The following is a 72,089-nucleotide window of genomic DNA, read 5'->3' on the forward strand; positions in this document are numbered from 1 at the left end:
AAACTACATGTCTATAATGTGTGCAGAATGCATGCTTCTTGCCTGGAAGGTTTGTGTTTGAGAGGTAAAGACTATCTCTCCGTAATTCTAATCTATTTTTTCTCTCCAGTTACTGTCTAGTGCTAGTGTGGGTGATACTTATTGAACAGGAAAGTGAACAGAAAGAAAACTGTTATTCTGTAAGGAGTGTGGACTTTGGCCCAAACCTTAGCAAATGTGTAAGAATGCAAAATTGCAACAAAAAAAAGTTGTTAGGGCTCTAAAAAAGATTTTACAGTTTCTGTTCTCCTTTATGCTGATGGCTAATTTTCACTGCTCTCTAGCAGAAATCACTATTGTCCCTGCGCCTCTTGTGTCAGACACTTAAACCTGCACCTCAGAGTTTTTTGACAGAGATGTCCCTGGAGTCAATCTCACTGTAGTTACTTACCTGTGACACCAGACAGTGGCAGGGTTTAAAAGATACGGAGGGGCTGGCACATCCTCATTCTCTTGGTTGTTCAGAATCTCTTTTATCCTTTGCAGGCATAAGATTCCAAGAAATGAAGTCCTTATCTCCAGGGCTGGGCTGCCTCTCTCTTTGTGATGAGCTGGGGTCCTTTAGTTTGATACTCGAGTGTTGCTATTCATATACAATGTGAACTAGATATATATCTTAGAAAAGTTAATATAATTTCAAACTATGAAGACTAATAGGTATGGTAGTTAAGGAGTGAGATTTTCTCAACAGTTGGAAGCACACACCTGCCCTGTAAACTGGATTTTGTCTGTTGTGTTCTAAATGAAACAGAGTACTCGCAAGTAGGTTTTTAATGGGTTCTTGGTTTTATTTAAGAATTCACTCTAACTTCCTACAGTAAGTCAGCTGAACTTTTTGCGCAGCTGCAACTTCTGCTTGACCATGAGTGTGATGATGTCTTGGTCCCAGCTGGGTAAATTTTTGCAGTAGCCAGGTGCAGGCACAGCCAGAACCTGGAGGTTATTCTGTACCACTTCATTTTCTAGGAATTGTGGTAGCATGGCTGTGGTCAGGTAAAATTGCTCTCTCTCTTTTGTACTTTTTTTTATTAATATTGTAGCTGTTACTGTTCAGATTTTTGACTTGTTGCTGTTTCCAGTAAAATGTTCTGATCTCAACCCATGATCTTTGCCTTTTGTGCTTCCAGTTCTCCTCTTCAGCCATCAGAAGTTTCAGTGGGAGCACTAAATTGGAGAATACCATTCCTAAACCATGACAGATGGCCATTTCATCATCTAAGGTGTGTTAATAACATTCACCTAGTCATTATTCCATTAATAAGACCGTTATAACCATTGAATATCCGAAATTTACTTTAAGGAGCAAATATCACTTGCAAGTGCACTGTTACAGCTGAATAAGCGTATTTCTTCACTTAATAAAACACATCTTCTGAGTATTACTTTAATTTTGATGACGAATGAAAGGAGTAAGCCATTAACAAGCCCTTTAAAAGCTACTGACTACACTAATACCATCTGTAAATGGAAATAGCACTTTTTAATCAAGTATTTAAGGTTATATACTCACTAGTAAGTGCTGCTTTGAGCATTAATACTGAATCTTTCTGTACTGTAATGAAAGATAAAAGTAAGAATATAATTTCAAATGGCTAATTATGCTGTTTTATAGGTCAAATTGTTGAATCAATGTGAAGCTATCCTTTTTTTTTTTTCCATATTTTTTCATTCTGATCGTAAATGGGGGCCACTGTGATTACACTGCATTAAGGGGAATTCGAAGAACAGGAGTAAAATGGTAAGGAATTTTCACGAGGATGACTCTGCTTGAACAGGAAGGGTGGACCAGATGACTCACTGTGGTCCTTTCCAATCTGATTCTGTGAGTTATATTCATGTCTTAGAGGAGCCCACTGGCTCCTGTGCTAGAACTACTTTTTCCCTCTGAGAAAGGTGCATCCATCAGATGTCAGTAGACCAGGCATTGAGACCAGGCATTGAGTAGATTTTTTAGCAGAATTAGTGGGTAAGCACTCAGGTTGCCCAGGGAACCTGTGACATTTCATCAAAACTATCCTGGAAAAGGTTTGATCAGTGTGATTGCACTTGAAAGTTGTCTCTGCACAAAGCAGGAGATTTGAATACATGACCTCCTGGAATTCCTACATTCTAAATTCTTTTGTATTTTTATGAGCATTAGTCTGCATTTATTGAATTGGAGTGTCTGTGTGTAAACTTTGAGAATCTTTATGATATTCCTGATGCTTGAATTCAGTAATTTCCTTCATTCTATTTCTGAGAAGGTGGGAATGTTGTTTCAGTTTGTCTAACTGCAGGCCCCCCCAAAAAAAAGAGGAGGGGAGAGTTTCAAAAACCTAGAATAAAAATAATAATAACTAAAACCCAAACAAACAAAACCCATGAAATTCTACTGAACTTGGTGGTGAATAAGTGCAGGAAAAGAAATTAAGGCAGGCAGAATAAATATTTAGATGCAAATGAGTGAAATATGTTTTACAGCAAGGGATTGGATCAAACACAACTTGGATTACAAGTGCCAAAATGATGGGTCATTATCACAGCATGGCATATTATTTTTGTGATGAGGGCCAGTTGCTTCCAGAAGTTAAGAAAAGAAATGGCCCTTTTTAATGCTGCTACTACTACTAAATAAATAAATAAACCTCAAATCTTCATTCACGAAGCCTAGCCGTGATGACTGACTGATGACTAATAATAAATAATTGGTTATACTGAAACTCCTTTGCCTTTAAGGCATTGATTTAAAGCTGCAGTTCACAGTAATTCTCATTTTTAGTGGAAATATGAGGTTTTAGTACCGAGAGGCTTTAAAAGAAAAAAAATAGAAAAAAAAAAAAAAAGAAAGAAGAAAGAAATCAGTAATATAGTGCTTTTTAACATTTCCTGAAAACTGGAATGGCTTGAAAAATCCTTACTCCTTAAATCTAAATCATAACTTGTACTTCATGACACAGGGGTTGATGTGTAACTGTAGCAGAGGTGAGTCTGCCAGATTTGTTTGGAAAAGAAAGTTTGGAAAATGTGAATTCAGGCGCAGTTTGCCTTATTTAAAATAGGTGGATAAGGGCTGAGTAAATGGGGAGCGTGTGAACATTTAACTAGAGATGCTGCTATGAAAAAACCTTCCAGACAAATGATCTACTTTTCTAAACCTAGCCTTAGATACTGCACTTATGATAGTGATGTAAAAGGTTGGTTTGGTTTTCATGATGTGAAAATTTAAATGTGTGATAAAAAATTGCCTGTAAAGTAGTTATTATGTGTTACATTTTCTTTTAAAAGAAGAACTAACAGGAACTGCCCATAATAGCAGAAAATGTGAATTTAAGATGATGAATAACATACAGAGAGTTTTATGTGTAAATATGCTCAAAACTGCTGGGGATTTGATGATTTTTAAAATATTTTTTTGTTTTTTTCTTTAATATTTGGATATTTTGGGTTGGATTTTATTTATTTTTTAACATGCTCACAGCTGAAAAGTTCTGAAACTGATTCAATTTGACATCTTAGTCATGAAACAAATGTTTGAATAAAACAGGCTTGGGGGAGATAAGGCAGTACCAACAGTTAAATTTACCAAATTTGCAAAAAACATGTGTGTTGCTCTGTGAAATTATCCAAATTTCTGCTCATAGTAAGCTGTTTTCAAAATCATAAATATATATTTAAGCAAAAATAGTAATACTATATGATCCAAGAGATAAAAGGATGTCAGCTTTTTTTTCTTATTTCCCTCTTAAAATAGGTTAGGTGCTGCTACTTTTTCTGAGAAGTGTTTTACATCTCACAGATGATAAGACAGGCTAGATTTTTCTCAAATGTTTCTTCTTTAGGTAGAGAGTAGTGTGAAATATGGCCAAAAAAAGTTAAGGTACAAGAGACTGCAGCAGAAATTTTGTCATCCTTAAGTTGTCAAGCTAGTTGGTCATTATTTGTTGAGCAGAAATAAGCAAATGCAAGATGGAAATTGTTTTACACTGTTCAGTGTAGACCAGCATCCTTCTTTGTGTTAGTGGACCTTTAAGATTTGTTATCACAATTAGAAGTCTAACAGACAGCAGTCCCATAGCATCACTTCTGAACAACAAAATACCATTTTGATAAATTATCGTCTACACTGAAGTTCTCCTTCGAACTTAAACCTTTTCCTTTCCCTCTCCCTACCAGATACACATATATTATTCATTACAATCAAATAAGACACAGTGGTGGCTCAGTAAACTTGCATTTCATATAAGAATTGATTTTATTGAGTAACGTGCAGTGCAGACCCTGCTTCCAGCAGCCAGGGCTGAAATGAGCAATTCTCTCATTGTAATAATGTGCCTCTGTCATCTCCTTATTATCAGCATGATAAAAGATGAAATATTCACAGATGCTGCCCTCCTAACCTGATCACAGTTTGATATTTGAGCTTTGGAAATGAGTTTTATAGGCTTTAATATACTCCTTGGAGGAGTGACCCCTGAAATTTAACATTATTACAGAGCGGATATTTAAAAACCTGAGGACGCAAATTGCATCAAAATGAAAATATTAAGGAGTATTACGACTATACCTAGTGGGAACTCGCTACTGCTGAAACTGAGGATGCCATAAAGCTCAGCATACGGGTGTCAAAAACATCAGAAAAAAATAATAACAGCGCAGGCACCTTGACTTCAGTTATTTTATACATAGGGCTAAACTAAATTACTGGAATGGGTTTTTTCCTATAGGCTGGCTTTCCAGGAAGAAAAGACACATTATTCTCAACTTCATCTGCAGCACCCTTCACAGTTCTTTTAAAATGCGCATTGTTTCTTTTCAGTGCAAACACCAATAAAAAATACTAAAGTGTAGTGAAACCAAGGATTACGCTTAAAAAAAGAATAAGCCAGCATCACTAGATGGAACATTTTGATTCCATTTCCATTGCTATCGCTGTTTTGATGGAAAAGTTTCTGCCAAAGTTTGGGACGTGAAGAGCTAAGGAAGTTTCCTAAACCTGAAAATAGAGAAATGTACAACATGTGGTAAAGATCTTTCAGTCCAAATACTAGTTTGTTAAAGTTAGGAAATAGCAAATTTTAAATCCCTGGAGAGATGATTTTACCAGAAAGAAGAACATGCAATTTATTAATTTACATAAATCATCAGTTAAAGGATAACAAAAAATGATAAATTATAAGGAAAGGGATGAAATATTTAGGTCTATTTTATTATGTGTGCTTAGATGTGCATAAACTAAAGAGAAAAAATCTTACAGAAGATTCTGCATTTATAGACACTGACTTTCTCCTGATTACAGTGATCATTAGAAAATCCTTGTATGAGAAAAGGAGACGGAAATGTGAATAAAGCAAGTCATTCAGTGGTGTGGTGCTCAGTGTAAGAAATGGGGTGGTGATGGTGGAAATATTTCTTCTTTCTGTGGCAGGAAGGAGAAGGGGATTTCTATTGCGGTTTTTTGGAATTTTTGTTTGTTTTAAGTGGAAGTTTTTCATTACCTTCTGGAATTCTTGTTGACTTCAGTATGCCGGCCTAAGTGCATGAGCGGCATCCTTTTTTTTTTTTGGTTCATAATTAATGATGCCTTTAAGGCCATTATTTAATTTATATTTACATCTTCGCTTTTTAATCTGTCTGTGTACTGAAATATGCTTAGTTTTAAGCCTATTTACAGTTTCGAGTTATACGTATGTGGTAGTTTGGACCAAGTCAATGTGATTCTAATATTCTCTACACTGCTCTAGCCAAAGCTCTTGCTAAATTGAGCTCAGCAGGAGCAAGTCCAGTGACCTCATAAATAGTGGAAATTACTGCAAATCAGAATTCATATATGTCCCTGTCTCAGTGGGTAACTGTATTTCCCACAAAGGAAGCAATCATCTCTTTCAAATTTCTGTTTGCCCTTTCACTCCGATATGTTTGAAGATAATCTGGAGAGGGAGATCTTGCAGTCTTACAGAACTGTTGCTGGAAATCTAAAATAAATGTCCTGTGTCCAACTATTCATAGTTTGATATTGAAACCATGGAGATTCATCAACAGTTTTCTTTCAGAAACATGCTATACAGTCATTTTAGTTCACATGGGTGCTTTCTTTGCCAGTCCGCTGAAAGCTGAAAGTAATTCCTCTTTTAGAATTACTAATAAACATATTAAGAATTCTTGCCTCAATTTCTGTACAGTAACATGAATCTTGTAAAACAGGAATCCAGTTCTTAGTATTTTTTTCTGTTTTGTCTTATTGAGAACATAAATAGCTAAAATTTGTTATGATTATAGGCACCCTAAACTGCTTTATAAAAGTAAGAATACATCTAGCCTCCTATCCTGGCTGTGGTACTGCACAGTATTATATCCTTAGGTAAAGCATAAAAGAGATGTTTTGATTGTTCTTGGGCTCTCTGAGAAAGCAGTTGCACTTAGAGTTTCATACATATCCTAATAAGAACAAGAAGAAACCTGCATAGAACTGACAGTGTTTGTGAAAGGTTAGCTTTTCCCTTCCAATTTTAGGCAAGGAATAGAGGGAAAAGAGTAGTAAAAGCATAGAATCACTCAGGGCAGAATAGACTGCTGACCTTTTATGCTTGTGCTCAGATCCTGCACAGACTTTTTAGCTGTTTGTGTATTCAGATTATAGTTGCTTTTTGTCTGATGCTGTAAGTAGCCAGAAGACACAAATAACGTGGGTTACATCAACTCCAGCTGCTACTGATAATTAAGCAGCTGTATTTAAGATTTTTTTTTTTTCATATCACACTTACCTAGACAGACTTAGCAAATCAAAGTTAGAGATGGACAAAGTCTCCCTGCTGGTATCTTGAACAGGTCCCTAGAAAATGCAGTCAATATTAGATATGCGGAGCAACCTGTTCTTTGTCTACACAGTAGCTCCTTTTGCATATGCTGCTGTGTACCTACCTATTGATCACAATGCCTGGGAGTACTTTCTGTTCTGAGACATGCATTTCTTTGGGATTGGAGTTATATTTTGGACCATATTCTTTTCTTGTTCCAGAAGATACTGACCTCCAGTGGCAGTAGTCTCTTGAAACAGGATCTTCTACCCAGGAAAAAAATTATATAGGTTTTTGTTGTTGTTTCTCGGTGTGTTTTTGTGGTTTTTGTTTGTTTGTTTGTTTGTTTTTGCTAAGACAAAGCCTATCACTACATCCAAAAAAAATGATGACTAAAAGAAATATTATTACTGAAAATTAGGAGTAACAAAGTATGAGCTACAATGGCAAACACAAAACATGGTGTGTTTTCACTGAGATCAGAGTTGAAGATTACTCTTTTGTAGAAGCAAACATGCCCCTTGTAGAGTAGCTACAAAGATCTCTGTGCATGCATAACTCCTGGGGGACTTCTGGAAAAGTTTAGTCCAGAACAAGTCACTGATTGGGAAACGATCCAGTCAAACAGCTGTTACATAGCTACAGCTTTTGAGGACAGAGACAGGCACAAAATTGGCACAAGAGGCAGTAAGGTGTAAGGCGCTCCTGAGATTCAGTTCGTGGAGGTGAGCAGGGGGCAGAATGTACAGAGAGGGCCGAGAAGAAATGTACATTTACCAGACTGATGTTTAGAAGGCAACAAATCACTGGCAAGCTACTGAAGGGAAAGGAAGAGGCAGCAAAGTGGAGCTCATATAGAGAGAAGTCATGACTAAGGATGGTCCACTGAATTTTAGAAGTATATATCAAAGAGACCAAAAATGAAATGTTTGCATAACCTAAAGCACAAGCTCTATTTCTCATCAGATTGAATAAGAGTTTCAGCTGAGACTGCAACTTTTTTCCTGGTTTTGGTTGGTTGGTTTTGATTTGGTTTGCGGGCTTTGTTTTATTTTGGTGGTTTTTTGTTTATTTGCTTGATTTTTAGTTTCTTGCACCACTCTCACAATGCAGGAAAGTTTTTGTATGAATCTTTGTGTCAGGGTGCCATTTACTGTGAACACAATCTCTTTTCTGTCATTGCTCTGCTAGTTATTCATACTCAGAGGTGTGTATGTTTGGACGAAGGGATTTTTTACATAGTTTTGTAATTTAATTGGGTGGTCTGCCTTTATATTTGTGAATTGACTAAGGAATGGCATCTTTAACTGGAATTTATTTTATGTTGCCTTTAAGTTTATTTAATTGCATTGTACTAAGTTTGGAAAAATTTTATAACAATGTAATGGAAAGGGCAAGAAGTATAATTAAACTCTGAACTTGTTCACATTTCTACTCATAAAGTAATTGTTAAATAGTTTATTTCCAAAGTGTCAGTTCTTCTTCCCCTGTTGCTCCTCAAACTCTCCTTTTCTCTCTCTGCTCCTTACCAAATGATTTAGCATTTGGCTGAAACCATTTTTTTATTTCAGTGTTCATGATCTATGCTGGAGACCCCATTATGTCCAACATAAAATTGAATTAGTGGAATATTTTATCGTTGACTGCAAAAGTGCTGTGATATTTTAATTGCAATCTAGCTGTTAATGGGGAAGATCTATACTCTTGTAGGCATGAGTGATACATTTGGCACTTTAAACCCAAGCAGTACCTTTCTTTACCTATATATACAGTTCTGAGAGTGTCCCTGGTGGTGCAGTGGCTTAACCACAGCGTTGTCAACGCTGAGATCTGGGTTCGATTCCCGGTTAGGACACTCCCCGGGCAGATGGAGCTCGCTAGCCCTGTAAGGCAATCCATCTACGTCCTGAGGACCTCGCTGCCACCGTCCAAGCGTGCTTGGCCCCGGCAGATGAACCTCAGGATTAAAGGGTGGGCTCAGTTCCGCGCACACTGTGTCTCACCTAAAAAATCCAATGCGCAGGCTGGAAGGTGGAAAGACCTTCCCCGGTTCTTCGTTCGCGAAGAGACTGGCCATACAGTTCTGTACTATTAGTGAGGAAGGAGAAAAATCTTAGTACTTAAATAGTTTTGTTTGCTTACTTCATATAAATACTGACATAGTAGAACTAGGAAACACTATGTTTAAAGTCATGGGACTGCAGTCAAAATCTTACTTTTCTGCGTTTTCTGTGTTAGGTTGTAATATTTCCACTTAAGGAAATATTAAAGCACCTAATCTATTACTTTGAGGATTCATGTATCTACCTCAAATATTTATTTTTGCACATCATCCCCAACAACACTGTAGTTAAATCCCCATCTGCACTAGTTCAGAAATTACGCAGACAATGAGAATTTGGTACTGGGTATTTAAATGGAAGTGGTAGTGCTGTATTGAAGAGCCAGGCACTATCAGCAGCCGGAGAACTGGAGTAACCCCTTTGCAGACCTACAAGACTTGCAAAGATACTATTTGTCAGTACTTACTGGAGACACTGCTCCCGGCTTACCACTGAGTGCAGTGCCTTAGCTGAGGAGGGTGCCAGACTCTGTTCTGGGTATTTGTAAACGGGAACACACACGGTATTTGGCCTCCATGCATTTTCACACACCTGCCTCTGCACATTGTCTTTGCTGGATCACATTCGTGCCTGTGTCCTTGAATGTTTGCAGCTTTGCAGATATCTCTGTGGTACTGAGCTGGAGCATCCTTTGTCTTGTGAAGAAGCACAGAGTGTTCTACTGTGCGTTACTGATTGGTGTGACAAGTGTGATAAAGCAAAAGCTCTCTGCCTGTATTGTCAAACAGAAGCAGGACATTTAGCGGACAATTTTAAGTCTTTACAAGATGTGCTGCCACTCTCTGTGTGTTTCTCTGGAGCTCTTTTGACTTTTGGCACAGTCCTGGCTCTACACAGCTTCCCCGTGTTATGGCATCTCAGCAGTTTGAAGAAAGGAAGGCAAAGCAGGGGGAAAGGGAACAAAACAAACAAACAAAAAGTAATCAGTATGAATATCTAAAGCAAACTTTCATATGTAAAATTCCAAGGTATGAAGGAGAAACACCTTCTGCATTATAGAAACTAGGAAATACACTTCAGACTATCCTGTAATTCTCAAATTATGTTTGCTGACTGATGTCTATCTGGTATGCTGTGAGCTTCATTTATTTTTTTATTTATTGTTAAATGAAGTGGGTTTCCATACGACTTTGGATTACAAGCACCAGGCCTTTGTTTTAATTTTTGTTCTTTGTTACTTTTGGCATTTGCAAACTGTTGTATGAATCATGGATAGCCAGAGTTCAAGCGCTGAAATGTATTACAGAAATGTCTAAGGGTTGGTGTTAATGGCATTAAAGTTATTCTGATAGAAGAAATATTCTATTTATTATGTCTTATGGGGTAAACTCCCTACAGACAGAGAGAGCAAAAAGCTTAGTCTGCCTAGGAACTCTAACTCTTGAGGCTCTTTGTCCTGAGAGACATAGTTAATGTAGAGGGTAAACATGTAAACCAAAAACTAAACCCCAATCAAATCAGCAGTTAATCTAAGTAGAGGAAAGAAATAGATGGTAAGGCCTTTTGGGAACGGAAGAGATGGATATTTGACCCTGTCAATACCTTGAGAAAATCAGTGCCCAGTTCATTCTTGCTTGAGTGTTCTAGAAAAACTGGATGAAGCCTCTGTCTCTCTCTGCAAAGTCAGCAGTGGTTCCTGTTGAGATCTTTGTTGAAATTTGTTGCATGTAAAATCCACTAGCTATGCTCAGATCTCTGGCAGGCTACTCAGTCTTTAGCTGTGGACAACTGTAGTGACATAGATGAAATTGCAATTTTTTGTATGCATTCTCCAATATGCAGAGCTGTCTGTGCTGGAACAGGATCAAAATCCAATCGAGAATATAAATTCTGTCATTTAAAAGAGCACCGTACTTGTGATCTGTTAACTATAGGCAGCTGTTTCAGTTATGTGTAGGTGTATTTCTGTTAAAAGAACATACAGTTCCTAGTTGGAAGGGAACTCTAGAAGTCAAATCTCTACTGAGAAGTGAAAATTGTTTAATTGACCATAATCTGTATTTATGACACAAAGTAAGCCTGATCACAGATATTTTATTCAGGGCAAGATTATTAACCACTGAAATATCAAACAACAGGTCTGGTATCTGAGTGCATAATTTAAGAAAACCACTTGAAGCATGGTGTTTACATTACAGAATTAGATTACTGGCAGTTTGCACTAGAGGGAGCCAGTCTTCAGGCCAGTGCTTTAATGAAATAGAGTTTGCAGGTGGGTTCGGTGGAGTAGAAACGGAAGCATGCAGGGGCATAGCTGCAGAAACTGAAACATTCAAGTGCACATTTTTTTCTCACTATATCTTTATTTTACAAGTCGGAAGCTTGGTTATTTTAAAGTCCTGCTGAAGTTGCCCCTACACTTGGATGATCAGGAGGGCTTTGTGTCCCTCTTTTAAGTATGACAGCAATACAGAGCCCTTTTACTGGCTTCTCCATAAAACCTTAGTTGGCATTGTCCTACCTTCATAATTTGCAATTAAAAAACATATAAAACCAACTAAATAAATTTATATCTAATACTGAATTTTCATGAAATTATGCATGAAGGTCATTTAACTTGAGTTGCAAATGTTCTTCACTGTTTTTTCTAGCAAATGATACAAATTTTTATTTGCCTGGAATTCTTGTCAGTTCTGACTACCTGTAATTCTGGATGCTCAAAACACTAAGAACTAAAAAGACAAAGGTTTCATAATTTTCGCAGATAGTCTAATCCCATACTTCCCTGTTATAGCCTTAGCAAGTTTTCCATAGTGTTGAATCTTATTTCCCATGCTATGATCTGAACCATTTATGTTTTGCCTTGTTCAAATTCTGCCTATGTTCGAAGGGGAAGAGCTTGTTTCTCTTTATGTACTAGGCTTTTACACATATGAATACTTGATATTATGTTTTTTCCCTCTTTGTCTTCTCTAGATTTTGTGTTCCAGTGCTTTCAGTTTTTCCCACTGTGTCTTGCGTTCTACATATCTGTTTGTGCTTTTTGCTTTTCTGTTATCTGTACTTAGTTTATACATGAGTATGTTAAGTATGGTACCCATAGGTTAATTTTGGATATTCCAGCTAAGGCCTTACTATAGAAAATACTGAAGGCTTTACAACTTGTCATCCTTGTGGAGGCCCACACTAATCTAGTGACATTCAATTTTTAGTTCATGTGACATAAAGGCAAACCTACAGCCTTATAATGTGCCAAGACAGTGTATGTAAGTGGACTTGCCATCTGTGATATTATAACAGGGAGCCTCAAACTGAATGAACCCTGCACATGTCCTTGGATGTACTACAATGAAATAGAACTCTTTTCTGCAGGAACAAGCAATCCTTCCCTTTTTTCCATTCCACTGTGTATGGTTCAGTGTACAGCTGCGGCACATGTCCTTTTTGTCTTGCAAAAAATATTAAACATTCTTCATTTTGATGAGAAGCTGGCAGCTGGTTGAATTCTAAACCAAACAGGGAGAGTTAAAAGTGGTAAAAAGGGGTTGCTGTGTACACATACTTGTAGTTGCTTTGCTGGCATCTTGATCTGGCTTTGCCTTTTAGCTATAGTGCAAGTTTCTCTGTGTGCTCTGTCAGTTCTAATATTGCCTAAAACAATAACTGAATTTATTATGTTACTTGTTCTTCTCATTTCTACCTGTGGTGACTTCTCTATGCTCCAGGTCATATGGCTGAATTCTTTAAAGTCTTTTATTCTTGTCTGTGGTTTTAAAGATATTTGAAAGTTTCTATCATTCCTTGCTATTGAAAGCAAAAAAGATATTGTCTGTCTATAGAAAGCTATGGAAAGTTTACAGATCACTTGCACCTTGATAAGAGACTGATCTCATGTAAAAGTTTCAGTTTTGCTAATCAGGCTAGCCTGAGGGAGAGCCTAGTCATCAATGTGTTTCTGCTGTCTGGAAGATCTTGAGAGTAAGTAATTACATAAATAAATGATATGTGATCCGTATTTTAGAAGACCATAAGTCAAGGAATGTTGTCTGGTTGCTGGATCATTTCTTTGGATCTCTACCTTCAAATAAATGTAATGGAGGACAAGCTGTTGAGGAGTGAATATGTACTACTAATAAACAGCAGCTCTGTATCAGACAGTAAGATGTTGAGTGCTGAGTCTTAGAATGACTGAAATAGCTGTAATCTAACTTCAAAATGTAGATGATTCTTCTTGCAGACATTGGACATATTTAGGCAGTGGGGTCAACGCCGAACAGTAGATGTTTAACAGCCTGAAGAGGCTGTGGCTAGAACCAAAAATTTGCAGGGAAAACAGGGCTTAGGGTTATGGAAAGAGGGTTTGATAGGACTGGCATTATTTATATACAAATATACTGGGTGGTTCTTTCTATTACTTCTCCAGTTTTCCTTTATTAACGGTGGAGATGTTCAGAGTGTGCGCACAGCGACAGGCTGGGCAATTTCTACATGAACCACTGGTTTAAAGCTGCCTTTTGATTTAGTCTGACAAGGGGTCACAGAGCACAATGATAATCTGAGAATGTTGCATAGTCCTTATAATGCAGCCTTGACATACTTAAATGTTCTTGGGGGATGGAAACAGTTTAATTAAATTTCTGTAGCTTACATGAACAAAGACAAGAAAACTAGTGTCCTAATCATTCTATCCAAGAGTTCAGGATTCCTTGAGTTTAACTTGCATGGAATTTTCTTACTCTGAGTTTTACATGAGAGAAATTTGATTGGTTATGGTAAATGATTTCTTGTCTCTCTTTTTGCCTTCTCCTTACTGGGGACTGTTCATGTGGGGTTTTTTGACTCAGAGGGTCACTGGTGTTAAGTGGTTTCTTCTTTTAATTCAGTTTAGAATTTCCATGTTTATCTGCACTGTATTTACTGACCTTTTATCTGAGATCTTTCTGCTGTGAAGTATTATAAGCTATCTTGAAGTCTAAATACATTATGTCTGTTACTCTGTCCCATCAGTTCTTATTGAGAGTTTTTCAGAGAAGTTAATCAGATTTGTTCAGCATGACCTACTATCTCATGATTTCCCATTGTACCTCTCCCTTTGCATGTGTCCCTTTATCGTTTATGTCACTTATGTCCCTGTTGTAATGACTGTGTACCACATACAAACCCATTTTCATACAGTATTAGTCACCTTTGCTTCCCTTCTGATTTCTGTACTGTCGCTAATGCTTTTTTCTCTGCTTCACTAACTTTAATATTTACCATTGCTCCAACTGTGTTGCTTACTCAAGTCCAAGTCCAATATATATTAGATGAATAGGATGTGAACTGGTCCTGAATATGTTGGTCTCCCTTTTTTAAAGTAGGATGAAATAAATATCTGTGTGCATAACAGATATCTGATCCATCAAGAGACTTTAAATGGCTTCACAGTCAATGGCTGTAAGCAAAACCTAATCCTGCTAGTTAATATGAACATAGGCATTTGCTAAGAGAACTTAGTTCTTATCAGTGACGCTAAAAATCCTGATTTTCTGATTTAGTGCAGTTTTCTAATACACAACATTTAATTTAATATTGCTACATCAGGACAAGTAATTTCTTCAAAGTAATTTTGAGGGTCCATTTCTTTTGTAATAATATTTGGCTGGAAATCGGTTCTTTGAATCTACTCATTAAAAGGTCTTTTCTGGTTGCTGAACCAAAAATGTTGGTACTAGGATAAGCAGAAACAGATTGGCACTGCCAATCTGTTGACCAGTGCCATAGCAGAGTCATTGTATGGCTCATGCAGACATATTCTTTATAAACTCACCATCTGTTTTATGGCTTCTGATGCTTCAATTTGCCAAGCTGCTGAAGTTTTGAAATATCGTTTCTTCCCTTTCTTCTTTTTTTCTCAGTTCTTGCTGTTAGTATTTGAAATGCTTATCAAACCAGGTAACTGCACAATGATGTTTTTAATTTTCCATAAACAGAAAAATCTTTCCTACTTCTCAAATATTGCTGAGAAGGAAATCTCTTATTAATGTGTCCAAAATGTCTAAAAGGATAAAAATTGTATCTGTCATACCATAGGCTGAACTATCTGTACTGCAAAAGAGAGGCACAGTCATAAAATTACACATGTTGATGTGTTGCTTTTTGATGATTATGTGGATTGTTGGCACTATGTGATGTTTGTGTTTCATCATAGGGTTTTGATGTGATATTTCTTTTGAAAGGGATTGTCAGTAGTGGAACAGAAGTACAATGAAGAGTAGAACACTGCTCAAGGAAGATTGCTTTTCTTAATTCTAGTGAGTATTGTGGTATTGTTTGTCCCTCATCTGCTCTTGTCTTGCAGTTCAGAAGTACTTAGAAAATATTTTTGTTATGAGTTAGAAATGACTGAACAGGTACGTTTTAATGCAGGAGGCAGTTCTTTTCATTCACAGGGTGCAGTGGGAGGAGGAATGCATAGGAAGCTTATTTCTATGCGTTTTATGTTCAAACGTACCTTATGTCATTTTCTGTCTACTTATTTACTAGCATTCCACGATAAAGACATTATCTGAAATAAGTAGCCATAATAGTGACCATTATGAAGGAAATCCTCATGATTTCTTCCATTGCCTGCACCAGTATTTGCTAAACAAAGTATCAGAGAATGGAAAAGCTACTCCTTTTGGTTGCTGAGTGCTAAATGTAGATATGATTTGATAGCTATTGCCTATTCCTTTGTACCATCAGTTGTGATACTTTTTTGCTCATTTGTATAGGTTTTGTTTGTAAGAATATGCATTTAATGGAAAATTAGTCATCTGTTACTCTTAGAGCTTGTTGGTATTAGCAGTCAGCAACTGCTCTTACATGGATGGATCGCAGAGACGTGAAACCTGGAATAGTTCCTCCCCGTAGGCATTGGCTGATAGTTTAAAAACTTCCCTAGAATGTATGGAAAACAATCCATGGTAACAGCAAGTCTTTGGAACCTGCCAAATCAGAGTGTTTACCAGAGCACTCATCTGGGAACTTCAGAGAAGCAAGAGTGGGTTGTGGACAAGTTGCTCTGAGTAAAAAAGCCCTGTTAAAACAAACCAAACCAAAATAAACCAAAGCAAAACCAAAGCAAAACCAAACCCCAAACCAAACCAAACCAACCAACTAACCAACCAAAAACAGAAGGGAAAAGGGCAAATGAGTGATGCAAGTGTAAGAAGGTAACAATGTGGGTAAGAGCAACAACAGATCACCTTTGAGAAAACAATGTTTTGATTTTTCTCTCTACTTACAGAGAGACATAATGATCTTTGCCACGTTGTTACACAAAAGTAAACTAGAAAATAGCAGTGTAATAAGAATCCAATAGTATGACTTGAATTCCATTTCCATCAAATGAAAACCTGAGAATATTTCCTCAGTTAAAACATTTGTTTTACACACAAATTTTATTGTGTGTAGCAATGCTGTCTCTCACAGTCAAGAGTCATTTCTCTTTGAGTAATGTCAAATAAAATGTGAGGGTTGAGGAAATCATGTTATCTGCACTAGGGGATTAAAGCATCTGACTGGAAATCTACAGTTAGTATGTTTGGGCCTTTCTCCTGCATGAGGTTTAATATATCAGTTGCTCCAGGTTGTTGACAAGTTCCCATAAACTGAAGACAAATAAGGACAATTTGAGAGTTCAAGTTGCCTTTTGAGTATTTTTAATTTTTTTTTTTTTTCCTGGAAGACCTTTAATGAGTGGTTGTATGGTCTCATGGACTTTTTTTTTGGTTTCTTTTCTGACTGCTTTATATCTCAAACTAACAAGATGCTTTTCAAGGTTTTTTGTTAATTTTTCTTCCTAAAAATTCCCTCATAGAAGAGAAGATTGTCGGACAATGCCATTTGGAAAAAATCAATTTATTTCACTTCCAATCACAAGGTTATTTAAAAATAAAATAAACAGTTAAAAACAAATTATAGCTCCAATGATTCTATGTATTGGATAAATGATGGATATGGGTAAAGCACAGTAGTCTGAAATGTGCAGTAGCGAATACTGTATGGTGAAACAGTTCAGACTTTTAAGCAAGTAGAATAAATACAAAATACAGATTTTCAGATTGCAGTTATAAATCTAGAAGGATGAGTTGAGTTGTTTGTTTGTTATCCTCTCAGTATAGGACAACTAGTGCTGCAAGAAAAGCCCAATTGAAGTTGACAGATCAGAGGAGGTGATGGGAAATGGTTTAGAGGAGGTTCCTTTGGCCACAGATTCTATAGGAATATGTACAGAACTGGGGAGTTAACTGCAAAAGATTTTGCCTCAAAAAATGTCTAATTTCATTTTTAAAACCCTTCCAGTGGAGGTGAAACTGTCTTGTATCTGCGTACTATTTAACCCCAGGAGGGTTTCATAATGGACATGAAAACAGATGAGTTGTGACAGACACTTCCTGAAGTCTGCGGTAGCCATTCACACTTGGGGATCCAAGTCACCACTGACCGTCACCATTGCAGGGAGTTTTATGCATTTCTTTTCTGGTATCTGGGTAGGATACATTTGGTGCCAGTGATAAAACTGCATCATTATGCAAATTTATTGCCCTCAAAAAAACCCCAAATATCTCCTTTCAATTTATCAATTTAAACGTAGACTACTTTCATATTGGACATGTTTGATGTATTTAACAGGGGAAAGATAATTTTTAAAAATTACATCTTGCAGCTCAGAATTCACTGGGTAGATCAGATAAACTGTGAGTATATATTATATTTGCTTGAGTGTCTTCTTCAGATTGATCTTATGCTGGAATTTTTTAAATTGGAAGTAATTCTAGGAGTTATTTCTCAGTTCTCTGGCTATGCTTGAGGTTCTTATTATATTTTTCCTCACCATTTCATATATATTATATACATGTTGGTATTCCTTTGATATTTGATGATTTGGCATATAGAACAGATCCTGAGTTGGAAGGGACCTATCAGGGTCACTGAGTCCAACTCCTGGCCCTGCACAGGACAACCCAACAATCCTGCTCTGTCCCTGAGAGTGTTGTCCGAATGCTCCTTAAGCTCTGCCAGTCTTAGGGTCGTGACCACTGCCCTGGGGAGCCTGTTCAGTGCCTGACCATCCTCTGGGGGAAGAACCTTTTCCTAATATCCAACCTAAATCCACCCTGACAAAAATTGTGTAAGTGCAATCTACCTATCTGTCTATCTATCTGGAAATATAAACAGCAAATATTGCCTCCAGAAGAGCACTATGTACTGCTGTAGGCCGTGGACTTCTTGTGTTACCTTGAGTAGCTCAGAATAGCATAAAGTCCAGTGCCTCAGCAATAATCAGAAAATTAATATTAGAAATTATATAGTGTTTATATCTGCTGTAGTTTTATTCTTGAAGTGTCTTTGAAATGTTTAAACTCCTCAGGGTCACTCTATCTATAGAGATTTTGAGATATGATTTTTATTCTGATCAGTCACTGCTTAAAGAGCACATGTTGGCGACTGAGAAATTGGTTCTTGATTCTTGGAGTTTGAGGTGGTAACTAGTGGCCTAAATATGGAGTTAAATCATAGGAAGCACTAATGCACTAGTGTCCTAACTAGATGTCTGTCTTAACTATACAAAAACATTTTTCAGAGATGTATACTGTTATTCTGCAGAAAGTAGCCATTCCTCACTGCAGCTAAATGTCCCGTGCTTCAGCTGTATTACCAACAGGTTTGGACATAACTGAAATCTGGAGAGTTACACTTTCATTGTAGTGCTAAGGATAACATGGTAGAGGCCAAAGGTTTAGTAAATCTCTGATGTAAGATGTGCTGAAAAGCCTAACTATTGAAAGGTCTACCAGCTCTTGTGTTCAGATTTTATTTTACTGTACTGCTGTACATGCCAGGGTTCTGTGAGTATTTGATATAGACAAGCTCTTTGGGAAACCACAAGAAAATGATAATGATAATGAACTTCTGATTTTTGTCATCTTGTCTGCTGTTAGCTCATCTGAGAAAGGATACCAGTGCCACAAAATAATGTCCTGCTCTGAATGCTCATGGCTGCCCAGGCTGCTTGGTCATTTATAGTCAATATATTGATTATCAGTGTTCTGGGCAGATATTTCCAGTGCATCTTTAATTAAGGTCGTTGTGTGGTTTGGGTTTTTCTGTCTTCCTCAGCACTCCAGTCATCTGCTGAAATGTTTTCAAACACTAAGGTTTTCCTGGAGATTTCCATGTTTTGCCTCTTGGACAGAGACACCTATCTTAGTGACAAGTCCTCGTACTTAATTTCCACTTTCCAGATCATCTATTCTCTCATAAATTATTTCTCTGAGTGGGATTGTACTGCCTAACATGAGTGATACTTTTTTAAGGAAAACTAAGCATGAGAATCCTAATGTATTTGGGGGTATATTTCCAAGGTTTTCTTAACATGTTGTTAATTATTTTTACCATTTCTTCTACAAATAGGACTAAAAAAATTGAGACATAGTATTTGTTAAAATACTAGAATTGAAATTAAACTGGGCTTTTGGGTTTGCATTTTGAATTGTTTTTCAACAAATCTGCTTGCATTTTTATTGTGTAATAACATTAGTAACACCAGTGACATAGACCTGATGGATTCTCTATGCTCGTGGTTGTGAAAGTTTGATTTGTACCACTTTTGATGTAATTTTATTTTACTAAAATTATATATTATTAAATTTTTTGAAAATTACTGGGAGTTAAAATCTTGGTTACCAAAGGAATTTCTGTCTTATCGGGAAAGAATTTTTCCTGAACGTTATGTAAATCCATTTACGTTTTTCCTTCATAGATTACTTTCTCTCTTCTCTGTTTCCAGTAAGCAGCTTGCTGTGACAGTACCCTTTTGTCCGATTCAGCATGAGATTGATTATTCTGGGTGTTTTGGGGACTGAGTGTGTCTCCAGGCATAAATTCCTCCCTGCATCTTCTCGTGCTGCTCCTTTTGGCTCTGTGCTGCAGCAGTGAGTAATCACATGGGGCAGGGCTTGGCATGTTGTGCATGCAACCGTATGTCACAACAAATGGCTTTACAACAACCACCGATATGATCCACAAGGCAGGATTTTTACACTGTGAAATTTCTTCCTGGGAAGGAAATCTGGCCATCGTGTCTGGGCTGAAATACAAAACATAAGGCTACCAGTTGCAGTTATATCTCTTAGGAATTCAGGAGAAAAAATAGTGAAGCTTCTTTCTCATTTAAAGGATAGGCAACTTTTTGTTCTAGTTAGATTCTGCTTCAATATCTATTATATCATAGATATAATCTTCAATATTATACTTAAGCAATAAAAAGTTTCTCACTACCAGTCTTTTAGGCACTTATCTGACAGAAGATGAGGAGAAAAACAGTGTTTGTTTGCTGTATAAATGGTTTCCAGGAGCACATTAAGAGATTTGGATGTAAGGTTAATGATTAGGGTAGAGCAAAACATCACAGCAACTGTGTCCAAAAGGGGTAAGTGAGCACAAAAGTCATCCAGATGTGAAGGTGAATCACTGTTGTAGAAAATTCTTAATCTTGTTGCCAGCAGTGGTTTTTTGTTAACTAATCTTTGGACAATTTTTTGCCTCATTTTTAGCTCTGTGGCAATATAGCGGAAAGTTGGGAATATATGTTTTCTCTTTTGACCTGTATGACAACAGACTAGCAATTGATAAATACTGTGAAACTCTTGTGAAAGCCTCCTGTGGGTGAGACTAACAAAATACTTGCTGCTTGACAATTGGATCTATCTGAACACACAGGTTTCCTTGCAGTGCTCAAAATACTCTTGAAAATATGTTTGTGTTTGGCTGTCACTTGCATTAGAGACAGATAACAGAGATATTTTCACCCCTTTTGTTATAACTGCACAATGATTTCATTGCTGTTGTGCAAACTAAGCTGGTCCTCTTTGGTTTTGTTCTCTGAAAAGTGACAGAGCTGCAGCTGCTTATTTTTTCAAATGTACGTCTTTCATTGCTGTCCTAGCAGCAATGAAAGACGTACATTTGAAAAATTATATGCCATGACAGGAGAACAAGTGTGAACAGCTTTTAGTCCAGTAAAGCATTAACGTTGTAAAAGATATTTGCTATGAATTTTGAGCAGTAAAGTTAAATGAAATGAGAATTCTAAGTCTGATCATAGAGTCAGTCAGTCTGAAGTGAGAAAAAAGGAATGTGGCAAGAAACAGGCAGTCCTCTTTTATGGAATTATCTTTAATATGATGGCCACTGTCTTTTCATAATTTCTTTGAAGTAGAGGCTTCATCTGAAGCACTACTTTCCTCTCTTCCACTGTTCAGATTGTTTCATTTGAGGGTGTAGAAAGGAGCTGATGAACTGAGCAACAAGCTCAAATGTGTTTGGGAAACCAAACAACCTAGACCAATTTTTGGAAAACCTACTAACTACATCTGTCAGGAGCAGACATTGTGGAGTTGGGTAAGGACAGGCAATTGAAAGTGATGTAAGCCTCACTCACGCTGCTGGTGTAGTAGCTGGTAGACCTGATGTTACTTGAGTCCAGAATTTGTTACAGGACAGACCCCTGTTTTTTTATCTTGACACTCATTCTTCTCCTGAGACTTGAGTAGTATTGGTCAATAGCATAGTTGTTGCTGCTCCATGACTTTGCTACTAAATGTAAGTATCCTTTTCCTTGTGGCTTGAGAGGGGATACCAGGATTTGTAAGTTCATGGTGCATCAGGTAGTTATGCTATTGTTCTATAGGAATTAAAAAAAAAAAAAAAAAAAAAAAAAAAAAAAAAAAAAAAAAAAAAAAAAAAAAAAAAAAAAAAAAAAAAAAAAAAAAAACCAAACACGGAATTTGTATACTCAAGAGTTGCTTCACGTGTGAACTGGTGTTGTTCATACTGTGGTAAAATTCTGGAAAACTATTACTTTGAAAGTACAGCTTAGTAGTTTATTTTGTAACATTCTTGGCAAGAGAAAGCAGGTGCATAAAATGCATCTTGGGGAAAAAAAAAAAACAATTACAGGTGAACAGCTCCTGTATTACTGTTTTCAATATGTAATGTAAACTTCTACAGTTTGACCTGAGGTAGACTCTTACCTGAGTGCTGCTATGGTATGCCGCTCACGCTTTTAAAAATTAGAGCAAAAGTGCCATATATTTTACTTTAGAAGACTTTTTTAATTGCTAAAAATTATTGAAGAATAAAATAAACTTAACTTCAAAATAAAGCAACAGCCTGATAAATAATGTGAAGTCTAGACAGGTTTGCAGTAGAATATTTTCCATTTCAACTGTGCAGTGATCTGGGAACTGAAAAGCTGCCACGATGATTGAAGGTTGAAGGGGAATTTATGTCTTTTATTAGAATTCTTGATCTTGTGGAAGGGAACTTTACTGCAACTCCAGTGCATATGTCTGTAGGGATTTATGATTTTATTTAATCCTCAAAGAGAAAAGAGGGAGAGAGAATTCATAATTGGCTTCCTACAGATTAGAAATCCTTGTAGTCTAGGCAAAAGGACGATCTGCTCCTTCATTTTACTTTCATCTCAGAATCTCAAAAGAGTAACTGTTAGAGCCACGATTAAAGAATTAAACTTGATGCACTTTCTTGGCTTTTGTGGGCCAAATAATTTTGAAAGCATTGTGCTTAAGGAAGAAAATCATTGGAGCACCCAAAGAGGAATCTTGTTCCTGCTTCAGTCCTTGAATGAAGTATTGGCAGACAGTGCCTACCAGGAGTTACTCCTCTCTCAGGTCTGGAATGTGGCCTCAGACCCTCTTTACTGCCAGCATTGCTCTGCTATTGTGGTGCCTGGGTGTGCGTGTCTCTGGGCTGCATCTCCCTGCCGTGAGTGGCTCTTGGCCACAGGCTTCCAGCATAGCAGGGGCTCATGGCTGCTGTCTCTGCTGGGGCACCCAGGATGGGCCTGAAATAATGTTTGGCCAGTGGGTCAGTGAATGTTTTCTGTGTTGATCACAATTCTGGAACAGCAGTAAAAAAGCACTCTTCTCACGGTATGAGTGAAAGCCCTGTGTGAAACATTCCCACTGACAAAGGCATGTTTTGCAAAGAAGGCAATTGAACATTTCTGGCTTGCAGAAGGGCAATCTGCATGTGTGATTCAACTCGACTGGTTTTCTGTATGGGTTCACAGACTTGGAAATGGTCCTTATTAATGTGTGTCAACACTGATGAGCTGACAGTCATTTTAATTACGCTGCACGGAGGTGCTTATTATGAGTAAATAGCAAAAGTCTTCAGTAACTATAATTAGCTTTTGCAGTATAATAAGTAAAGAAGGCCTTTAATTTTCAAAGCATGCAATCATTTTATTTTATTCATGCAAATCATGCTTTCTGGAGCCAAATAGTTGTGCTTTGATTCATGTAACTACTTTCTTCATCCATCATGGACACAATTACATGCCAGTTACTGCACTGTGTCCCTACAGAGGGCAGGGCTTTAGACTTTAGTTAATGTTTCATCCCATGTCTCGGTTCACAGTGAGTATGACTGCAGTCTCTCTGCAACGGTACATTATTGGTATATAACGTGGTGCGGTTGAAGATCGGGCTTCTCTTGTGCCAGGTCCTCTTAAAGATTGTGTTTACGGTTATTGTAAGAAAGTATCGTGAAAATGCAGAATGAAGCCTACATTGGTAAAGGCAGTACCAAATTTAAATTTAGGTCTGTATGCTTCTACACTGAGACATATTCGGTTCTTGACTATATCACCTGTTTAAGTTGCATGGAGTGCAGGACTTTATTTAATTGAGCTCTTTATAAAATGCTTCTGACTTATCAAGGCTTGTTAAAATTATTTATGTCTATTAACTTTTCTTGAGTTAGCAGTAATTGTGCTCTGCATGTTTCATATTTCCTGCTAAGCTATTTCAGGTCAGACAGCACAAAGGGATGGTGCTGAGGAAGGGTTTGCTGTTGAACTCTTGGTCATGCAGAGGATGCAGCAAAGCACTCCCTGCCCCGGTCCGTAGGAAGCGTGCAAAGGACACACGTAAATGACAAACAAACTCACTGTGCCTTTTAAACAAAAGAGTGATGGTATTTTCTGGATGCTCACAGGAAGTTACTGTAAAACTTGTCACTGGGTGTCACTGTTACTCCACAGGAACCCGGGGGAAAGTGGATTTCTCTGGCCTCGAATTACAGCGGTCTTATAGGCCTTAAGTACCAGTGGCAGAGGCCCTTAGCATCGATATGAATGTTGAACCAGTTATATATGAAGAATACACTACAAGGGTACTTGCTTAGTCTGCCAGCAGTGCATATGAACTCGGTGTTTCCTGACATGCCCATGTTTGAGCCCTGAGTGGTATTTCCTGTTGGGTTTTTTGCATTGTTGGGACCTGTGGAGACCTGCTCCCTGTTATTTGTGTGTGTCAGTGTTCAAAAGAGTCTAAATCTTCACATCATACAAAGGAAAACTGTTGCTAGAGTACACGTCACCCTCTGCTAGAGGACACCTCTGCTCCAAGTTGGACAATTACGTCTTAAACTGTCCCCGACTAATGTGTTTTTAAAAGCAACACTGAAGGTCATTTTTCTTGGCTATCTTTTCCAGTACTTAATCACTCTTCTCATGGGGTTTTCTTAATAACAAACTTTGATATCCTTTTCTGGACTTTAGTTGTTATGTCTTCTTCCACCTAGCAGGAACTGAGAATTAAACCTTCCTTTCTGATTTGCTTCAGACTCTTAATGGGTTGTCTTGGGGGGTTGGAGTATGTCTTAAACGTTCTTTTAAGATAACAATCCAATAAATATGTAAATCAGAAGAGTATGGAAGTTTACAAGACTAGCCATGGCACCTTCTCAAGCAAAATAATGTACCACAGTTCTTACAAAGAAAGAACCATGCCCACTATTAAAACGTTGATTTTATCTTTATTTTAGCAAAGGAGGGGGGTGAATCAAAGTAAATAAAAAATTTTTTTTTAGTACTTAAAAAATCTTGCTGGCGATTCAAACATTGAATTGTTTTCCTTCAGATGAGACACCTCCCTCCTCCCCCATAGTACTAACTATTTAGCTCTGGTTTTTCCTGTCTTGTTTCAGATTGGGGCATTTTTCCATATCCTGTAATGTAGTATATCACATTTTGGAAGAAGAATGGAAGAAGATTTCTCTGACTGTTGTGTCATACTAGAGCATCTAGTAATGTGAACAGTGTCAGGATTTCACTCGGAATGTCAGCAGGTCAGTTTATCCCCATGGTATTTTTCTGACCACTCAGTATAGTTGATGAAAATCCTTTGCAAAATGGAGTAGTGTTATCAAATAAGGCTTCTGTGGATCACCTAGTAGTGAGCTACTGGGTACTGCTAGAACTGGGATTTCTTAACTGGTTTGCACCCTGGTTTTGCAGCATGCATATTATGTGAAGCAGCATCAAGAGGCCTGTGCATACCAAAGCTTGGGACTCCCTTCTCAAAGGTAGGGTGCTTTACCTTTTCTGTTGTTTTCAAGACATGTAACCATCTCGATAGGAATCCACAGATATTTGCTAGTGGCTCTGAGAGTACTTGAAATACTTCTCTATCTGCAGCTTACTGCATACGCTATAGCCCTGACGTAACAAATGCAAACACAGAATTAAAGAAATGCTTGCAACACCCCAAATTGAAATTTTACAATTTTTTCATGACATCATGGGCCCGTGATATCACTTCAAGACAAATTCTTCACTTAAACTGGCATGACAGTGATATCTGAATCTGAGTCTTTATTATAATAAAAGTTTCATTTTCACCTTTACTTTTAGAATGTCCTTTTTTATTATTATGTAGAAGCAGGAAAGGTTGCACAGAAAAGACATAAGAAGTATTTTGAGGTGGCTGGAGGAATTTTAACCACTAGAAAAGAAGAATGTAAACATTTAAACAAGTTTCTAGGTGTAGATTTTTGGGCAAAGAGGTCAAACCTGCTTAGTTAAATTCCTGAAGTCATTATACATAGTTACATTTTATCTTTTCCTTAAGGTCAGATACTTTCATGTCATCTTCTGGAACTATGAGTCTTGGACAGGATTGATGAAGCCAGTGCTGTGGCGGTCAACTAATTGTCCATAACACTTGTTGAAAACCTTCTAGTTAATTAAATGCCATGTTTGTTGTTACTATAAATGGACAGAAGCTTTTATTTCTTCCCTGTTAATCATTCTGCATTTATCAGCACTGGTTGACTCTTGAGATTTCCTAGTTTACTGAGGAAAATTTAAATTATTTTCTCAGAAAAGGGGATTAGAACCAGCATTGTTGTCAGTCGCATTGACAGCTGATGCTTTTTTCACAAGCATATTAAACTGACCTCATTAGTTTTTGCATTCAACTCCTTTAAACACAAAAGATTCAGTAGAAGCCAATCACCTTAATTACTTCTGATCAGTTTGCATACTCAAAAGCCGTTGCCTGTTTTATGGACAGCAAAAATAGACACCATATCTTTTTAATAATTTTAAGTGGGTCATTTTCAGGACTGTATCAGTTTTAAATAAATTATCATATTGTTGGGGACTATGGGGAAAAGCTTTTTATTAGTAATGTGACATTAGTGGTTTCTCACTCCGTGAGATTGCACAAAACTCCCTTCAGAATCATCTGTGAATTGAAATTCTTCACAGAGATTTCCAAAGGATTTTCAGTTTAGCATCAAAAAAATTTTTTACAGTAGCTAGTGAATGAAAAATTGATCTTAGGGTATGAAGTAATGTTTTGTGTTGCTATCTAAATTAAAAGGAGGTTTCTATACTGAAACCTGCTTGATTTTTTAATATGCTATAATATATGCAATATGCTTCAGAATTATAACTAACAGTGTCAGTAAACCTTAACATACCTGAATGTTCACAACCTTATTTGCCTCTGGGAAATACACAGTAATCATTTGTGTGTGTGTACTTAGTGAGATGAGATATAGAGTAGGACTGATGGACAAATCCATGCTTTCAGCTTCTGCTCAACATACGTGAATTGTATGTACAAAAGGCATAGTATAAACTAATAATTTTAATTCTATTTAATTTTAATTAAGAATCAAGGAAGAACGTTACTCCATCTTTGGTGGATTCAATTTATAAAGCCTATTTGCTTCCTTTTTTGCTGGATATCATACAGTATTGAGCATCTGAAAACCAGCATTATTGAAATATTCATTTACAAAGTATGAAACATCCAGCTCATTTTGCTAGGTATTTAATAGAAGCATACTTTTCAACTACCCAAGGCTGCTATTTTGGAAACCTTTGGTGACAAATGTTACAAATCCCTGTGGAGGGAACTGTTACAATCTATTATTAGTGTGACTAGTAATCTGTTCATTGATCAGAATGTAATAAAGATCTCATCTTGGGATATGTTTAAAGGTCTATTGAAATATCACTTAAAAGAAGTGACTTTGTAGACTTCAGGCAGCTTTGGATAATCCTGGTTTTCTTGTGTGAAAGTGTAGGAGCAACATGGTAAGCAATTGACCCTTGTGCTGGTTTGCAAATACATGCATTTTTTTGCTGAGTTCTCCTTGTCTTTAAAACATTATTGTACTCATGGACTTTTTTTCAAACAGAAATGAAACAGAATTAGTGGCTTGAATGATGGTGCCACATGTTAAAAACAAATTTGGGTAGCCTAGAATACAGGAAATGAGATGCAAAATAATGTCTAGAGTTTTGGTTTTTGAAAATTTTTACTTGAATTACACAGGTCATAAAAGAGTAATCTCAAATATTCATAATAAAAAATTAATTTCTGATCTTAGATTCAGACTGACCTGTGGCCACTGCCCCAAAAGGTTTAAAATTAAATGGATATTGAAACAAAAAAACCAAGCAAACAAAATTAAACCAAACAACAACAACAAATCAAGATAATTTGAAAGCCAAGACAAATACCAAAAATTGCTGGATTAGGCCAAAGCCAAATCTGTTCAAGTATTGTGTTCAGTTCTCACTCCATTTCCTGTACTCCCTCTTCACAAAAGAGCTTGTTTGTTGATCTTTTTACTCCCACTTAATGTTCCACAGCACTGAACTATGTTTGCCATCACTTTCCAGAGTATCTGACCTAGTGTTGTTCAGTAGGTGTCTGCAGAAAGGGGTGTTTGAATACTATTAAATAAAAGCATCAGACTTGACAGTTTCAGCTTGGAGGTTTTTAAATTGCATTGAGACTGTTTACATAACTGCTCAAAGGAGACTTTTTTCATGTACCTGTTTTCACTCTTTACTTTTGTAATTCTTGAAGCCATGGGCCCTTGGAGAACCCTTACACAGCCCTTGTGAGCCCTTGATTGATGAGGAGAAAAGCCCTGTTAGTGAATCATGGGGAAAACATTCCATAACAAACTGGTCTTTTAATGAGGGTCACCACTGCCTTTGCAGTGGCTATAAGGAAAGGGATGGGGGAGAGAGACCCTGTTGTGTTGTAAAACTGTTTGAGAGATACAGTGGTGGGGGGAATGGCTCAGGCACAGGCCTTTGTGTGCAAATTTCCCACCAGAGCTAAGCATCTTTTTTTTTTTTTTTTTTTTTTTTTTAATTTAATTAAGCGGGTTTGGAGTCCAGTACTGGCCTAACAAGCACTTCTTCATGAATGAAAGATTTGTCTCTGGCAGGGAGGCAAAGCTCCAAACACTGTCAGCAGCAATTACTGCCAACTCTGGCCACTTGAACAGCTCCTGAGAACAGGAGGGTACTGAGCAGGCAGGGCAGCCTGGAGGGAAGAGCGCTGGGGATGGTCTTTGCCTGTTTTACAGCAAACTTGTCAGCCATGCACCCAAGATTTTAACTAAAGCCTGGGAAGGATTTGTCTAAAGATACTCATGCAGCCAGGGGGGTTTCTGGCAGATGTAACACCCATTGGTATGAGGGAGCTTATAGGAACCTCTGTAATGAGAAGAAGTGATGGTTATTGGGGTGAGGTATAATAATCGGTTATCCCAGAAGTGGTGGAGGTAATTTCACTTAAATTTAAGAGATGCATCCCTGAAGGTTATAGCAATCCCTTTTACGAATCCACTGATCTTTCTTAATTTGTAGGCTCATTTGGATGGAATTTAATGGGAATCTAATGATATTTTTCTCTATACTTCTGCTTTGCTTTTCTGTCTTTCAACACCCATTTCTTGTTGTATGCTTTATCTTTGGAAAATTGAACTCTATAGCACTGAGGTGAATTTTTCATTTGGTAAATAGTTTAAACCAAACATCAAACCCACAATTTTTCATGTTAAGGGAAAACATGTGCAGCAGCAGTAATCTTGCGGCTCAAATGCAGTCTGCTGCCTGTGCCCTGAGAACACTTATGCTACTAGTTTTGCTAACCAAACACTTTTACTTTTGAGTAAAAGTTGTTATCCAGTTGATATTCTGCAGGAAAGTTATGCATTCTATGGCATCATCAGCATGAAACTGTGATATGAATTGAAATTTGTGACAGCATGGTCAGTGTTCAGTGGCCAACACATGCTCCACTTGCAAGTACAGTTTGTACCACGTAGAATATGTGATTATTCATTTAAACCATAGTAAGCTTGCTTATGTAACAGTACCACTAGGTTTCCTACTTGTATGCAGTTCTATTTCACTCTCTAAATTTCCCGAGACTTTCTGCGAGGATACAGAACTGTGATGCAGTTCTGCACTGTGTCCCTCCACACTCAGAGAAACCAAGTGCTGCCTGAAATTGTTTATTTTTATTCAGATTTATGAATGCATCTTCTGACTTGGGTTTGTTCCTGTCAGTTTAAAGCTCTGACAGTACCATTAAAAAATTTACAAGTCATACAATGAGCTGCCTGATCATCAGCTTGATGTAGAAAATAAGAAGTTTATTTGGGGCATTTTTGCAAGCACATCAGAGTAAGAAATACAGCTCTGTATGTTAACGTAATGCTTTATCTATATAGTGCTTTCAAATTTTTCCAGTTAATGGTTGTAACACCCTCAGAGTGTCAGTCAGGTGTTTTTCACCCAAGGTGAACATTTAATTGGTTTATTTTAAGTCAGTTTTTGTAAAAGATTTTTGTGATAGTAGTTCTTGTGATTAAATCATCAACTAATAAAGCAAAAGTTCAAGTTTTTATTTAAAAATGGGGGGAAATGTGGCAGTGTTTACTAGTATCTTCCCAGAAAAGTAGTATGTCTAGTTACTGATATGTTTTTTGTAAGTATTAAAAAATTCTTTCAGGTTTCCAGATTTTTTTTCCTCTCAAGTCTGCACTTACGGATGAATGTCTTTTGAGAGGCCTAGCAGTAGTCCAACTACTATTCTCAGAAAAGCAGCAGAGTGTCAGCGCCTACTCTTTCTTTTTTAAAAGTACTCTTCAGGTATGTCCTCCTGAACATACCAAACAATTCTGAAGCTTTCCTTTTCCACTACGTATTGTGTTAAATCTTGTCCACATAAACAAAGTTTTGGCACATTTAGTCAATACTCATGGCAGGCAGCTTTCTAATAGCAGCTATTTCTTTTCTGTGTTGGTGTGCACAATGTTACACTGTGCTATCTCAACTGATCACTGCTGTTTGAACTGAGAAACAAGAATTTTTTTTTTCACAGCCATGATACACTGTCCATTTTCTTAATCACAAATTTCAAATAATTCAGAAAACTTTTTATTTTCTTTTACAACTGTATATAACACCTTTCCTTCTTTCTATTTTTGTTCTGTGCTCTGTGTTAATATTGATGCTGTGCTGTGTAATATCTCAGGCATTGGAGAAGCAAGAAAGTGCATGGCTCTCTGTGGGGTCTGAGGGCAGGAGCCTCCTTGTTCCCCTGGTCATTCTCAGGAGATTTCAATGACAGAGGAATGTGAGATAACAATTAGCTTCTGTTCCTCCTCAAATGTCTAATCTCATCAGAATATCCAAGGAGAGGAAATTCTAGAAATGGACAAACTTTTACCTTTTTCCTTGTTTTGAATGGGTAGATGAGGGGAAAAAAAAGTTCGAGATGCGAGGACTGAAAAGAAGAGGCAAAACTGGGAAAGTCTCTGGAAGCAGGATCATATACTTGAGTAATTTAATCAGTGGTTGCATAGGGTGGGGAAGCAACTGATGCAATCTCCTCTTTTTATGAAGTTTAACTGCTAGACTGCTTTTCATATGAACAGAAAAAGATAGGAAGCATTTCTACTCAAATGTGAGAGGCCAGGATTGCTGTATGTATGTTTCCCCTGCTGCAGAGTCGAAGGACTTTTGTCTTGAATACTAACACAGTATTTCTGGAGTGGCAGGATACAGCCTCCAAAGCCCAGATTTTAAGAGTTAGGATTTTCACATGTGGAAGAAAGACCAGTTAGAGCGCTTCTTGGAATTTCCTAGAGGTTTCAGGTTTTTAGTATAAACAAAGTGAATTACTCAGAATAGTCACTGAATTAGTTGATTTTTGTAAATAAATTCTTCTTATAAAATGCTCAGTATTTTATAAAGTTAAAAATAAAACTCCCACATGTTTCTGATAACTTCGGAAAAGTTTGTGAGACATCATATGTAAAATAGAATGAACTCAGAAAAAAAAAGTATATATTATTTCTTTTAGTTTTATTCACACTATATTTTTAATTCATTTAATAGATAAAATACTTGAGGTGAGAAAGTGTTGTAATTAATTTGATACGACAGTGAGGTTGTGCCTTGTCAAACAGCCTTACAAAGAAAAACAATTGACTTCTCTTTAGCACAGCCTTAAAATGACTGTGCCTCTATTAACAAGCCTTTATTCTAATAAATATACACAGGATTTATCTAGTTTGAAACCTTTTTCCTCATAGTAAGCACATGTCACTTGTGCTATAATTTTAGGTACCTTCTCATCACTGGAAGGACATAGTAGGAGTTATGGAATGCATCTGTGTTCACAGAGTTGTATAGACTTTCTCTTTTATCAAATATGAAGAACTTATTACATTTTCAGTAACTCTGACTTGTGCTAATCCTTTTTATTTTGGTTTACAGCCTGTGCAGAATCAATACAGGACTATTCTGAATTCTCCAAATTCTTTTTGACAGCTCCTTCAGGAAAACAGATCTAGTCCAGCACGTAATTAATGCTGACGATTCCACTCTGATCTTTTCACTCCTATAATGTGCATCTCTGACTGAGAAGGAGATAATAGACAATCATGTAAGGAAATTCTTGATTATGGCTTGATTGAGCTTGTGTGAGCTCTAGAGGGGTGGTGTTGTCATGGTTTCCAAGTCATTTAATGTATGACATTTTTGCACAGACAAGATGTTAGATAGCCATCCAAAAAATTGTAATTTGGATTATGTCTAATCCCCCTTTGAATGTCAGATCAGGTTTATTTTCATAGAAATTCAGTAACCAGTTCCCATATTAGAAGCTGCAAAAACCATACTGTCTTCCATAAAATTTGCAAAACAGAGGACTTGACTGGGAAGAAAAAATTCTGCCATTCAACACAAGAAGCAGATATGCAGTTTTTAGCAATGCATATTGGTAAAAAATCCAAATCTTCTCAGCTTTTAGTCCCCATATCAATAATTGAATTTCAATTAAAAAATTAAAAAATATCCTATTACTCTGGGATCAGTAAAAGTGCGGTGAAAATTCACAGTCTCAATATCTCAAACCAGGCTGAACTTTCATCAAAACACTGTTTAAAATAGGTGGGAAAGGATCTCTGAAGGTTATCTGGTCCAACCCACTGCGCTGAGATGGTCCAAAGTTGATCAGGCTGCTGAAGGGCCTTGTGCAGTTGAATTTCCCAGTATGAGGGGAACTGTAGGGATAATATAGTACATTATTAAACCTACTTAATATAGATCCCTTTCAACACAAAGTGTGCACTGTGAGCTTGTTGCTGTATAATTTCTGTATTTTGAGAAATTGGTTTCATGTGTAGCAGTTTACTTAAACAGACATGATTTGAATTCACTCAACTGATGTTCTGGGACATTTGAGAGTAGTATGCATAATCATCAAAGTAACTTAGTGACAGCTCTGCATGAAGACTGTGTAGCTAAGTGAAAGTGGAGGAAAGGGGAGGGCACTATGAAACTGGCATTTTTACCAGAGAGGGAAAAACCCCACATCCATAGATAAAAGTCCTTTTATATTCCTGACATCTGATTTCTCTAAATGAACTTCAAAGCTTCAATTGTATTTACCAGCAAGGAGATAGTGTTTTGAATATGGCAAGTTTGCTCATTATGTCCTAATATGTCATTTTACACTGCAATGAGTCTTTGGCCAAGTGATATTTATTTTGTGACAGGATGGTGTGTGCCTAAACATGCCAGGTCTTGCCAGTGTATCAAGGCAAATAGCTCTTGTTGTTTCCCCAATTATTCACAGTGTCCCTAAGCATGAAGTAGCACCTTGCTGTTGGTATTCTCCTTCTTTGCCTTTAGAAAAACCCAGAAGTCTCTTTCTCCGAATTTCGAGAAACTTGATCCAAAATACTGGGGCATTTTCAGTTTCCACAGACATCAGTGTAGTTCTGGAAATATTTTCCAACAGTAATTTTTTTAGAACCAGCAGAGGGAGCACAATAAAAAAGTAAAAACTTACAGATATTTCTACTTGTGCGTAGTCTAATTTAAAAGAGTTCTTCAGATATGTCAATGTTGCAAGTCCGTTTTACTGGTAAGTGAAGAGTGCGGTGAGGTGGGAGAGCATAAATACAGGAAATAGAAAGGCAGGGACAAGGCTGATTTTCAAAACAAGAAACAATGTTCCTAGTTTTCTTAGCTGACATTGAGAATACACAAATAAGTGACAATATTTTGTGCTGGAATGCTAGATAATCTAATACGGCTGCTCTAGTAATTCAGTAGCCTGTAGAATCCTTGTTAAATCATGACAGAAATGCAATTTTTACTGACTTTAAAGTATGCTTTACTCTAATCATTTGATGTGGCTCTCAGTAGGTTCAAAGAAAATCAAAGAGACAGCATGTACATCCTTTGTGAGGAGGAGGTCTTCCGGTTATACATGCACATAGAGCACAGTGAAGACATTAAGTCTGACTGTTGCTTAAAGCTTATGGACAAAATTGTAGCCATATTCTACTGGATTTGTTCCTTTGGTTTCAAAATTTTTCTCCAACCAGTAGTCATTGCCCAACTTTTTGTTTTACATTTGAGTAAATTGACTCATTAACTGGTACTACTGTAATGCATAAGGAAAATAGGAATGAGGAAATAATTCCTAAAGCAATGGAACTGGTCCTCATATGTTTCAGTGTTTTAGTCCCTTAAACTATAAGGGACTTTTTATGTGTCCTTTTGCAGTGCCCACCCATGAGGCCATTGGCATGGCTGGTAGAACTGTTAATAGTTTCTATGCTGTTATTGCCCTTTAGCAATGAAGCATCTGTCCCTCAGTGACTGACAAACGCTCCCAATCCTGCAGAGAATTAGAGTGGTTTGCAAGTAGTTGTACCTTCTCCTGCTCTTCAGATATTGTTAAATTTGATATATCCATTGGAGGCAGCACCACAAAATATCATTGTCAGCTGAGTAGTGGGAGAACAGATATACATGGTGACAACTCTGGTTATGAGTACATCATTTAGATTGGGTTTGATGACTTAGGCTTCCCTAGTAAAGTCAGCGTTGTGGAACTTGAAAGATGGTCCATTACTTAGATTTTTCTCTTTCCGTCTCCATCCAAAATTTACCAGAGTTAACTGAAGATCTGCAGCTGTAACAGCTTGTGTTAAACAAATCACAAGAGTGGGTTGGCTCAGCAGTTTGAAATTCAGCATCACTGCTGCTCCCTTCTGGAACAGATCCACTGCCATTCTCTAAGTGCACTGTAAAGCCTTCAGTTGTGATTAATGGTCAATGTGTTGATTGCTTTAATCCAACATGTCAATTATCTGCCTCTGTAACACCTTCTTTCTACTGTCAAGCTTGTTGGGATCTGTGTGCCTGGTTTGGAGCCTGAGGCGTTTGGCTTTTTAGCTGTGAAGATAGGATTTGCAAATTAAATGAAAGAATGCTAATCACTTAATGTCCTTGTTTGTTCCTTTTTAAACTTTGTGGACTAGACAGTTAATCAATTATTTTAAATGGTTCCTGCAATGCTCATATATGAATACGAGCACCCTAAGAGAAGTCAGTGGACAATCTTGTAACAAGTTTTTGAGGTGGGTAATTATTTCATTTCTTACACAGTCTTAGCAATTATAATACACTGGCTGTCTGTGTGCTGATGGTTATTTCAATTTACTAAGGAATCATAAGTAATATACGTGTTTTTGTCTAACTGTAGGATGTACTCTTGAAATCTTGCAGTATACTTGAAATTGCTGGGAATTATCTGACTAATTCTCTGATTTTCTAAACTGCATACTAATCATGTGTGATTCTTACAGGTTCTGGTAAAAGCAGTCAGAATACTCCAATGAAATTAGTCCTGTGTGAACTTCTGAAGATTATCCAGGTCACCTGGGTTAAAGCAGAGCTGCTGATAGGATTTTTCACTCACGGTGTCCACAAACAGGCAGTGAACCAACTGTTACAGTCTGGAGAGATCCAGTGGTTGGAAAAACTGACCAGATCAGAAGACTTTGAGGCTTTTCTTTTCCCAGCTACTCAGTGGGATAGTTCACGGTGCATTTTTCCCCACTCGCTCTAAGTCAGATGCTGTTTGCAGCTACCCTATAGCTATGCAAGGTTATTGCAAAACCATGCCATTCCATCTTCAGTGTGAGTACGCCACTAAAATTATTGTAATATGAAGGCATTCCAGATACTATGAGAAGAATGTGATACTGTGTACTTCTTGTACATCCGGTCCACAGTTCACTCTTTTTCTACAAGAGTGTCTTGGACAAAGACACCAAAATCATATTCCTGGCCCTTCACTGAAAGAATTACCAAGAAAGAAGACAACACCATGAGTTTCATAGTTAAATGCATATTGCCTTATCAGGTATCGTCTTAAGAAAACCAGCAGTGACTACACACAAGCTGGGTGCATCAGGGATTGAGGGGAACAGCGTGGCAGATGTGGGCTGTTCTGAGTCCTGTCAGGAAGGAATGATTAATGAACACCAGCTTCAGCTGAGGCTAACCTTTGGAGAGCCGAGCAGGACATCTGCAGAACTGTCAGAGCTTGACAAGGACAGAGCTGAACAACCAATTATTCCACCATCACTAAGGTGGGCTGTCAGTTTAATCCCAGACATTCACTTAGGCAAGGACAGGGAAATTTCTCCTTTACATAGCAGCACTCTGTTGAGACCTTAACTATTTCCATGCTGCTGAGGGGAGCCATGGGGCAGCATCACAAACACAGGAGCTCCTGCAGATTGAGCAAAGGTGGAGTAGTCAGAGACCTCGTGTTAAGTGCTGTTGTGCAAAGAGTTATAGTAGTTCTCTACTGAACTGTAACGACACATGGGAATTCTTGTGACTTTAGAAAACTGTGAATACAAAACTGAATATTCTGCAGACACCCCCGTACTAGTCACTGATGTTGTCAAAGTTTAGTTGTGACAAGAAAGACTGGTAATTGCTAACACCTTCTGACTGGACCATGGTGAGCTGTGTTTGTCCTTCACAAAAAGGCAGTGTTGTCCCAGGACGGGTGGCAACAGCTAGTTCAGAGACCTGCAGTGTTTATAAAGACTACTGGGAACCTTTCAGTTGCCTGAGTGGGAGCCAGAGTCAAATCAGAGTGGGAGGGGACCTTCTAGTGCAGAGTTAGCTACAGACATGCACCTACACAGAAGACATCTGGGTCCTCCCGTTTCTGTTTCACTCTAAAAGAATCTGTTTAATTTTGCACACATTTCACAGAACTGTCACAGATACCCTCAGTGCTACCAGAAAAAACCCAGGTGGGAAAAAAATGCAGCCTGGGTGCATCTCTGGAGGAAGCCACAGCATAGCCTGGTCTTGTTGATTTTTTTTCTAAGCTCTTTATATGCTCAATGAACACAAAAAATGTAACTGCCACTGTACCTCTCTCCCTAGATTCTCCCTGCAAACCTTGATTTTTGCCATCTTTAATTACTTCATAATCTTTTTTTATCTTGGAAATGAACTAATGTCACAAAATGAGGACATAAAAAGACTTGAAAATTTTGAAGTAGAATTTTCAGTAAAATAGAACAAATCTTAATCTCTTATGGTAATTTTCTGTGTATGTTTGAGAAGTTTTTACTGAAAAAGAGATGATAAATTCTGTCTGTTTTATACCTGTCTAAATATATTTTCAGGTATATTTCTGTTATGCAGACATTTTGCTAATGAACTCCTATATGATGTTCGGACATTTACAGCAGTGTTCTAGGTAGCAGAGAGCTTATCTGAATGAAGATCAAGTACTTTTTCATGAAATTATATTTACAGGTTGACTCTGGTACATGTCAACTTGAAAAAAACAGTATACCTATCATGGTATTAAAATAGCAGAAATATAAAAATATAATATCATATAAAATAGCAGTTTTAAAATAGCAGAAAATGTTGGATCTCTGATCAGGGCAGCTCTGCTGCACCAGAAGTTGAGAAAATCTTTTCAAAAAGTCTGCTAAAACAATAATACAGAGACTAATACTTCAACCATACAAATGTTTCTTTACATGGTAAATTTTATCACTGTGTGAATTTTCGTGTATGTGCAGCTTTTACTGCACTGCATGCTTGTTCCTGTTTGGGAAACATAGGAAGAAACATCTGTTGAAAGGATGGATGTGCATATACCAAGAACCAGCAAAAATTCTCAACATAGCATCTTTCTTTGAGACCTGAAGATATGCAAAATTTGTTCTTCGATTTCAAATGGTGTCAGCGCTCTTTGTAGAAGGTGGCATTCAGTGTGGTGTGTCAGGGAGACTGCAAGGGGAACAGGTTTGAATATTGATTATTTGATGCTGAATTGCCACCCAGAAATGTTGAAACAGCATGTATGCAGAACAGTGGTTTCAAAGCTGAGGTTAAGGCCAAAGTGATTACTCTTTCAGCTTAGGAATGAATTAAATCTGAAATTTCAACATTAACTTGCTTTGCCCTGCAAGACTCATTTTGCAGAGTGAATCTGTTGGTTATCTTCTATGTTATTTCAGGTTTTTAAGGGTTTTGTTTGTTTGGGTTTTCTTCATTTATCTTCCTTCTGCATTTCCTATCTGGGTTTGCGGAGTACGCAGTATTTGTCATGGTCCAGATTGGGCCTTTATTGCAACAAAGTAACAGAAAAAAATTGCAGAAAACAACGAAATTTTTGTTTTAATTACACTTTCTAAAATTAATTGTAAAATCATAACAATTGTGAAATATTATTAATTTTAGCCAAAGTTAGTTGTCTGAGGACATGAGCTATAGACAGATGGTACTTTGGTCCAGACTCCCTACCTTAAAGACTCTCTTTTTGCAATTTTCACATTAAAGAATATCATGTAGAACTCAAAAAACTCTGCTGCCATTGAGAACAGTGGGCAAGCTTCTTAATAATTACTACTGGGGAAAGTTGACTTAAACATTCCTAAATGAATAAAGAAAGTCAAATCTATTGATCTACTCCACAGGTTGCTTGCTGGCCTTCTCTTTTTTGACAGGGGATGATTAATATAGAGGCTGCTTTCTTCAATCTTGTTAATAAATATTCACTGAGACATCCCACAGAGAGATCGCATCCTGATTCTGGAGACATCAGGTAGCTTTGAAATGTGAACCTGAGCCACTTGGAGGGTCCTGCCAGTAGAAGATAATCAATTTAAACAGAAGAAAATTATAAACTTTGTTTCTTAATATCTAAATCATTAATCCAGATAAGGGGTATTTTCCTTTGCCACAAGTTTGAGAAGCACATGGCAGAAGAGGTTGTCTTGAAAGATACAAAACTGTGTATATCTAAATAAAGGAAATATGAAATTGTGTACATTAATGAGGTGTACATTAATGAAGTGAGCTACTTCTAGTAGGTCCCCAATCCAGAAAAGATCATTCCCTTGGTTCCTTCTGTGTAGCATGCTTCTTCCAGATGAGGTAATGCTGCAGTTCAGACAGCTGCAATCACAACTTTTAGATGGATTTTTTCCTGGTTTATAATTTTTGTTAAATTCTTGGAATGAATTTTTAGTATGAAGTACTAAGGAAGCGTGCCCTCTAAATTGAGTCCACTTGATTTAGGTCATGACTGCAGAAAAATTTTTAATCGAGTGATGTGAGAGAAATGTGGTATTCCAAGCTTAGGCAACCTGTCTGAAGGCAATGCAGTGGGTCAAACACAATCATAAGAGGCCTTTTCAGCCTGCGTGAATGAAAAAGTCAAATCTGGCAGTAATCATCAAGGTGCTTTGGTCTTTTTTTAGTAATTTATTAACACGTAATAGAATTTACTTTTGCAACTAAAATAAATGCACTTGAGAACCAAAATGGCTTTTGGATTATAGCTTTTCCAAGCATCAAACCTAGAATTAATCATTGGGATACAGAAACTACTTCTTTTCTGTAGATTAAGCCTGAGACAAAAGGAAATATTTGTTGGTTGACCTCTGGCAACAATACAAAATATAGGGAGAATAGTGATGAATCTCCAAAGCTGCTGGCATAGTGAAGTGCTTGGTATTCTATGAAAAAACCATCATGTATTCCCTAAATAGTTCATTTTGTTTTCTAAAGTTCTGAAAAACTCACTTTATTGAAATGCATGTTGTTGCATCGATTTTTCTAAAATACACCTTGTTATCTTTTCTTTGGTAATTGGTGACTGGTAATGACTTTGGCAATTTAACATGTTCTTGCAGACACTTTTCCCATTCCCCCAGATAACTGAAGTCAGGAGAGAGGGCCTGTCTGTCAATCTCTGATGCCTGTCAACCTGCTTGATTGACAGATTTTTGTCCCACAATAGAGACCATTTCTGCAGCCCCTATTCTGTTATTTTCTTCTTTCTTAATACTTGTGGGGGATGGTGTTTGCTTTATAATCTGTGTTTAAAATCCAACTTGGAATGAGGCCAGTTCCTAAGGAATTATCACAATAATGTCTTCTTAGCTTTACATCAAGAAAATTCTCTGGAGAGTTTCATAAGCTGTGATTCCACCTCTCAAAATTACCTTTGCTCAAAACCTAAGCTTTGTTTTTCCTGCAGAATCCCCTTTAAAATCCAACAAAGAGGCTGTGAGGTCTGCCTAATATGTTTTGATATAAGAAAAATAATTTGTTTCTGCTTTGCTTGATTTGGGAAGTTCTTCCTCATGGAATAACTGGCATAGAAAATTTTGTGTGTTAGAAAGGTAGGCAAAATATAGGAGCCTGTGAGCAGGGAAAGGGAGGGATATTTGCGTTATGAAGAAAAACTCTGAAGTAGAAAACAAAGAAAATTTCTAAAAGGAAAGTAATGTCATTGTTCATCCCCAAAATTATGCATTCTTACAAGCATTCTAATCACCTTGGCATTAATTCAATTAATTGTGAATTGGGATTGTGCACTAGGATTGAGTTGTGCTTAAAATTAAAGACTTTTTTGATGGAAGAAGTGGATGTGAGAACTATCTGCAGTTTGTCTATTAAAAAAAGTTACTTAGATTTTGTGAAAAAAAAATCATTTTGTTCAAAAGCTATTTTTCATTGTTTTTAATTTAAAAAAAATTTAATTTTAAAAATCAGAAACAATTCAATTTGAATATAAAATTGTTGCTACAGTGACTTGTGGAAGTCAATAAAACTTCTGTGTCAGTTAACTGGCTGTGGAATCAACAACATTGATATCAATCCACTTGGTGTAGTTTGGACAGTACAAAAGGAAACTAGGGCTGAGGAATTGTCACACTGGGGTCTGAAGTATTCTGATTAATCACACTATCAAATGCATCAGTTGGCTCTTACATATGCTCTCCTGGTCTTGGTACTCACGCAGGCAGGGGCTGAACAATTGTCAGGGTAAGTTCATTTATTTCACATTCACTGGTTAGAGGTGGAGGATTCTGCTATAGACAGAAAAAAAGAGGCAGATGCTGGACTCAAAGGCTTTTTGTTGGGAAAGGACTGTTTGGTAAGCTGATGGTTCTTTTTTCCACTCAGGAGGATATGTTTAATAAAACTGAGATACTTCTCCTCTCATAACACTGTGTTCATAACAATTTAGTTGGAATGTAAAGAATAAACAGTAGCTAAATAGCTCTAATAACAAAGAGAATAAACTAATCAGTTCCCCAGATGGAGTCCAATAAGCTGGCATGGAAATTGAAATAGATTAAAATAGTGTGAGTCTGTGGTTGTGTGTATGAATAGCCAATTCTGTTACACAGTACGGACCTTGAGATCTTGAATGCCATTCTTGCTGTATAAATAGCTGAGCATTCTCAATTCTTTAAACGTGTAGAGCACTCATTAGTTCAAAAGAAATAGTCCTGTTTATTCTCAGTGAAACCGCTTGGATGATGCCTCTGCTGCAGCATGTACTGACCTGTTACCTTTTGGCCATGTGAACTGATGGTAGAGAGGGGCCCACAGTGTTAGAAAAAAAGAAATGACAGATGCAGCTGACATGCTGGGAGATATTTATTTGGAAAGGGCTGGAGGGAGAAGCAATATGGAATAATGTATAATTTTTGGACTTTTTCCTGAGGTCCTTATTGCATGAATGGCTATATAATATATTCTGTGCATAGAAGAGAAAAATACCCCAGTATGATAGAAAGTGTTTGAGTGATACAACCATGTGCATCTTGGGCCTATTTAGCTGGTTGTGTTAGGATGTTGCTAACCTTTTTTTCCAAAGACTTACAAAGACTAGTTCAGGATAAAAATTAACTCATTCCCCACAGTGCTTTCTGCATAAAGTGGCCACAAGCCTCTACATCAGGGAACACAGATAGCATGTAGGAATGACAATTTTATGGAACTAAGAAAAACTTCATTTCTACTGCCATTTCCTTTTCAGGGGAGTTCTTTCCTGTCCTGCTGAACCATTCATTCAACCTGCCGAATGTATGGTTAAGGGACCGTTGTAATTTTCTAAGCTTCAGGATAGGGGGCAGTAAGGTCACAGTGTTGCTTTAACACTTTTTCTCTATTACTGCTGGAGTAGATGGTGTTAAAGTGATGCAGAATGACTGTATGTTTGCTTCTGGTTCAGGACTTAGCTCTCATCCTGTGATAAGCTGGCTGTTGCTAGAACCCTTGCTGTTGCAAGACACTTGGTGGTGGATAAGGCGTAGAAATTGTGATCACCCACATTAAAGAAGACCATCCTGAAACATGTGGATGGTACTTTCAAAATGTCTTAGAAGACGTTATGCATTTAAAATGAATCCTATTGTACAAAGAATGGCAAAAATCCAATTTATGCTTTCCCATTTGAAAACAGAGAAGAAGCTTATAGACACATATAGAAATACCCATCATGTGGATTTCTTGCAGTCATGGGACTGAGGAGGCAAAGTCTGGCTTGTGCTATCAGTGATACCAGCCTGATGCACCAGGTCTGTGGAGATCACCTCTTGATCCTTCTAGAGAGGGCTACAGCATATGCTTTCTGCACATGTGGAATTGCCATATGCTTTCCTAAACTGAACAGGTAAGACAGTTTTAGAGGCCAGATTCTCATCTGCCTCAATTGTCTAGAACAATAATTCTGCCTTGCACGGCTGTGGTCTCTAAATTATGTTGAGTCATCACATTGCTGGTCTACCAGCCCTTCATTCGCAGATGTTTTCTTTATCTACAGCAATATCTCTTGTGTTATGCCCTACTGAATTTTATGTGCAATTTCATTCATTCCCCAACCTCCTTTTTTTCTTAGTGATTGCAATAAAGGTACTAATTGCTTTTCAGATTTATTTATAATCCGTCTGTATTCCAAGATGCAGCAAGTGGGAACTCTTGTTTACTCCCTATGCAGTTTGGGGGTTTTTGTATAACTGCACGAGATCTTTTTTCTTCTGAACTAAGTAGACCCAGATTCTAATTATGCATTGCAGTTAATTCCTGCTGGCCTGGCACCATTTTTGTGAGCTATCTTTGAATTCTTTCTTTTCCTGCTGTGTTGTTTCTGAGATAAAGCAAACAAAAATGAAACCACTATTCTGGGCAAGGCCATACTACTGATTTCAACAGTGGCATTATTATTAGCACTGTTGGTTTCTGTCTAATTCAATAGTTTTGTAGAGTTTTCTTACCATGATGCCAAAGCCATTGCTCTCAACTGAAAACTCGGAAAGGTAGCTGGGAAGAGGTGAATGTGCAATGTTAAAAAGATATAGACATCAGTGGTAAGTAGCAGATGTATAAGTAAAGCATCTAATTTCAGGCACTTTTCATAAGAGGTCATGAAGTAAAGGTCCAGAGATGCTGGGAGAAAGACGAATGAATAATAGCTAATAAGTAAAGATATTCATAGGAGAAAGTATGTGTCTGTACTCAGAATATGATTGGTAGTGGTTGGAGCTCCAGTATCTCATGTTGGAAAGTAATACTTGGTCTAACACAGGCATCTTCAGCATGTCAGCGTTCTGACTTGTGCACAGTGATGGGTTGTGTTACCACTGGATGTGTGTCCCTAGCTCTTAATTATCTACTGAGGTTTTCTTTACATAACCAGAAGCCTCCACCAAATTCCACAAACTGACAGCCTCAGTTCTGAAATAACTGTAAATTACATCAGTTTAAGTTAAATCAATATGTTTTATAAAATTTAATGTTGGCTAAACAACTGTGACAGTTCATAGCAACCTGAACTTCACATGAACCTACTGTAAGGCATAACTGAAATGTCTGATGTCTTCGTTAGTTTCTCACTGTGCATCATTCTACACTCTGGCTTAGATGCTCTGTGTCTTACGTTGATTTCTTGCAGAGTGTGCATTTAACTGATTGTCACTGTGTGAAATATGATGATCAAACCCCTGATTTTGCACAAAATGAATATATTGATAAATTTACTTGTCTGTTATGTCCAAGTATACTAATGAGTTGATTTTGGGGGCTAATGAGAACTGTAAGGTCTAGTGGATATTTATACCATCGCTGCATTTTACCACCTGATAATGGGAACACCAACTTAAGTTCCTTCACGTCTTTAATTGGCAACACGAGAGTCTTTAATTACATTTTGTCAGACAATAAAAATCTCAGAGAAATCAACAACAAGATGTTGGTGATTCTGCTGGAGTGACCAGTTGCTCTGATAGACACTTTCTTTGAATAGTACACTCCTAAGTAATAAATGCCTGCAAAAGTCTTTGAGAACTAACTCTAAAACAGATCCAGCTCAAAACCAGATTTTTCCTATTTTCTTCTCATTTCACATTAATTCAACTGAGAAAAGAAAAAGAGATGTAGACAAGCTTTTATTTTTTTAGGTATTTTCAGACCATGTTTCAAAAAGGAAATATAACTGGGAAAAAGAAATGTTCCTCTTTGTCATAATAGTCCAGATTTGTAGATAACTGGAATGGTGTTTATCTCTTTTGATCTGGGCATCTAAAAATTAAGCATGTGCTCTCAGCCAGAGTTCTGGGCTACTTGTGTTTTGGAAAGAGAAGGATACCTCCTGAAGCTAAGACATTCTGTCTTAAAGTAGGGTTCCAAAAGGAATGAAACAATTTACCCAGTCCATCTCAGTTGCCTGTTCTCTGATCATTATTTCTTGTGGAGAGCCCATATTTTCGCTGATTCTTTATTCTATGTTAGAAGCTGTGTCAAAATATTTTCTGACTTACCTGATCTGTTAAGCATTTTCAGATGGACCTATGTGTCATGGAATAATCACTGTTCTCAGAAATAAAGAGGTAAAAACAACAAAACATGAGATATTATGGTAGAAAGTCTTGCCTTTTGGATTACTTCCTCAATAGTCATAGAAACTACTTACCATTTTGGGGGCTGCATATTCCTTTACATGTGCATTTGAAAGATACTGCCAAACACTGTTTCTTGTCTCACATCCACTGCAGAATTTGTGTGTGCTTCTTGCTCTAGGTTGGGATGTTCAGACTAAAAGGTGAAACTAGTGATTACATTCTGTTGTTTTCCCACTGTTGGAGTCACCTTTCATTTGAATACCAGTGTTGGACTATTCAGTCATTTCAGTCTTTCTTCATTCTGTGCTGTCCTTTGAGTTCTTTCTACTCTTTTCTCTTTCTTGCACAACAGGGAACAGTGCATTTGGGCAGTTACCCATCTGTCTTCTCTCTCACAATGAGCAAAATGACATAACAACTTCTTGTGCTCTGCCTTGTGAATCCTTGCCATATTCTGAGAGATGCTCCAGCTTCACTGGGCGAGTAGTGGTGCTGAAGAGATTTTATTTTTTTTTTTTTTATAACCTGACATGCCTGCCCCTGCCAGCATCTTCAACACTGATCTGGAGGCCAGAGTTCTGCCTTCTCATTTGTGTTGTATAATGAATGGAGTCATTGAACAGCAACAGCTTTTTGCTGCGGATAGAAAAAGTCTACAATTTCCATACCTCACATCCTGCTCCTTTCCCTACTCTCTCCTTCCAATGTTTTTGAGTGTGCAGATGTTTCCTAGTTAGTTATTATTTAAGTGAGCAGCTTCTTGCTAACAGATTAATTAAAACTTACTGTCCAGAATCTCTGGGTACAATTTGCAGTGTAATCTGTAGCCTCTAGTGCATCATTGTATCTCTATTAAAAGGAATTCTGTGTAATGATGCTGGGATTTAATTAGTTTCTTTGCCAGTGTTGTAAAACACAGTGATAAATGAGCTAACAGGTCCATGGATCATTATTCTACTAGAGATGAGTTTATTAGCTGATTATGAATCACTAACAAAGTCTACATGGGATTTGCTGATCTAGTTCAACACAGTTTTGAACATTCAGTACTCTACATTCACTTCTTTCAACTAACAACATTGTATTTAGATTGTAATCTTTGTATGTTTTATTTGGGGATTTTTTTTCTTTAGTGTTGAATTCTAATTATACTGCAAGTGCTGTGAGAAGACCTGGTATCCATTTGGGATTAATACAAAACTGTATTGGATGATTACACAACTGCATATTTACACAACTGCATATTTTTTCATTTGATTCTGAGTATGCATTTATTAATCATCTAGCATTGCCAGAAAGACGGAAACTTGGACTCTGATCAACTTACATTTCTTAATACACTAACTAGAGAAAAATAAAGTACACTGGGTCAACTAGAGCTGATCATATAGAAGGGAGCATGTTCACACCGTTGTGAGTTTTCAATTTGGAGACAGGAGTAAGATGTGCAGCATCAGTGCAGTTGTCAGAAATAACGCGTGTTTCTAACACAAAAGTGTCTTTCATGGACACTAATCACCAGAGAGATTTTCTGAGAAGAAAATGTTCGGAAATTTGGTGCTGTGAGTTTATCTTCAAATAAACTAGACAGAATTTCAGAAGATTTTTTCCCCTTCTTGTTGAGCATCTGCAGTTGTTTAAAGTGTATTCTCCCTTTGACCTCCTGATGCTCAAGTATTTAGCCAAGCCAGTGTTATTTTCAGAAAAAAAAAGGATCCTTTTTTAGATATACTTGAGTACTTTGACAGGGATAAATCTATGTTTCTGCTCTGGTAAATCAGAGTACTGATTTCTGGGTTTGTAAGGGTCACATAAAATGTGGTTAGGTGGCGTCATTCTTATAAGATCATTATTTGTACCTCTATAAGTATATAAAATAGATAAAAGCAGACAATACTTTTAGAGCAATATTTACAAAGCTTTATCTTCTCAAGGTGATGACCTTTAAGAGAGGACAGTGCATGGTTCTTAGTTCAGCAGTTCTGTCAAGTCTGAGGCAATCATTTGATTTTACTTTTATACATATGCTTAGGTGTTCAGAAAATTACTGCATGTAGAAGAGAAGTCCCGAATACTATAAGGCTAAGTCAACAACAAGGAGGTAGATTTCCAAAGTTTTATTGTTAATATTTTCTGTGAACTGACATTCTTCTGACTTTGACTTACTTTAGTCAGTAACATGCACAGATATGAGTGCTATTACAAAGTTTTGATTTCCATTTTAAAGGATCTTGTACTTACTTTTTGTTCGTGTATTGCAGATTAAACAGTAGTGCTAAATGTTTGCATTTTTGTCTCTTGCAAGAGGAAATGGTTAGATTTTTCTTTGGTTGAATGGCTGGGGGTTTTATTTCATGATCATCTTTGAGTGGCCAGGGTTAAATTAAAACCCATGTATAATTTATTTTGCCTAGTGTTTTGGAAGTTTTCTGTATAATCCAATTTTTGCCTATCTGATCATATAGAAGAAGATGCTTCTACCTTAGCAGAAGTCACCAGAAGTCAACAGAATAGGTCTCAGGGGACAAATTTAAACCAAGCCATAGCTAGTTTCAAATCATCTTACTAGAATGACGTATGAAGAACATGGTGGACTATTCATTTGGCCCTCTACAAGAACTTTATCATGGTTTTTAGAGCTCTGTTTAACACAAGAGCCATTATAGACTCAGGATGTGCTTGGGACATGACTTTCATACACATATGCAAGAAAAAAGGGTTTGTAACTGAGTCCAGCTGACAGTCTTGGAGCATTTCATGTTTTTCATTCATGTTTTCATATCCTATTTTTACATAACTATGAAGTATTAGAATCTAAAACACGGTACTGTCCTTACCTCAAAGTGATAAGGTACCTCACTGCAACAGAAATAAGCAGCAACTCTGTTCCAGGCAGCTTATTGTTTAACTATGATGTGATTTCCTCAGGAATCATGGAATCTTACACATGGGTTTTAATTAACTTTAACAGGTTTTTAATGGAGATTTAATAGGACAGTTATTGTATGTTAATTAAATGTCAACTGATTGCTAAGAGGTTTCTGCAATTCCTGAAGTTTATTAATTACCTGATAGATAAATCAATTTTTCACAAGAAAAACTCACATCTGTGTAAGCAATAAATATGCTGGTAGATTATGTATATTGTCATAATGAAATGAGAGGTATGCTGTATTGAATGAGCATCTTGCATTTGTCCAGTACAGGCAAGAAGAAAGCAGGTTACTCTTGACAGGGCTTTGTCTTGCTGATTGAAACCCAGATGCTGGTACAGAAGATTCAGGTGACAGGACCTGCGATTGTAGCAGTCAGCAGTGTCAAGAGCCTGAAGCATCTGTATGGAATGGGACAGGGGCCATGAAAGTAGTCCACGTCTCTGCACCCTCCCACAGGGTTTAAAATGAAAATGTGTCCAGTAGGAACTAAAGAAACTCTTGGGATTTTCACTTTCTTTCAGAACAAAGACTACATTGTGATACTGATAATTGTCCTTTGTGTGTTGAGCATGAGCACCCTGGAAGAGTTTTTAGAAACATTTTTGGCATCCAGCATGCATTCAACCCCTTAGAAATGCATCAGTATATTCTGGGTATTGCCAATTATTAATCAGTACTAAGTGTAGTAATGAAGAAAGTAACAGTAATCAGCTCTGATTTATGTAAATTAAATACAACCCTCAGACTCTTGGTCAGTTGCCAGGACAGTCTGAAGGTGGTGAAAGCAAGGGATGATCCTTTGTGTTTTTTAAGAAAAGGAGAAAAGACAAGCTATTTCTCTAGGAAAAAGGTTCTTACTACTAATGAAAGTATTTCTAGGTCTTTGATGAGGGCCACAAAGATGATCAGAGAGTTGGAGGACCTCTCCTATGAGGACAGGATGAGAAAGCTAGGGGTGTTCAGCCTGGCAAAGGCTCAGGGAGACCTCATAGCAGCCTGCCAGTACTTAAAAAGAGCTTGTAAGAAGAAGGGAAAGCAATTTTTTACACAGGCACATAGTACAGGACAATGAAGAATGCTTTTAAAGTAAAAAAGGAGAGATTTAGATTAGATGTTATGAAGAAATTCTTCCCTGTGAGGGTGGTGAGGCCCTGGCACAGGGAAGCTGCCCAGGGAAGCTGCCCCATTCCTGGTAGTGTCCAAAGCCAGGCTGGATGGGGCTTGGAGCAACCTGGTCTATGGGAAGATGTCTCTGCCACAGCTGGGGGTGAAATGAAATGACCTTTGGACCCAAGTCATTCCATATCTCTTTGATTCTGTGAGCTGCCCCATCTGACAGTCTTGTGTAAGTCCTAATTCATTAAATAGAATACACCCGCTATACAGCTTTTGCAGGTGCATATTGACTCAGGCCTCCTGAGAGATTAGATAATTGCCTTATAATAGAAAGTTTAGATTTCAAAGTGGAACACTTAATATTACTGTGTAACTAACCCTGTGTGGGACTGTAGCACAGAAATGGGAGTGAAAAGTGCCCACCAGAAAGAGGGATTTCTCCATTAATTACATCAAACTTAGTAGAGTATTTGGATATTTTGTTGGGCTTGGAGCAACAGCTAACGCAGATTCTCATGTGAATTGCTTAACACACTTTTAGGTAAGGGGTATGCTTTGCCCATCCTTAAGAATGGATCAGTTTGACGTAATTTACTTACTAAAACACAAAGTAGCTAAATTACTTCAGAGTGCAATAAAATGATGAAAGCAGGCTCTTAGAGTACCAAATTACTTAATTTCCTCTAAATTCTGTATTCCTCAAAATTAGAGAGAAACTGAAAGTAAATCCTTCTCAGAAAACAGCAGACTCATCCTGCAGTGGAAAAGAATGATCATGATGAAAAGAACTACTTCCAGTCAATGCCAGATGAAATAACACCCATGACCTCTGATATCAAAGGAAAAGGTGCTTCTTTTCTTGAACAGAAATCTTTCCGGAACTCAGCTTGGGTGGCAGGCACACTCTATGCTACTCTCTTCAGGACTGGTAGATTATCTCTGCTTCTTTCAGTCTAGGAATTGAACACAGCTGCCCTGGGCCCTTTGTCAGGGAGACTTTGTATGTCTTTATGTTCTCAAGTCCCACTTCTCTCCAAAAGCCATAGTACTGTTCCCTTGTAGGAGACAGTAGCTTAGAGATGCATATTGACCAAGTAAACCTCATCAATACTATGGTGCACTTGGGTGACACATTGCTGTCAATGGCTAATCAATAAATGCTTTCTGGTGGCTTCTGTGTATCCTGCATGTTCAGTAAATAAATCTGATCCTTCTGAAGATAATTTGGCCCCAGACCTACATAATTTATCTTTGTTTTATGGCTTGACCAGAGAGAGATTTTAAACTTAGTTAGACAGTGTTTCAAACAATTTATTCTGTCATGTATTTAGTAACTACAGAAAATTATAAAACTTACTTAAGAAATTGTTTCAATAGTTTACTACTTGAACAAAAGTAAACTATTTAGCAGCTTCCAACAGAGAATTAAGAAAAATAATTTCTTTATTTTTCAGATGCATACGTATGGATCTTCGCAGTCTTCCTTGAGCAAAGTGATGTCTGTCCAAACATGGGAGAAAAAAGGACCATTTTGTGGAATGCCTCCATCTGGCAGCAAGGATTGACATGCTTTTTTCTCTCTTGCCTATTTTGATTTCCAGTGTTTATAATTCATACATTTGAATTAAGGACTATAGCCACAATATTTGATAACTACTAAGATATCTAAGTCTAACCTAGAAAATCTAAGCAATTAATTTCTTAAGATGCATTTTAGTCTTACAAATGTGTCTGTCCTAAAGAACTTACTTTGCTATCCTATACTTGTCAATTGCTGTTGTTATTATTTGAATGGGAGTCTTTCTTGAAATTTTGTGTGTCCTTCATTCTAAGTAAACTCGATGGTCCAATTAGTTTGATTATGCACTTTAGAGCTGAAAATTCTCTGATGTTAACATCCGCCTATTCCTCTCACTTTCAGTTCTCTAGTACAATTTGCTCTTCTTACTGGTGGTATGAAATGAGGCTTCGCTTTTCCATCTTTACTGATGACCGTTGGAATAGTGGATCACTGTAGGTCACTCCCAACTGAACTATGCTATTCTTTCCAAACAAAAGCATGAAAGAAGAAGATACCATGTGAAGGTGACAACTGACTTGTGTCACTAACGCTCAGCTTACCCCATTCTCCCTCCAGGCTCCCTTGCTCTCTTATAGTGCACTGAGTTGCAGTGATGATCATGACAGAGAACTGTCTTACACTAAGGCTGCAACTGTGCTGTAAATGAAAATATCAGTGCTGCAGCCTGAAACAGGGATGCATCTCCTTTTCCCTTTATAATTGTGATGCTTCCTGTGGAATAGCATCCTACCTTGTGCAGGGCCAGAGGAATTATGCCTGTAAATCTCTTTAGATGCCAGCTCCCTTTCTAATAGGACAGTAGGACCGGACAAGTTAGTTATCACATTACAGATAGGGAAATAAGGTGTGCATGTTAGGTTTTTCCAGGAACTATGTCAGTTTACACACTTGCACCCTCCTCTCTGGGAAATCCCTCATTGCATTTATCTGCTACAGAAAAGCATTGGACAGGTTTTTCCTGAGGCCTTGACAATAATTCTCCAGAGGCTACAGATGTCTACCCTGCAGTCACAGAAATGATTACAGTACAATGTAGATGTACCTGATATAACTTGAGGCTGTCTAGCTCAGGTACCAGTCATGGTTTAGTTTCTATAGTATAAAGCTGAGTCTGGATTGATTTTTCTTTATGGGATTTCCATGGAGGTTAAATGGCTTAATTCAAACCACACAATGGATACCTTCATGTACATGAGCCCTACTGTCACACATTAAAGGAATAACATTGAGGGAGGAGTGGAAGAAGTCCTTGTAATGTGAACTGCTGAAAGGCCTAAGTATCACTTAAGTATCTGAGCTCCAGTGAGACTAGAGTGGTCTTTTAAATCAATGTTGCACCATAAGTGGACAGATCTACAGTGTCTTAATAAATTTAGTGCTTTTCAATGGCAACTCTTTACTGTATTTAATTTGTCTTACACTACTCTCCTCCTTAATTGGAAATGTTTCTTAGTGTAATATAGTAGCAATTCCTCCTTGTCCAGAAATAGAGCACTGTCCATGGGCTGTTAGTTAAGGATATGCCATTATGGTGTTCTCACATATTTGGGGCATTAGTAGAATTCTTTACATCATTTGAAATGCTACTGGATTTAAAAGATATTTCAGACCTTTTAGTTGGATGATGAAAATATCTGCAGCCCTGTGTAAGAGAAAAGTAAGTCTTTTGGTTTGGACTAATGCCTGTGAGTATTTAGAAAATAGTTGTTCACTTTAGTGGCTTACATATCTCTTTCCCTGAGTCATTTGCCATTTCTATACTGCTGTTGAAATTCGAGATTTCTTTATTTCTCAGGATTGTAGTGTAGAAACCAGTGAGACTTGAGCAACCTTGATCTCACAGATCTTTTTTCTCGCCAGTTTTAATAGTGAATTTCTTTGCTTTCTTATCTGTTTTTTTTTCTTTTTCCCTGGACTGCCAAGTGAAAGAAAACCAATCGTGATTTTTTATTTTTATTAAGATCCATGAAGTGAATGTTTTAACTCACATGCAAGTTTTATCTCTTGCTCTTTAAAAATATTTTAGAATCTACACATGTCTCTTTTTATTAGAGAATTTATGTATGCACAGGTGCGTACATACACACACACGTGTTTATCCAGAAACTCCTGCTCCTCTCCTTGCGGTCTCTCTGTGGAGAATTTATGTCCTGTTAGTATGTTATGCACAACTGTAAGGAATGATTAAGGAAAAATAACTGCATTAGTTTAAGATGCCTGTAAATGTAATTTTGCTAGTAAATACAACATGGCACTGGGCACATGATCCACAGTATTCTTGTCAGCATTGTCTTCTTATCTGTTACTGTTTGCTCTACTGTTATTGTTATTGTTCATCATTCAGGCTTTCTGTATGCTGAGCACAGAATAGCTAAATCAGAAACTTTAAACTAAAGTGAGGGCATAAATTCTAACCTCTCTGCACAAGCCAGCCCCCAGTGATTGGTGAACTGACTCTTTGATTCTGCTATATCATAGCTTTTTTTTCTCTTGACTGCGCCATTGTCACATTGCTGTTGACCTCTAAACCCGCTCCCGCCACCCCAAGCCTGAACTCTGGATTAGGCTTCCCAGGGAATAAACTATGGGCAAAGTTGAACTACCAGCTAGAATGAGGGGAAATGGTTCATGCTGCCATAGTAACGTGACCTCGTACTGTCTTCCTGGAACAAAGATGGTTTTCTTGTCATTTTTTTCTGCCCCCATGAGCGTTTATGTCCCCCTGCTGTTTCTCTGCTTGGGAGAACAGTGAAGGCTGTACACCATAGAGTGAAAAAAGAGGTTACTCTTCCCTGCCTAAAGTAGGGCAGTCATCTAGGAAATTGGGGAATCAGATGACCAGGGTCAAAAACAAACAAATAAAACAACCAAAACAGAGGTGAAGGCCTTTTGGTCAATAAACTGAGTTTGGAGTCTTAATTTCATGTAGTCACCTCAAACCCTACGTACTGCAATTTTTAACTCAGTTAACTTTAATTTTTAAGAAATCCTAACTCCACATTAAAAATGTGCTCTGAGCTGCTTGCTGTTGTGAATGACTGAGATGCTGAAGCTATCTTAGCTGCATCTGTGAAATGTCAAATCAGCAACTGACAGTTGCCAATTGCTTGAAACTGTTGGGAAAGAAAAAGGCAGTGAGGTGGAAAGAGGTAAGAGAGCATGAGTCTATGGTCTCCAGCACATTAACTATTATGCAGTTTTAGATACCCCATATGAGAAGGATGCGGTAGAACTGGTAATGAACCAGTGAGTGACACTGGTAGATAGTAGATAGGGGCCTTACACTGCTTTTGGATGAGAAAGGACAGAGCAAGCCTGGAAAAGGCATCAGCAGAAACAATATGGAGCAGCAGAGAGAGGCTGGAAAAGACTGGTTTGCACTGTTCCTGTCCCTGAGCAACCTGCAGGGTGTTAGGGGTAGCTTTTACTTACCATGAACAAAATTAACAGAGAGAGCTGTACAACTTCTCACATCAGTGCACATAACCTTGGGCTCAAGAAGCCCCCAGGCTACTAAATATTAGAAGATGGGGGAAAATTTCAGAAAAGAATCACCACACAGTAAGCCTCTTTGGCTCTTCCTCTTGCACACTGTCAGGGACAGACTAGCTGGGCTTCATCTTAAAGGCCTCTACAGAGCTCGGGGAGCTGCAGATTTACAACTTTAACAATTGCAATTTAATAAACACAATACAGGTTCACCAAAGCTCTGATACCTTTCCTAACTTTTGCAATGTGGTGTCAAGTCATCAGTGTTTCTGAAAGCAGTTCCCTTGATTTAGATGCAGGAACAATCAGATAGGATCTAGTAACCCCTGCTTCAGCAAACGGCAACATCTCAAATTGGTTGTTATTCACTTAATTTGCAGATGTCTTTACATGGGGGGAAGGGTCAAGAGAGGAGGGCTAAGCTATGCATTTCATATTGATGATTATTAAATACTACTCTGCCACCAAACTGAGGCTTTTTCAGTAATGCAAGAAGCATTTACAAGTGGTCTCCAGCATCTTTCCTTTTAAATCTCTGAGGATAGGCCTTAAAAATACCTGATCAAACAATCAAAAAAACACCAAAGTAAAAAAGGAACTGGACATGGTGCATGACTACATAAAATCATAGGCAGGCTTTGATTTAAGTATCTGTTGTCTTTGGTTGAATACACTATCCCTTCCCAGCCATGTGGTCCCTCCCTGTTAGAGGCTCCTCTACCTTCAGTTAGATAGGAAGAGCAGATTTTTGACATCTCTCTTCTCTGTATGCAAAGCTGCCTTGCAGAGCAAGGAATTAGTGATTAGAGATACCATCAGTCAGCTGCTTTAGTGCATCCTAGTCCCTCTGGTAAGGAGTTAAATTCATTAGAATTCTGTGAAAACACCAGTAAGAGAATATGTGGGGATTTATTGGTTCCATGAACTTTAACAGTTTTTCACACAAAGAAATTGTGTGTGAAATTATCAGGCTCATTTTCTTTTTCCATTAATTCTGCTTATAATGAGTGACTTTTCTTATTAAATTCTAATAGTTTTTTCGTTTCATTATTATTTCCTAGAATCAACATAGAATCATAGAATCATTAAGGCTGTAAAAATCCTCTAAGATTCTTGAGTTCAGCCATTAGCTCAGAACTGCTCTCTTCACTACTAACCCCTGTCCTCAAGTGCCACAGCCACATGCCTTTTGAACACTCCTAGGGATGGTGACTCCACTGTTTCTCTGGGCATGCTGTTCCAATGCCTGACCACCTTTTCAGTTGAGAAATTTTTCCTAATATCCAATCTAAACCTCCCTTGGCACAGATAGTCAAGAATAAATAGAAATGTTTATCTATTAAATGAGGGGAGAAAGGTGGGGATGACAAAGATAAATGAAAACGTCATCTATAGGACACTATACTGCTAATGGCCTTGAATATTTTTATCACCGGGAAAAGTCATTGCTACTGTTCAGTCACAGTTTACAGAAGGAAGAAGAAGTATGAAATAAGAAACCTGCCTGAATTTGCAGCACTTCATCTTGGAGCCAGGAGAGGCTGTCCTGTGACCACATCACATCTCACGATGTTTCTCTCTGGCCAAGCACATCTGTAAGTGAGAATGAGAAAGCAAACTTTACAGCTGAATGTCAAAAACTTTCTGATCTCCCCAGTCCCACAAAAGCCCTTGCCAGCAACCCCAGGACTGTCCGTGAGTGGAAGCTCTTTTTAATCTTCTCCTCCCCAGTTCTGCTTCTTTGTTCCTGTGTGTAGCCCCTGACCTCTTGTCCCTACCACTAAGATCTGCTTGTTATCTGCAAGACCCTCTCTTTCCCCTTGTGTTTCCCTGAAGAGTTTATAGTCTTCCCAACACAATGACTAAGTATAACATGCTGGAAGAATAAAATGCTAAAAAACTAGGGGAAAAACTTCAAAATGTAATTTTGAAGAGTTGTCTACTTATATATATATATATATAAGAGTTGTATTGTTTTCCTGCCTTTGAGCATGGCCTTCACCCAGTGCTTCTTGGGCTCCTCCCCTACCTCATCTCCCTTTGCAGCACATTGTGTATTCTCATCAGCCCTATACCCCTCACACACTTCGCATACAGTGTCTAGTAGGCCATTAGTAGGAGCTGGATGGAAAAGAGTAAGGAGATATGATTAATTTGCACCAAGAATTTTTTGGAGGAGTAAAGGAAAGTAACCATTTCAGGGACTCTCCCAATGTCCAAGCCCATATTCTGTCTCTGTCTCAGCTTTTGTTCTATCACATTGTCACTTCCCATTCTTTCTTGAAACCTGTGATAAGATGGAGTATGGCATCCTTCTCCAGCCTGAAGCAATGGAAAATCTCCTCTGGGGTTCTCAGAAGAGCAGCTTCAAATTATCCTCTCATTAGCGATGATACATCCCTTTTGCACACTGTGCCATTCCACTGTACTGCTTGAACATTGAACATTAGGAGATAACTGCCTTCACAACATATGTCATAACTCATTAAGGGACCCATCCTGGATTATGACTGAGGTTTAATGTCTTGTTAAAGATGTTTAACACTTACAGTTTTGTTTTTAATTTAGGAAGCAGCATGATCAAAGTGTGTCCTGAGAATTTCTCTCAGATTTTGTGAAATTTGCAGGTTGGCCTGCTCAGAGGACGTGATCCTTAAATTGAATTGCAGCCCTCCAAGGCGTGTTTGGATGTCAAGCACTGCAATGATCTGACATGTTAATGGCTTTGAGAAAACAATGTGTTTCAGAGGTAATTGCTGAAGCAGTAAGTTCCCAGCAATATTTTACTTAAAAGAAATGTGCTGTTTCTCCACTGTGGAGACTGGAACAATGACACTGAACAACTGAATGATATAAGTCTCTGCTTGCCTTTTAATGGTCATTAAATTCTTCTAATAGACTGGAGCAGGACCCCTATCGCATCCCTTGTTAGGAGCTGAAGACAGCACTAGAATCAGATATTGTCTTATTGTAACTGCACTGTAGAAACTATTTTACTAAAATAAAAAATATTTTAAAACTCATAGCATAAACCTGAAATGACCTTCCTAAATTAAAAACTCACCATTTGGCTCTTCCACTGAGAGTTGTCTTCAGATTTACCAGATAAACTCAATCAGGGCAATTATTCATAACAATCCTGTTGCTACATATTCAATGCTTGTCTTTCAATTAACATGCAAAAGAGAGATGGGTAGCAGTTGCCATTTTTCCAGGCAGCTGAGTAGGATGGTGAGCATGGAAAAGAGGGTAGGTATAAGAGAACAGTCTAGTGAGGATGAATACATAGTGGTAAAAGACTGAATCCTCTAGATTTGTCCATTTTAATCACTATAAAAATGGATTTTAGAAGTTGTGAATCAGTCTTTGGAAAGTACTTTTTTAAAAAGAACTAAATCATTGTAGATTGGTGAGCTGAGAGCCAGATGTGTGTACCTGAAGGTACGTAAAGTCCCTGAAGGGAGCCTAGAAAAAAGACAGAGAGAGATTATTTACAAGAGCATATAGTAACAGGACAAAGAGAAATGGCTTCAAACTGGAAGAGTTGTTTTGCATATGAGGAAGAAATTCTGTGAGGTTGTGGGGCCCTGGCACAGGTTGCCCAGAGAAGCTGTGGCTGCCCCGTCCCTGGAAGTGTCTAAAGCCAGGTTGAAGGGGACTTGGAACAAGCTGTTCTAGTGGAAGATGTCCCTGCCCATGACAGGGGTTGGAACTAGATGAGATTTAAGGTCCCTTCCAACCAAAACCAATCTATGATCCATGAGTACACCTTCGCAGGGGCCTATTGAAGCTGCAAGATGTAGTCCTTGATTGTGTAGATTTTATTCAAATGGAGTAGAAGCATGATGTTTGACCAAAGTTGTCATGCTCTTTGCTGTAGCTTTGTGTGGCAGCTACATTATTTTTGTTTGTTTGTTTGTTTGTTTTGAAATCTGTGCATATTCAGGTTCATTCCAAACTGTCATCAACCTGCAATCTAGATGCAAAGGGAGAGTTGTAGGGTTAATGCTTCATTTATCAAAACCTCCCTTTTGATAATACATGTGTGTCAGTATACATGTGTATATGTTACAAAATTGGAGAACTTAGCTCCCTCTACCTTGATTTAATGCCATTAAGCATTAATGGTTTTTTAGCAGAGGGACAGTTGCCAAAACCATGTTGCTAAGTGTCAGAATTATAGTATTTGTGAATATGATTGGAACTACTCTGCACAGAGTCTGATATACGAAAGAGCGCAACAGAAACAAACTGCAGTAGTGCCCTTGAGAAATAATTTCAAGGTCAGTCATTAGAAAAATGAGATGGATTTTTCTAAAAATAGAGAACAAAATGAAGATCATTGCTGCTCTTTTAACAATAAATGCAGTAAGGTTTCAGTCTAATTTCAGTGTTGCTCTTAGAAATTTATCTGTCTCTACAGAAAGAATTCTTCAGGAAGTAATCAGTGACAGCATGTGTGCGGCATCAGAAAAGAGGCTCACTGGGTTAAGCATAAACCTTCTTAGATTTTGAAATCTAGGGAAAAGATGATTGGATTTGAAGTGGTGGGATAATACCAACACAGGAAATAGAAAGATGGAAGGAGGGATGGACTTGTCTCCTCAGAGTGCTCTGAACCAAAGGTTGGGAGGGGTTGATGCTATCATACACATGACCTCTATAAACCAAGAAAAATGCATTTTATTAGATTCTGAGCAATTTATTCTTATTCAGTGTGGATCTATGTTCTACTTTTTTCTTCTTCCTCACTCTGCATATCCCTGAACATAAGTGTTAGTTCTTCTACCCTCCAGTGAACATTTGTATTTGAACAATGTAGAGATTCAAAATTATAAAACAACAGTAAGAAGCACTGAAGTAGAAGTCAGAGCTTCCCCTGAATAACTGTTAACCTTTAGTAAAGTAGTAGTTTTTTAACAGACACAGATAGATATAGTTTCTGTATTTGTGTTTTAGCCACCACTGCTAGTACACAGCATTGCAAGGGTAATTGCAATGGTAATTTTTCTGGACTAAAATTGCCTTTAATATTATGCACTAGATAAAAAAAAAAATCATAAGATTTCTTGAGAATATTTATATTTTGCAAAATACAACTTTGGATATCGTGTTTGCTTTCTGATTTTTTGAACCTCCTGACCTGAAACTGAACTAGACTAGTTGGAGTTGGGTTATTTCCTCTCATTAGCTTTTTGTCAGACATTCTGTACTCCCAGTAACTCTCTGCACACCATATTTTAAAAACATCTTTTTTTTCTATTGCTCTGTGTGAATTACAAGCCAGCAAAGCAGTGCTACTGCTACAGTTTGGCTGCTTAAGTAGCAAAGGTGCTGCTGCATTTCTATCCTGATCTGCAATCTGACAAGCACAGGATGACTGAGGGCAGTAAGCCACATTCTTGCCTTCTCTTAGACCAACATTCTTAATTATCTCTTTTCTTTGATCTGTGGAAGTATAAGGAAAGAATAGTGAAGAGACCTCTTATACTGTAACATTATGGAAATATATGAGCTAAAACACCTGCAGTGCTAAAGACCAGAAAAGCTTTTGATTGGTTTTAAGCTTGAGTCAGATGAGACTAATAGTCTATTGGGCCAAAATCTTCAATTTGTCTGGAAAGACCCCTTGTTGCATGGAGGAGATATTCTTGAGAGACATGGTCTATCAATATTAGCTGTAAAGAGATATGAAGTGAGGACCAATTCATGAAGGTTTTTGCTTTTTAGAAATGGGTTAATCTGATTTTAACTGTATCAAAATCAGTTTAAAGCTCGAGGGAGGTGGTATTTGTTTTGGTTTGGTTTTTTTGGTTGGTTGGTTGGTTTTTTAGTTTTTTGTTTGTTGGTTGGTTGGTTGGTTTGGTTTGGTTTTTTGTGGGTTTGGTGGTTTGTTTTTTTTTTAATTTTATTTTTTTCACCATTTTACCTGTGAGAATGTGCAGGATCCCCTGCTTATGAATCTGTAACTGATTTTTATGGAGAATTTTGTGTATGTACTGATGCTTTTTGGGGGATAGATAATTTGTAAAATTCCCATCATTCTCTTAGCACTCTGAGTTTACTTTAAAACTCTGTCCTAGTTACTCTGGCTTTAGGAAATCAGAAGTCTAATGATTTCCATGAGAATCTAAACATCTGAAGATTTTCACTTTTATTTTTTATCATGTTTGGGATGAATACTTGAAAAAGGGTTAAACAGCAGCCAGAACAATTCATTGCAAAATCTTCAAAGCAAATCATATTTCTTAATTATATCAAATTAAGGTTATTAAAAGTTAAGTTCTGAACTGAGAGCATTTTCCAGTGAAAGGTGCTGCAACATCATTATTTCTCCCCAAAATGCATTTACTGTACATTTCTCAAAGCCATCAGGCTTGATTGAAAGCTAATGAAAAAGCTGTCCTGCGTCAGTTTATTCCTTGTATCCATTAAGAATAATTACAGCTGAACAATTTTTGAAGCCTGTAACCTTCGCAAGTGTTGCTAATGGCATTATAAATTGCTCCTTGTCCAATGACTACAGTCTGATGCTTAATTCAAAAGCGCTCTGTCAACAGGGCTGATTTGTGTGGTTAATGAGTGCGTTTAAAACAACAGCCTCAGCTCATGCATCCTAATGTTGATAAAAGGATGTGGTTCAATAAAGAGCCTTGTCCGTAATAATTAGCAGCAACAAATGCTGTGGATTAGACTGATCGCAGCATTAATGACTCGGCTTTCAGCCCGTTACAGAAAAAAAAGTTTCCAGTTCTAACTTTTGTGGCCTTATATTCAACTTTTTAAGAATGGTTCTCTGTAGGCCAGTGGTGCAGCTAACAAAATGTAAATCTTTAATACACACCATGCTGGGAGAGTCATTGAGCAGTCCAAGGGCTTTCCTCTGTTTTCCTTTAGAGTTTAATACGGAAAAAGAAAACTGCAAATTGATAAAAGATGAGCTTTAAAGACCTGTTACCACCTCTTCTAGGAGAGAAGTCATCACTTAGAGCTTTCTTGGACAAGGAAGTGGATGCATTCCAGGGAAGTGTTAAAAACTGAAACTCTGGGTATTCAGAAGCTTTACTGCCAATCAGTGCAAGCAAAATAAGACCAATCAGTGACCTGCAATGAGGGGTACCTGAAACTGTGTCCCAGAGGAGCTGTTTACAGGAAAGAATTTACTTATTGAGAGAAAAATCTAAACCAAAAACTGACATGAAAAATTAGTCTACGTGAATAATCAACTGGCCACATTGGAGGTGGTCTAGAGTTAGCAACGATGAAAATAACCATTCCTTTCTACAAACTGTTAACTCAGATTGTTTCTTCCTCATCACAGAGCTGTGCAGCAAACTTTGAAACAACTTTTAGATCCAATCTCAGCTGTGGCAGTTTCCTCTAGAAGTTACAGATTTCTAATAAATTCTGAAGTGCTATGAGTATTTTGAAATAGTAGTTTGTTGATGTGAAAATGCAGACAGCCTGTCAAGTAAGAGTACTCTGACATCTCAACTACTCCTTTCTCTCTGTGACATATAGTTCATTGCAAAGGGGCTCCTACCCTCACCCTTCTCAGAAGTCACGAGCTTTCAAAGAACATTAATTTTCTTCCTTTAAAACCAAGTTGTTGCGAACAACCTTCATACTTGAATTTGGTTTGAGTGGTTATTTACTGTGGTTTTCACAATACTTTTAACTGGGAACAATTACCAGATATTTTGCTTACTGCTGTTTTAATTTGATGTTCTCTGTGGTCAGACAAGTTCCCGTAGGCCATTTGAAGGTTTCCCCTTGACACCTGTGAGGAGTATCAGATAGGAGAAGCATGGCTGAATTTAAACAAAGAATGATTTATTCATTGTTCATAGCAGACAGATGGGCTTCTTTCAATAATGTAAGAAAAAGAGCCACATTCTTCTAAAAATGTGACTGAAGATGCTTCAGGGAATGCTTGGAATATCCTGCTGCAGAAAGGGGTTGATAAGATCTGGACATAGCACTGTAGGATACAAAGTGCTTCCCCAAGTGGTTCTGGGTGCTGGTCAAGGGAGTAGGCAGGTGAGGGCAGGTGAGGACTGAGCAGGCACTGCCAAAATGCTCCAGCTGATCTTCCCTGGAGCTGGGACACAGCATTGTGCAATCAGTAATCGTCCCAAGTACCTTCCTTGGCACATTCTTTTCCCTTAGCAAAAAATGTCAACTAACTAAAGGGAAGTTTTAAAATATTTTTATGCCTATAAAGTCAGTTTGACATGGTTAACTGAGCATCACAGATAGTAACCCATTCATTTAGTCCTCTCTTCTCAAAGTTAGCACTTTGGAGTGGCATGCTGTGGCTAATACTGTACAAATTGCTGGAATGGGCAGTTAAACGCTGAGGTCAAGGGTTAAATGAACATGGTTGTTTATGAGGACACAGCCCGAATCCATTTGCATTTTAATATTCTTTCTGTGAGACAAAAAACCATTTTGAGGACAGCTTGTTTGGAAATCCCATTAACGGGTTATTTATGGGACTCATGACTGCATGACCCTTAGCCTTGTTTTGTTAAACATGAACTAGACATGAATCAGATGGGCGGCTGGGCTGCTGCTATTGTTTTCTGTAGCATTAAATGTCATTGAATTCAATTATTCTGAATCTGACGCTTTCTAAGTTATTACCCTCATAATGCCTAATTTTCTTTTTTCCTTTGTCAACCTTATTATTTCTATCTGCTTTAAAAAGCAGAGACACTCAGAAAAGGCCATTTCCTCTCCTATCACTGATCTAGGTGAGAACTGAGAGCTTATCTACACAACTCTCAAAAAAAAAAATAATCAGGGAAACATTGTTTGAAGAATTTAGAAGATTCCAGCTGCTATCATGGTGCATTTTAAGGAATACAGAAATCTAAAATATGTCAGGGTAGTAAAATTAGCTATGAAAAGGTCGGTTAATAAATGCTTGGAAACGGACGACTTTTAACCCTTTTTGGCAAGAGTATAAAATGATGAGCGATAAATCAGACTAAGATGATGATGTTGTTATCAATCAAAACGTGAAAGATTCTCTGTAATTCCAAATAACAAAGTTTACAAAATAAGTTTTGGTTTTATGCTTTTTAAATCAAATCTTTATTGGAAAGGAGATAGTGGATTGGATGACAAACTGTAGCAGAAAGTAATGAAAGTAATGATGCTTCTAGTGTGAGAGCTGTGCAGTTGAGAGCAGCCTTATCCTTGCTAAAGGGTATGGGAAGTCCTAGGAACCAGTATGTCCTATCTTACATATTCTTCTCTGGCTTTGATCTCTTACTGTTCCAGCATCCTTGTGTGCTGGAAGAAGCTAGTATGAGGCCATATTTTGGATTTGTGCTGAAAATAATATTGATAATTCTCTTCCTTCTTCTTTCCTTCTCTCTTTTCTCTGTCTTTCTTTTCCAAATTTAAAATAGATTTCTAGAATGAAATTCTTCTTTAGTGGTTAATTTATCATTAGTGGAAACTAGTGGGGGTTTTTGTGTTGTGGGGTTTTTTGCAGTATTTTTATTTTTTTGGTTTGTTTTTCTCTTTTTGGGGGGTTGGGTTTTTTTCTTTTTCTGAAGAAAAAGGAACAATACATCTTTAGAACAAGTTTGTGAGTGTCATGATTTTTCTACTAATTTATACTATAGACTCCCCTTTTAAAATGTTAAATTACCTCATTGTATTTCTGAATATCATGTATACTTGGGCCTGAAATTAACCTTGCTGTATAGTTGTCAAAATGACCACAATTTGCTCTCTGAAATGTTCTGATTGCATGTGTAATTCAAAGCAATCCTAACCTCTGTATAAACCAGTAGAGACTGCTCAGGGGCAAGGTTTATGTATGCTGATTGGGCCTTCAGCTGAGCTAGCAGCGAATACACCTGACTATTGAAAAAGATGCAGGATGGATTTTCAAACTCCTAAATGCTGAAGAGACAAAAAGAAGAGAAAAAAAGCTGTTCCCCTACACTAAGGTTTCAAGAAAGGCTCAGTTTTTCTTATACATCTTTGTTCCAAGTTCTGGTGGAAACTGCCTCAGTATTATGTCCGAAGTGGATATATTCACGTACCAGAATTTCTATTGCAAATATGACTCCTGGTTGTAACTCTTGGTTTGTCCCTTTTTTACTCAAGTGTGTGATTTCAACAACAAAGCTGAATGATTTCAACAACAAAGCTGAATGATATTAGGAAAAACACCTTAATTGAAAGTAGCCCTATCCCAAAGCATTGTTCATAGTTTCTAAGAAATTCTTTCTCTTAAGGTAGTTTAATTATTTAGTCAGGAACCAGGTGGCTCCTTAGGAATGTTTTTGTGAGTATTCAGAAACACTGCATAAGTCTGTGACTCCCTTCTTCCATACATATCATTAGTTAACAAATCTACTGTATGGCATAGAGATATTGAAATATTTAATATGTCTTATGTAATAATTAAAGCAGATATGCATGTAAGCTGTAAATAAAATACTTTTATATCATGAAAGCTGTTTCAGAAAGATGTATACGAACATGCACTGTAATGGAATAGCTTATGCATATGTGTACAGATTCCATAATGTGAGGCCCTGCCTGTTTTCTTGCAAAGAGTGTATGAATTAGGGAAAGTTCCTGCATAACTGCATTTGTTGGTTGGTTGTATAGTATTTTAATGATCTGAATTCTGCCACTATAGGCAAAAATACTGTTCTCTGTTTAATATAAATCATGCTGACTTTGAAAATTAAAAAATACATTTCAGAGAGTAATTCATTCAAAGAATTTAGACTTTCCTTCTGTCTGGATCATATCTATCAGCAGATAATGATTTACTCAAAGTCATATCTAAGTAACACTGTTCCTTTAAAATATTTTTCTTATATTTTTTATCAACCTTGAGAACAAAACATCAAGTTTGACCTGTAAAGTTTATCTCTGAAATTGCTATCTAACACAAAATTATTGCTGTATTTTACTAAATAAGCCCAAAAAAGTTCTCAGTAAGAATTTCTTGTTCATGGAACTCTTACGTTTATTTCCATAAATGCCTCTGTATGGATGGCAATTTTTTTTTCATTAGTAAGTCATCCACACAAAGTTCCATATTTCCAATATTCATGAAAATTTATCATTAATTAAAAGGAAAGAAACAGCTTTAACAAATCACAAAAGGAAAAAAGTTCTCAGGGAAACTTTGTATTATTCTAGTTGTTGAGTCTTCACCATTAAGTGACTGGCTTGGAACTGAGGCTAAACTGGCTCATAAGTGCTATTGCTCCAGAAGTGTCCACAAATCTGGAAGTGATTCTGCATATGCATGAAGCCTCAGCCAACGGTATGGAATAAATGTGCATACTTTATTCATGTTTTGTTGTTATCGAACAGTAGGATTTGCAGAGTTTTCACACCGATTATCTCTAACAGCTTCTTCAGTTAGAATCCCAAAGACAAGATTGTCGTGGTTTCAAGCAGTGCTGTACCTCAAGAGCAGACTAAAGTATGAAATGGAACAGTATCCAAGAACAAAGGTCAATGGGATACAGCCTGCTCTAATTTGTCCTGCTGGGACTGTATTTGCTGCCTGTGCTCAAGGATCCCAAGACTTGCCTGGGCATCCAGGTCAAGTCGAACAATGTTTTTCCTAAACATTTTTATCACTACAAAAAATTCTTCCTTTGCACAGATGTCTGAGTGAGATATTTAATCACCATAATTTTGCAAAGAGCACCCTTTTTGCAGTTACCAAAAAAGTGTGTTATTCAAGATATCAATACTGGAATAATTGGTGCAAATTTAGCTCATAAACCCTTCCCAGATCCCAAACTTCTTGCTGTGAGTGCTTGCAGATTCACCTGCACATTTGCTGCAATTGGAGTTCTATTCTAGTGAGAATTTGTTCTTTGCCTGTTACTCAAAGAAGAGTCAAAAAAAGCATTTTAAAGGGTATTGGCAGCTTTGCTGGTCATTTTATTCTTTTTCATGTTCTCAGTTTTACTCCTTTTGGGCATTGCATGAAAACCAAGCCAAACAGAACTAGGGAGAAACATGCTGTTTCCAAATGAAGCATTTGAACCTCTGAGTTTCCATGCATTCTTTTAGATCTGGACTCCTAATAGAATATGGCTCTGAAGTATTAATATGAGTGCTTTTGCTAACGTTCAGAGATCAAAAATATGTATAAATACATCAACTGAATAATAATAATAATAATAATAATAATAATAATAATAATCTCCTCAGCACTAAAAGCAGTTTTGATACATTGGTATGAAAGAAGTGTTTTATTTCACTTCTTTAAGCCTCCTTAAGATATTTTAGTTTGGTTCATTTGGCATAACAAATTAAGTATTCAGTCAACCACCTGAACAGAAGCTGAAACACAGCCAGACCATTTTTTCCCAGAGTGAACTTTTTTATTACTTGCTGGAAATTTTGCATTTCTTCCTCAAGTCTCTGAAAGTTCACAGAAAATATTCTGATTTGCTCAGCTTCAGTCTTATGACGGGAGCTTCTGATTAAATACATGTGTTTAGTAAGAGTAAATAAATTCTGACATTTTATTTTTATTCCTGAGTAAAAATGTCCATCATACTGGTGAAAATAAGCAATCACATTCTATTTAATGGTGAAAAAGAATTGTACATGGCACCCTGCAGGAGCTAAGGAATCTATTTTCATTATAGCCAGTATTGATTTTGCATTAAAAAGTCTCATTATTTGAGATAATGACTGTTGGGTTTCTTAGTTATTCTTCTGGTTCCTAAATCATTAAAACCATAACAGTGAAAGAGCAAACAGGAATGCAAAAGATCCCAAACTGTATTGAAATCTACTACCATTTTGTCTTTAATTGAAATTGCAATCATCTTCAAGGCTGACACAGGCTATCAGAAAATTATCTTATTTATTTTGAGCTTATTTGAATAACACGTATTTTTGCCTACAGAAGCATCACTGAACCCAAATGTATTGATTTTTGGATTAACATTAGTAGAATTAATATGTGGACTTCTGGGGGCCTCATTCATCAGCGCATTCCTCTAGATTCTTGGCAGTGTCGTTCCATCCGTGCTGGATTAGGGAAGCTCACCCTGCGTGTCTTACAGCTGGAAAATGTAACACAAATCTCTGTAGCACGTACACGTGTAAAAATTTGTATTTCACATGCTCTCTCCCTCAAATAATTCTGATGACAGACTTGGTGAGAAGGGGGTCTGTTTGCTTTGCTTTTTGTAGACGGAGTGTGCTACTTTGAATAATTCCAAGGTGTTTCTTTTTTAATGGGCCTGAAGGAAAGTCATTCCCCTTGTACTTTCCCCTTCCCCCTCCCTGCTTCTCAGGCTGGGGCTGTGTGGGCATTAATGTATTCTCTTTAATGTCAGGGGCTCACTGAATGCACCTTCCCACCACCAGCACAATGAATTATTGACGGAAGGGATATTCCCTGGTGTATACTTTTCCAAGGTTATACTCTCTGATATTAGATATTTATTCAGCATAAGGTAGGGATAAGAACCTCATTGCCACATTATGTCTGACACAATCAAGTTTTGGGGAATTTCAACAACATTAGAAGATTTGTATAATATATTCTTTTAGAGGCAGAAGCACAGCTTTAAACAAAGCATAATCCGTGCTGCATATCATTTCCACCCTAATGCAAGGAGAGGAAGCAAGACCATAATGCTGTCAGCATCATTTCCCCTTTGTGTTCAGTTGCAGGACTATTCACCTAATATTCATAATCCATGTATTCATTAAACAGAACAGAATGATGAAAATACTTTAAAAAGAAAAAAGTTATGAAATAGCTTTCCATGAAAGTGGCATCAAACCGATGCCACCGCTTTTAGATATATGATAAAGTATTTGGAAATAATTAAATAGTTGATTTCCACTACCTTTTCCAGTGATTGAACACTACAGTTTCAGTGGTTTTGATGATAATATTATTCATAATTTCTTTAACTAAAATGTTGTTTATATTTCTGCCCTCTGTAACAAAAGAATCTGGTGAACACTTCACTCACTGTCACCCAGGCTCTCCTTGTCAGTCCCTTTGTGAGCTGAAGCCTCCAGGGTTTGTGTCCTGGGCACTGGACCTTTTGTGCTCCTCGTGCTGTACTCTTGGACAATAGGGGGCAAAATAAATCTTCTGTGACAAGTTTACTAAAAGGGATACTATCACATTAAATAAGCATATAAATATACCCACAAGTAATATTATTCCTTTGAAAATTTAGGGAAAAATGTTCTTTCTTTGTACCATTAGTTAACCCCCTCCTCTGTTCGCGATGAGGTAATTGTGAAAATCACATAATTTTTCACATTTCAGACTGTTCTTTTAACAACACTTTCCAAAAGCTAGGAAAACAAGACAGTTATTTTGCCATTTATTTTTAGTCAACATTCAGTATTTGAATATTGTATCCTGGCCCACTGGGAGACTGGGATGCAAATATTGTTTGGGCTTAAAACAAACAGTACTATTTCTAGCTAATTGTTTCTGGAAATAGGGGGAAAAAAGAGCATATTTGCTAATGAGGAGTGTTCTTAGAAAACATAAACAAAAGTAAACATTTTCATGGAACTAACCCAGTCTTTTCCAGGAGAAATTCTCTTTAAATATGGGAACCTCAGATGTCTCTGTTTCTTCATCACCTTTTTATTTTACGTAACTTTATAAATTCACTTAATGTAATTATCCTTGGTGAATAATTTGGCAGATTTTAGTGGGATAATAGAACTAGAGTGGTTTTATAGTTGTCCTTACATCTTATTAAATCAGGCTGTTTATAAGTAATTCCTGTTATTTGTTTATGAAATTCTCTAGTAAGGGAGAGAGCAAGATCTCATTATAAAGATTGAAGAAAACAGCAAATAATGTATTGAGAAAATGCAATTATAGAAAAAATACTGCCTAATTTGTTAAATGACTATTTAAACTCTATTAGTAAATGAGGTTTTGGTAACATTTCACAGCTACATCCAGACACGCAGTCCCCAGTTGGCACATGAATTTCTTGCATATTTTTCAATCAGCATATGAATGCCAGGGAAATCCTCTGGAGTAGAAAAAGAGGCCGTAGCAGTGGATCTGCCAAATCTTTGTACTGCCAAGTAAATCTGTGTGATAGTCGCTGTTGCCATCCCTGTGTGCTGGGTAGGCAGTAGATCTCAGAAGTCTCAGTACTTACATGGGGATTTCTCTGTTGCTGTGACTGTGCTTTCAGCTTTTCTATGAATCTGTCTCTATATTAATTAATTACATTGAGGATTTTATTTGGGGTAAGGGTTCTTTGTTGTTTTGTTTTGTAGTACTGTTTTGTTTGTTGAAAAGCAACCCTCAGCACTAGGGAAAGGGCTCAGGAGCTAATTGGATGTTAATAAACAGAGGAAGATAAATACATTACTAGGGGAAAAAATGTTCTGTATTTGAAGCCCACTTTCTCTGGTGATTCAGGGGCTTTATATGTAGGCTTTGCAGGATGCATATTCTAGGATATCATAAAATTGTTACTTAATATTTAAATTAACACACATTGCCCACTTGCAGTTTGGGTTCCATTGTACTGGGCATTTTACCAAGATGTATGTATCTGACTCCCTTCAGCTGAGGAATGCACAGCTTAAAAGTATCTAGCAAAACAATTTGTAACACCAAAAAAATGGTAATGCTGAGTCCTTCATGTAGTTCTGCACTAGCTCTTTGGGAAGTTTTATTAGCTTTTTTATCATTATTATTTCTATTGCTCTTTTGTTCAGGTGGCATCAACACTTCAAACTTTGTTGAGGATTTCTAAAGACAATTCTTGGCTCTTGAGATTTTCTCTGATGTATAAACCCTTTTGATATGACATCCTACAGATTTTTTAGAAAGGCATGGAGATGCTGTAAGCCTAAGCATTGGGACACCCCACTCTACCTCTCCTGTCATACCTACAAGACATTCATCATCTACCTTCTATTTTCTATCCTCAGAACTCATGCTACGTGACAATGAATAGAGACAACATGTAAGTTAGAGCTTCATTCGGCCACAAATCTTTTTTTTTCCTTCTAATTTACTGAATTTTCTACTCTTCCAATGTCAGGAAATTCCTGTTTGTCAACTGTGCGTTCATCACTGTGCAGCTTTTCATCACAAGACCTAATGATTGCTTACAGTGTAACCTGTAAATGCCATTAAAAATTCCCACTAAAGATTCTTTATTAATATGTTTCCCCAAGTCACTCTTCAGACAGTGAAAATTCCCTTGTGCTGGAAATGTTATTTATTCAAGATATGCCACTGACCAGGCAACCATTTTACTCCTGTTTTCCTTGCACTAATAATAAATTTTATGATTTTAGCAAAGGTCTCTGAGCTCTGAAGGAAGGAAGCAAAAGTATTGTGCTGCTGCCATAAGTCTCATCCTTAGAGCAAAATTCCTTGCCAAACAGAAGTCATTTAAACTATAATTGAGTTGCAGTTGGGAGAAGTGCTTGCTTCTTAAACTTGAACATCCATAGTTAGCAGGAATAAATAGTTTTAAAAGCCTTGCAGAACAGCAGTAATACTATGCAAATACTGGTTTACTTTCTCATTTCAGCCAGTAATGTTTATGAAGCCTTTCTGAGAGACACCTGAGCTTTAATACTAACTTCATGTCTATGCATCCCAGTGCAGTGTTACAGGCGCCACTGGACTGAATACACTGCATTGTAATTCCACCAGTGTGCACTGATCATTAGTAATGAGGATACTCTATATGCTTACCATAACCCTTTCACCTGAAGACCTCCAAACACTTTTCAGGCCCAGGAAACTCTTCACTTCCAAGAAAATACTAAAAAAAAATAGAAGAAATTGCCCCAAGAACTACTGAAACCATTCTGTACATTGCAGTCATGCAAACCCATGTATGTGAAAAAGAAACAGAGGCTTGAGGCCCCAGGAAAGACGTGGCAAAACCAGCCCAAGGAGTTAGTAACTGCTGCTGACTGCAGTTATGTTCCACAGCTAAGAGCAAGAGAGAAATTATTAAATCACTTTTCAAGCTCTTGGCAATCAGCAGCTGATGATATTTTTCTTGGTCTAGGGAGGTGGAGCTTTTTAATTGAAGAGGAAACATGGGACAGGAGAAGGAGTGGCTTTCCTGAATCTGCAGGAGGCCAGAACCATCTCAGGATGTGTCCTGCCAGGGAGTGTCTGCCCTTTCTCCACACGTTCAACTGTGTGATCACCTTCTCTTTGTCCTTGTCTTTTTTTTTTTTTTTGTCTGGAACTGTTTCCCTCTCTGCTGCAGTTCGGCTGTCAGACTGACCAGAGGAACCCAGGGTTTGGATTGCCACAAAGCCTTCTTTTTTTTTTTGGGGGGGGAAGGAGGGGTGAAGGTGGAGGCAGATGGAGGGGAAACTCTATGAAATAATTTGGATTTCTTGTGTCTTTTTTTTTTTTTTTTTTTTTTTTTTTTTTTTTTTTTTTTTTTTTTTTTTTTTTTTTTTTTTTTTTTTTTTTTTTTTTTTTTTTTTTTTTTTTTTTCCAGTTTGTAACTGATTTTCTGTTTCTGGAGAGCATCATATTTGTCCTATGTGTAGTTAGGAGGAATTAAGCTGAGCTCTAATTTACACTTGTTTAACTACAGATGCATCCCCACTGCTATTTGTTTATCTCACATTTATTACACTCTTCCAAATTCAAGTTAAGCACTCAGGGGCTTTTTCTAGTAACACTAATGGAGGAGAATAGACGCATTATATGTGAATAATGTATTATGATGATACAATTTGGGTCTCTTAGCTCTAACCAAGACCAGTCCTGCTTTACATTATTTATAATTTACACACACCTTCCTGAACATTTTTATGTAAATATTTAATATAGAAAGTGAATTAACTCTTTCGTTTGGGAGGTTTCCAGCAAAAAACATGAGAGAGTGTAAGAGGGCTTACAAACACCCCTACCAAAGTAGACAAATGGCCAGTCTTATTTATTTTCAGAATTTAAGAGAGAAACATTACAAATTACAGAGGAAAAAAATGTATGCTGGCTTAGCACCAAACCTTTTTTCCTTTTCTCCTTCCCAACTGCTCTTATTAAATTGAATGAATGTTGACTGCAGACAGTGTATGTGCAGATGCTTGGCTGGCAGCATTTGCAGCACAGTGGTTTTGTTCTTTACTGTTTTCTGACACATTTTGTCTTTTGGTGTTTTGCTCATTTTGTACTAATATATCCATTTGAGAAAGGCAAGAGTCCGGAGGCAAATTTGCCCTCCAGACAAATCAGCAAACTCCTTTTTCTTGTAGCCTCACAAATGTCTGAATTAGACATTAGACCAACAAAACAATTAGTAATTTCTTGGTAATCTTGATTGTTTCTGTCTTCTTATCTCTGACCCCAAGAAGATACAGAATGACAATA

The sequence above is a fragment of the Empidonax traillii genome, unplaced genomic scaffold (genome assembly GCF_003031625.1).
Source record: "Empidonax traillii isolate 1590-97213 ecotype Southwest subspecies unplaced genomic scaffold, ASM303162v1 scaffold192:size804837, whole genome shotgun sequence".
Taxonomy (NCBI): Eukaryota; Metazoa; Chordata; class Aves; order Passeriformes; family Tyrannidae; genus Empidonax; species Empidonax traillii.